At 41.8% G+C, this 72089-nt stretch overlaps 2 protein-coding genes and 1 non-coding gene across 4 annotated transcripts; 2 read left to right on the top strand and 1 right to left on the bottom strand.

Moving 5' to 3' along the window:
* Nucleotides 1-13035: 13035 nt before the first annotated feature.
* Nucleotides 13036-13142, top strand: LOC131232021 (small nucleolar RNA R71). Its single transcript, XR_009164629.1, has one exon. It is a non-coding gene; the product is annotated as a small nucleolar RNA R71 (small nucleolar RNA).
* A 9793-nt stretch (nt 13143-22935) lies between these two features.
* On the top strand, nt 22936-53173 carry LOC131231379 (pleiotropic drug resistance protein 3-like). Of its 2 annotated transcripts, XM_058227546.1 has the most exons (24): nt 22936-23238; nt 30081-30204; nt 32212-32297; nt 34595-34679; nt 35110-35269; nt 35717-35793; nt 36125-36178; nt 36281-36371; nt 36695-36996; nt 37559-37840; nt 37931-38244; nt 38739-38899; nt 38986-39089; nt 39195-39348; nt 39431-39568; nt 39675-39748; nt 40855-41187; nt 41298-41588; nt 42017-42100; nt 42322-42455; nt 43295-43522; nt 49588-49759; nt 50134-50388; nt 52689-53173. In XM_058227546.1, the coding sequence occupies exons 1-24, from the start codon at nt 23231-23233 to the stop codon at nt 52953-52955; spliced, it is 3978 nt and encodes a 1325-aa protein (XP_058083529.1). In that variant the 5' UTR covers nt 22936-23230; the 3' UTR covers nt 52956-53173. The 2 variants fall into 2 exon arrangements, with proteins under 2 accessions (XP_058083529.1, XP_058083528.1); XM_058227545.1 differs by lacking the exons at nt 22936-23238; nt 30081-30204; nt 43295-43522 and having other exon boundaries at nt 32153-32297.
* Nucleotides 53174-62087: 8914 nt separating this feature from the next.
* Nucleotides 62088-63398, bottom strand: LOC131231742 (uncharacterized). Its single transcript, XM_058228041.1, has one exon. The coding sequence runs from the start codon at nt 63396-63398 to the stop codon at nt 62088-62090; it is 1311 nt and encodes a 436-aa protein (XP_058084024.1).
* Between the last annotated feature and the right edge of the window lie 8691 nt (nt 63399-72089).

Genomic DNA, 72089 nt, shown 5'->3' with positions numbered 1-72089 from the left:
GATGATCTTAACCATCTCATTTTACCGGTTGGATTTAGCCCACTGTCAATTTCCTTTACAAGCTCACATCTGATGACCATCAATTGGACGGCTAGTATCTTCCCACTAGTGGATTATTTAGGATTCCAGCCAGGCCCATATTTTGACATTTTTGTTAGTGTGTGTGTGTGTAGGTATGGGAGATGATCTATGGCCATTAATAAAGGGCAGGGAATACACCAACAGTCAAACATAAGTTTAACTTTGGTCTTTCTAGCTACTCATGTTTAGGAGAGCGGATTAGGTGTGCCCCTTAAACTCATGTGGGGCCCGCCATAATGTATCTACTTATCCATGCCATCCATCCATTTTCTCATGTCATTTTAAGGTATGAGTTGGAAAACGAGGGAATTACAACACTCAAGTGGGCACACCAAATAGTGAGCTTGAGTTGCATTAAATGCGCAAGGCATTAAATAAGTTGCATTCGACACAAGAGTCATTGTTGGTGTGGTCTGGTGTTATCCACTTGAACATTGGTTATTACTCATTTTTTGGCTCGTACTTTTAAAATAATCTAAATGATTTAAGAAAATGGATGAAAGGTGGGGATAAACAGATACATCACACTAGGACCAATAGGTTGGATGGCTTATTGCTCGACCGGCTGTCAGAGACAATCCTCTTCCTTCCATGTGACCTTGTGAAAGGGAAGCAGCCACAAAATGAAGCATATCCAAAGCTTAAATAAACCACACCACATGAAACAGTATGAATTGAATGTTTACTGTTGAAAAATTCTGCCTTAGAAGTTTGGATCAAGTTTAGATTTGTGTTTTCCCTTCATCCTTATCTATATGAAGGATGACAAGTAAACATCACTATAGGGCCCATAAAGGTTTCAACAATGGAAATCATTAGTCCCATTATTTGGTATGATCCACCTGAGCTTTGGATTGCCGATCGGAGGTGATCCAAACTAGTTCATAATATTGAGGTAGTCATGTCAATCTGAGGTGAGTAGCTCGTTTCTTTCAGATCATGGTCGATTAATGATTATCCTGACCATGTGTTGAAAGGTCAAGCGCTGCCTTTCTCTATACTTAGCCGGGGAGATAACGGTCGAATCATTGGATCGCAGCTGCTACCATTTGAAGCACTGACTTGGCCTGCATATAATTGATCAGTGATCGGTCCATTTTTCCCATAATCGGGCTCAACCCCTTAAACGAACTGAAAAAATGAATGATGTGGATAAACCACGTACATTCAGAGTGGCCTCAACTTAATTTACTCGGTAAGATGCGAGCTAACTGAATACCTCGGTACTCAATCCGATTTCGTCATCAAGTTGGATTGCAAATAAAAATTATGGTGGCCCTAGAAAATTTTTATTTGATAATGCTTTCAATCACTAATGTTTCCTGTATTGCCCACCTGAGATTTGAACTTTCTTCACTTTCTGCTCATGCCCTAAAATGATTTTGCAATGCAAATAGACAACGTGGATATAAAATAAATACATCAAGGTGGCTCCACAGTAATGGCCGCTCTGCACGTTTAGTGCCTGTTTGCAGATACATATAGATAGAATAATAAAATGACAGGAGCCGTCCATCCAAAAAAGCTATGTTCATATATAGAAATCTACAGCTAAGAGCCCCTGACATGATGCAACTGAACATTTTCCAGAGTACACGTGAGTTTTCAGTTCTGACAAGTGGAACAAATGCATGATAATGTAGACCATTGATCTGTTCTGTCCCACCTTGGATGGACCATTCCATTAAAATCTCTCAGATAGAAGATCCTATCAGCCATGCTTTGGACTTTTCAATCACAACCATTAATTGAAAGGTACTATTTCCTCTAGAGGCTTTTTGGGCATTTTCACGATTTCTAGAAGATGGAAAAGCTAGAAGTTTATTGAACTGGACTGGCCAGCATTTAGGTCGCTAAAATATTTGAACCACGAGCCACCATGATAAGCCTACCAGATGAACGTTCCTGATCGTCGAGGGTGGACTCCATGTACTATGGAAGAGCATGCGGGGTACCGTTTTTGGTAGTCAGTCATACCACTAAACCGGCCTTTTTAATGGGGCTACACTACGACGATTTCCTGCGTTGGAGAAACGCCATAGAGACGGGGACAATGCCATTGCGTCCAGAAAACGCCTGCCACGTGGGGGAGTAACTATTTGTTGACGTGGATGGAGGACTTCACGTGGATGTGATCCACCCTGTCCATCAGGTGTGCTATGCTCTCTCTATATCGGGGCCCAAAATTCAGGCCGATTAAATACTCAGATAGATTACACCACGAGGAACGGTTGATAACGGGAACTTACACCGTTAAAATAGTCCAAATTTTGTATGGGGTCTACCGTGGTGTTTTTATGCCATCCAATCCATTCATCTGACGCTACATACAAGGATGAATGGGTTACCTGAAATTCAGAATATTCCAAGATTAATGTGGGCCTCACCACGTTAATTTAGAGTTTTTAGTCATGATTTTATACTGTTCCATACGGTTTGGCCCACTTATATGAGCTCACCATGAACATTTCCAACCTAAAGATCAAGCCCAGACTATAACAACCCGTTTATTTTTTAACAGTGGGAACTAAATCACACTCTTTCCTTTGGTTTGGACCATTTAAGCCTTGAATCTACCTCATTTCTTGGCCCATATCCTAAAATCATCCACCAAGACAAATGGACGGAGTGGATTTTCCACATCATCTTTGTGGATCACACCATGTTTAAAAAAAAATTAAAAAAAAAGTAAAGAGAGTGACGTGCATCCTCTCACATAACCAACCCAAACTCCCTTCCCGATTTTCTGTCTCATCTCCATCATTCCTTCTTCATAGCACCTAACATCCATGTGACTAGACCCAGTCTTGCACGTTGTCTTGTACATGGGACCCACCTCACTGATCCGAACCATCCATCAGATTCACACTCCAGAGAGGATATGAACGTCTATAACCCTTCCAGGGAGGTAAGAGAGATAATAAAATGCTTGGGAGAGAGATTAGAGGACCAAAATATTGAGATCGAGTCATCAATTTTTTCATGTATTCCATCCCTGTGTTGTTGAATCCGAACTGACCTTATCCTCTCATAATAGTAGAGGTAGGTAGATTTTTCTTCTTTTGTTTATTTGAATATAAATTCTCTCTGTTGTTATTATACCAGTGATCCTTTGAAATTTCTCATTTTCTAAGGACTCATTGAGTTGACTTAATCAAAGCAATAGAAGAGTGGACAGTCTAAAGGATAACCATACACGAAATTCATAGCTATATTTTATTCCATTACAGGTAGGTAATCTTCCTGGTTGAAAATTCTGCGTACACTGTACCGTTACGTTACCCTGCGAATTTCGTTTATTTGATTAACTGTTACATTAAATTTATTTAATTACCTATAACATGTTTTAGATTTATTTGATTAATTGTTGTGTGATTATATATTTTAGATTTTATTAAATTATTGTTATGGGTTATATATCAAATTTATTATTGTTACATGATTTAAATGATTATGGTTAAGTGTTGAAGAAGGAATTTATTTTGTTATAGATTGAAGAATGTATTTAAATTATGGGTGCTTTACCTTGAAATGATTATTGTACTTTTAGTTTAATGGGTGCTCTGCCCAGGGTCATTCTCAAAAGAATTGGCATGGGTGCTCTGCCCTGGGTGATTCCTTAAAAGGATCAACACATACGGGTGCTCTGCCCTGGGTATTTATCCTAAAAGTCTATTCACCAGGTGCTCTGCCGAGGGTCATTCCCTAAAAGGATCAACACCGGTGCTCTGTTGGGGGTCATCCACTAAAAGGATCAACACACACGGGTGCTCTGCCCTGGATTGAACCAAAAATGATATTGGATGACTGCCTTATATTATTTCGCTACTATGAATACCAAATCATTTCTATTGCCAAGTAAAATGCCAATTCAATAATTGCAATTGATCATGTTTATGTTATTATGTTATATTGGTATTATCATTGAATTTTCAATTTTGGGAAGGATGTGACCCTACGAACCATTGCACTCACACCCGTATAGATTATTTTGCAGGGTTTGTATATGAAAAATCAATTGGGCAAGATTGAAGACTTTTTCCCTTATTTATTTAGAAATTAATTAAAGTTCAATATACGTTGTTATTAATTTTTTTTATATCAATGTAATTAAATATTCAATGATTGATTTGTAGACGTTATTTAATGATAGTTACTTTGACCCCTTTTAGTTACTCTGATTGCCGTAAAAATCATGAAAATATTGTGGGTTGTGGTGTATATTTTGTTTAAAGTCAACTCACAGTCTTGAAATTCGGGCTCGGGCCTGGCCAACTTGGGTTCTGAATTTCGGGGCGTGACACAGACTGCTCATCCAGTGGGCTAAAAGTGGTAGATGATAAGTAAGAAGAGATTAACAACCTCTATTCAACATCCATTTGTGGGCCACCTAATGAATGGACCAGCCTTTCCTACCTAAAAAAGGTACCAGCCTATTATTAGGCCCACCCAATCAGCCCATCCGCTTGGATTCATGCCAGGTAACCGTCACAGTGGGGCCCACCTTATGAAGCAATTGGATCTCATATATCTTATGTGTGCTGACGCAGGTATGAACGTGATGAGGTCGATCACTATTTTCCTCAAGGATAACTAATCCGAATCCATGGAACTTCTCTAGACTCCTCTCTCAAATTGTCATGCCCCAAACCCGGAAATCAAATTCACAGGAATTCCGATCGCCGAATCCGGTGCCAACAACTTCGTAGTACCCCATTATCGGTTCCTAGCGTCCATATGCTAGATTCCGATTCTGGGATCTTACAAAGATGTTTTTTTATTTGTACATTTAACTCATAATAAGCATAACCATAAGATTACCCAATTCACAAGGGCAACATCATCATCACATATCTACTAATATAATCATTTTAGTACAATGCTAAAAAGTAAACACATAAATCGAAAATCAATCTCCAAAAGACCACTGTACGTTCCAAGCTCAACACTGCTGCAACCTAACATCACCTGCACGCATCTATCGTGCATAAGCTTATAAAAAGCTTAGAGGGTGGTGTAAGTGTGTGCATAAGGTAAGTACCAAGTATTCAATACAATACCATAGTTATACAATATCGAAAATACTGATAATCCATAAATCGTACAATGTCGGAATAAGCAGAATGTTCACTCCCCAAGTATAGGGTTGTGATGTAGTAATAAACTCGGTAAGACCGAGGTCGAATCCACAGGGACTGATACCTGTACGTTATCTGAAACCAAATAGAACTAGAACTAGACTAAGATGTAATCTAAACCAAATAGAATTTAAGAAATAATTGTGGAATAATTATCTAAAACTTTAAGGAATTCAGAGGAAGGGAAACTAGGGATTCAGAGGATCCACTTGTAGGGATCATGCTAGAACCCCTTAGACAAAGTAAATAAACAGAAAAAAAATAGAAAAGAACAAGAAGGAAAGAGAAGAAAACCCAGCCTCCTCACGTGCCATTCCCCTGAATGCTTCTCTCTCCAGCCGTAGATAGCAGAAACCAAAACCGAGCTCCTGTCCCAAGCTAACGTCTTCAGCGCTCTCTTTCTCAAAAACTTCTTCCTCCAATCGAGCTCCCGTCCTTCCCCAGGCTTCTCACGTTTCTTCCTTTTTAAAGATGGCAAGCTCCCCCCTGGTGCTGTGGAGTCCCACCATCAATAGCCTGCGGAAACAGTCCTTCCGCAACCAGGAATACACGTCCTCTACTGCGGAATACCTTACGCAGTCCGGAGTTTCCCGTCTCCCTTCTTTTTATTCTTTGCTTTTTTTTTCAAAAGGACAGCGTCCCCTGGGAGATTTTTGGCCCACCTACATGATGAACGGTTCAGATCAGCCGTCCGACCGCCCCTAAGGGCGTACAACTCGCCGCGAAAGTCGGACGGTCACTAATGCCGTAACAGGGCACGCGCTGACGCGTGGTGGGGCCCACTTCACTGATTTTTTGAAAGATCCACTCCGTCTATTCGTATCAGCTCGAAAAAACAGGTGGGACTCAATGTTTTTGGATAAAAATCGGTGCGGTCCAGGGATGATTTCATTCAGCCGTCCGCCTTTAGTTTTGACGATCAACAGCCGGCCTCCAATCTTTCTTGAAATTCTGCCATCTAGGCGAGGATGATAGGGGGCAAGGGTTTCTGATGGACGGTCCAGATTGATCATCTGATGCACGGTGGTGGCCCACCAACTTCCGCAGTCCGGTCGTCTGCGTAACAGCGGGACGCGCTGCATCTGTTTGAGAGGGAGGGTTCGAGTCCAGGACGGTTTGACCGTCCTGGAGTTACCGTGCACGCCTGGTGCACCCACGTTGTACATGTGCGATGCACACGTGGGTCCCATGCTGATGTATATAAGAGATCAGCTCCGTCCAACCTGGTTGCCATATGATTTAAATGGTTGACACCAAAATTGAAGTATTTCAAGATATCAGGCGGGCCCCAGATTGATAATTTGTGGGCTGATCTGTCCGTTAGGCCACTTCCACAGCGATCCAATGGATGAAATTTTACGTGTACGGTTATTTTTTGGTCCTCAGGCCACGTATGGAGTTTCGAACTGATCAGATGGTGGGAACCCTATGATCTTGCATTCTGGACACTTTTCAGGCCACTTGAGCTTCAATTCCTTGATTTTCTTGGATCCCTGGCGTGTAAATCTATCAATCTTGGTTTCCTAGGGTCCTTCGCTTGCCTTGGTGACTTCAGACTGTTAAATCCATGCTTTTAACATCCTTTCCAGCCTATGCTCGTAAATACACTCTGCATCACAAATACGATTAAATCAGGTCATTAACCGGCATCATGCTTGTAAATCCAGAAAATAATTGGGGTCTAATATGCAGTATTTGACCCTCAACACAACCCCCAACCAGCATTTTGCTAGTCCCGAGCAAAATATGCGAAAAATAAGTTGAGAAATACAGGACACTTTTTATGAACTCAAGAGATTTATGAAGAACAATTCAGATACTCGAATTCTAAGATTCATGAATGTTGGCATTACTTTCTCTCCTAGACTTAATCACACGGTAACTTCGTAATTAAGTTCAAAATATTAGTCCATCAATTAGAACAATTCTAAACATTAAATTCCATGGATGCATAGTCTAATCTCGAAACTTTAAAATTCACTTCTCTATTTAAGGATATCATTGGTAACCAATAAGAGAATTCACGATAACCAGAACTTGCCTCACACATTATCTTTTAATTTTTTGACTTTTCCATTAAACGTGATGTCAAGAAGGGGAATCAAATCCTCACCTAAAGGGAGCAAACCTATGATGAAGACTGTACACCCAAAATTATATATATATATATATATATATATATATATATATATATATATATATATATTTTTTCACATATCATCCATGGGGAATCGAATCCTCACCTATAGGGAGCAAACCTATGGTAAAGACTGTTCGCCCAATCCTTTCAATTTTTCAAGTTGGTTCCTTTCATGTTTAGTGATTACCAAGTTAATCCTTCAATATCGAACTGAACCTTAATATGCACGCGAGATGTGTCCTGCGAATTCATGACTCAATCAATGTTTACAAATTCTAATAATGGATTAACAATTCAAACTTAGCTGTGAAATTTAATAGATAACTGAATCCAAGAGTCATAAAGTACCAACAATACGCATCTTGAAATTCTAAGTGCCCTACATGGCCGTCAAAATCACTTCGAATTCATCAGAAAGCCTGAAAAAATTCAAAAATTTTCACAACTTTTGCTCAAGACCAAGGAAACACTGATTGGGAAACCTAATTTCCCACCCCCAACCAAAAATCTACATTGTCCTCAATGTAAAAGAAATAAGCATCCAATGCACATGAGACAAAACAAGTAAATGAGAAGTGATGGGAAGATAATACCTGAAAGAATCAAGAGGCTTTCCATAGCTATTTACGTAAAAGGGGGTCAGTACAAGAGAGAAACCAACAAAAGTAACACAAAATAAAATCCTACCTATACCACTTTCTTAGGTGCTCTCGATTGCATTTAGCATATGCAACAAGCCTTTAAACCCTTAGGTTACCCCTAGTGGACGAGTTGTAGTCTCGTGAGGGTTTGCAGTAATGTTACCCACAAACATTGAACTGACTAATGATAAAAATAACATGAAATGAAGAACTGGGTTACCTCCCAGGAGCGCTAAGTTTACCGTCTTCAGCCAGACAAATAAAGCAACTACTCTATTCCTAAGAAAACAGGAAACCTACCTATACCTCCATCAGACTAGGAGATCAATCCTGGTAAACAGGATCAGTCAAAGGCATGGACATGTCCTCTAAATCAAATTTCTCGACAAATGGTTTCAATCGGTGTCCATTGACTTTAAACTCCTTGCCATTGTCGGGATCTCTTATCTCAACGGCCCCATGCGGAAAAACAGTGACAACAATATAAGGACCGGTCCAACGAGATCGAAGCTTACCCGGAAAGAGATGTAATCGAGAATTGTACAAAAGGACCTTCTGACCAGGCGTGAATGATTTTTGCGAAATGTGTTGGTCATGAAATGCTTTCATCTTGTCCTTGTAAATTCTCGAATTATCGTACGCATCATTCCGGATTTCTTCAAGTTCATTCAATTGAAGTTTGCGTAGCGAGCCAGCGTTGTCCAGATTGAAATTGAGATTTTTGATCGCCTAGTACGCTTTATGTTCCAGCTCCACAGGCAAGTGACAAGCCTTCCCATAGACAAGTCTAAAGGGAGACATTCCAATAGGAGTTTTAAATGCAGTACGGTATGCCCATAAGGCATCGGTCAATCAGATTGACCAATCCTTACGATCTGGGTTAACCGTTTTCTCCAAAATGTGTTTGATCTCCCTATTGAAAATCTCAGCTTGTCCACTTGTCTGAGGATGGTATGGGGTGCTCACCTTATGAGAGATACCGTATTTCTTCATTAAGCTCTCAAATGGTTTATTACAAAAGTGTGAGCCCCCATCACTAATGATGGCTCGAGGCGTTCCGAATCGAGAAAGGATGTTTTCTTTTAGGAATTTAATGACCGTGCGATGGTCATTCTTTCGACACGGAATCGCTTCGACCCATTTAGTGACATAATCCACGGCGAGCAAAATATACAGATTCCCAAACGATTGGGGGAATGGTCCCATGAAATCGATGCCCCAGCAATCAAATGCTTCAATGATAAGAATGAGATTCAAAGACATCATATTTCGACGGGACAATGCTCCCAATTTCTGACAACGCTCACAAGCTTTGCAAAACTCATGAGTGTCCCTAAACATAGTGGGCCAGTAAAAGCCACACTGCAGAATCTTGGCCGTGGTCTTTTTAGCAGAAAAGTGACCACCACAGGCCTGTGAGTGATAGAAGGAGATGACGCTCTGATGCTCATCGTCTGGTACACATCTCCTTAGAATTTGGTCTGGGCAATATTTAAATAAATAAGGATCATCCCAGAAAAAGTTGCGCACCTCGGTGAAAAATTTCTTCTTATCTTGCGCAGTCCACTGTGTCGGTATGGCACCTGTAGCAAGATAATTAGCAATATCAGCGAACCAAGGTGAATGGGAAACTCGGAACAGTTGTTCATCAGGGAACATGTCGTTGATATGAGTCGCCTCAAGGGAATCAGAGGTATTAAGGCGAGAAAGGTGATCGGCCACTACGTTCTCTACTCCCTTTTTATCTTTAATTTCCAAATCAAATTCTTGGAGTAGAAGGATCCATCGTATCAAACGGGGCTTAGAATCATTCTTAGAAAGAAGATACTTAAGTGCCGCATGATCTGTGTAGATAATGATTTTGGATCCGATCAAGTAGGACCTAAATTTGTCCAAGGCGAACACTACAGCTAAGAGTTCCTTTTCCGTAGTCGAGTAGTTTACCTGGGCAGAATTTAAAGTTCTACTTGCGTAATGAATGACGTAGGGCCGCTTATCTTTTCTCTGGCCTAGGACCGCTCCAAGAGCATAATCAGAAGCGTCGCACATAAGCTCAAAAGGAAGGCTCCATGGGTGGTCGCATGATAGGTGCGATGGTTAACGTGCCTTTAAGCTTGGTGAAAGCTTCCCGGCATTGCTCAGTCAGTCCACTCGAGCATCCTTTTGAAGAAGATTACATAAAGGACGAGAGAGGAGACTAAAGTCCTTTATGAATCGCCTGTAAAATCCTGCGTGTCCTAAGAAGGATCGCACGTCTCTGATGTTCTTGGGTGGAGGTAGGTTAGAGATAAGATCGATTTTTGCCTTATCTACCTCGATTCCTTTGGACGAGATGATATGCCCAAGGACAATTCCCTTCTGAACCATGAAATGGCACTTCTCCCAATTAAGTACCAAGTTCTTCTCTTCACATCTTTTCAGCACACATTTAAGACTTTCCAAGCACTTGCTGAAAGATGGACCGTAAACAGAGAAATCGTCCATGAAGACCTCTAGATATTGCCCTATCATATCAGAAAATATACTAAGCATACATCGCTGAAAGGTGGCAGGGGCATTACATAGTCCGAATGGCATCCTTCGGTAAGCAAAGGTGTCGTAGGGACATGTAAATGTGGTCTTTTCCTGGTCTTCAGGGGCTATCTCTATCTGGTTGTAGCCCGAATACCCGTCAAGGAAACTATAATAGGAATGACCAGCTAACCTTTCCAGGATCTGATCAATGAATGGTAAGGGAAAGTGGTCTTTCCTCGTGACGGTATTCAACTTCCTGTAGTCAATGCACATTCTCCAACCAGTAGTGACTCTAGTTGGCACGAGTTCATTATTAGCATTGGCTACGATGGTGATTCCAGACTTCTTAGGGACCACTTGAGTTGGACTCACCCATTGACTATCAGATATAGGGTATATAATACTCACATCCAATAGTTTAAGAACTTCGGCCTTAACCACTTCCTTCATGTTTGGATTTAGTCTACGTTGTGGTTGCCGAGCAGTTTTTGCATTATCCTCAAGATATATGCGGTGAGTACAAATCGAGGGATCGATTCCCTTGAGGTCCGCTATCGTCCATCCCAGGGCTCCTTTATGCTCTATGAGAGTAGATATAAGCATACTCTCCTGTTCTTTCTCCAGGTGGGCAGAGATCACCACCGGGTATGTCTCATCTTGACCTAAATAGGTATATTTCAAATCAGAGGGCAAAGGTTTGAGGTCAAGCTTCGGCGGCTTGAGGTTAGACGGTAGAGGCACTACATCAGTTTGTGGTAATTCTTCAAATTGTGGCCTCCATCGGTTAACTTCAAGTACCGGTGCAGTATCAAGCAAGGCGCACGTCTCCCTAATCATGTCATCATCAAAATCATGGGAGTGGGCCAAGCACGTCTCTAGATGGTCGGAGGATAAGGTTAGAGGTGTCGTATCTTCCACGAAAGAGTCAATCATGTTAATGTCGTGGAAATCGTCATCATCCTCTGCGTTGCTGCCATTATTGAAAAAAATGTTTGACTCCAATGTCAAATTTCCAAAAGACATAGTCATGATACCATTCCTGCAATTGATAATTGCATTTGACGTGGCAAGGAATGGGCGACCAAGAATGACGGGAATCTGAGTGCTCATGTTATTGATGGGTTCGGTGTCCAGGATGATAAAGTCTACAGGGTAGTAAAATCTATCAACTTGGACCAACACATCCTCAATTATCCCTCTTGGCACACGAACAGAGCGATCAGCAAGTTGTAGTGTGGTTAGGGTGGGTTTTAATTCACCCAAACCTAACTGTTTGTATACCGAGTAGGGAATCAGATTGACGCTCGCTCCTAAGTCAAGAAGTGCGTGATCAATTCGATGGTTCCCGATTACACATGATATGGTTGGGCTACCGGGATCATTAAATTTCTGCGGCACGTCTTGCTTCAGGATGGCACTCACTTTCTCAGTCAAGAAGATTTTCTTTTGAATAATTTTCCGTCTTTTGGTCGTGCATAAGTTCTTCAGAAATTTGGCATATGAAGGTATCTGTTTAACGACATCAAGTAGAGGAATGTTGACTTTCACTTGTTTCAACACCTCTAGTATATCCTGAGAGTTAGAGAGAGGTTTTGGTGAAACCAACCGTTGAGGGAATGGAGCAACTGGCTTCTCTAGGAGTTCCGGTTCTACTTTTTGTGGGGCATCGCTGGATCCATCATTGTTGTCCTCTTTTGATTCTTGAGGCTTTTCGGGCCTAACCGGAAGAGTTTTATCAATGATCTTCCCACTCCTAAGAGTGGTGATGGATTTAGCATGCCCCATCTGATTTGAAGAGCTGGGATCATTATTCTCGTACTGCGGTTTAGGATTGGGGAGAGGTTGTGCAGGAAGCATCCCCTTTTCTATAACCGTCATACGAGAATCTATCTTTTGCATAAAATCTGTAATTCCCCGCATTACCTGAGCCAGCTCTTGTATGGGATTTTGAACCGGTTCCTCTTGAGGTTTCACTTGATTTGGATTTTGATTGAAGAAACCTGGAGGAGTCGCTGTTTGTCCATTCCTCCAACTAAAGTTTGGATGATTTTTCCAGCCAGGATTGTATGTGTTGGAGTTAGGTCCAGTAAAAGGTCTTTGATAATTATTTACGGCATTGGCTTGTTCATTCAACACTCCTCGAAAGGCAGGTATTGTAGGACAGTTTTCAGTTGTGTGACTGTTGCAATCACAGATGTCGCAAACAATTTCATTGACCTTATCCTTCTTTCCTTCCATGGCCTCAACTTTCCTTATAAGTGTAGTCACTTTACACTTGAGATCATCCTCTTCTTTCAAGAGATATAATCCACCTTTTTCCTTTAATTGAGTCGGCCTAGACGTGGTGTTCGCCATTGGGTAATAGTCCCATGATTGTGTTTTTTCAGCGAGACTATCGAGGTAGTCTCATACCTCGTCGACATCTTTATTAATGAACTCTCCATTACACATTGTCTCGACCATTTGGCGCATGGAAGATGTCAGTCCATCGTAGAAAAAATTTGTAATGCGCCACGTTTCAAATCCGTGTTGTGGGCATGAACTGACCAAATCTTTGAACCTTTCCCAACATTGGAAGAATGTTTCATCTTCTTTTTGGGCAAAGTTCACGATTACTTTCCTGAGGGTAATCGTTTTATGATGTGGGAAGAATTTTTTTATGAATTCCCTCTGCATGTCGTTCCATGTGCCAATGGATCTAGGACGCAGTGAATGTAACCACGTCTTAGCTTTCTCTTTTAAGGAAAAAGGAAAGAGTTTCAGCCTAATTGTATCCTCAGATACATTAGGAAAACATAATGTAGTTATAATCTCATCGAACTCTTTCAAATGTAAATATGGACTTTCTGATTCAAGTCCATGGAATTTGGGAAGGAGTTGGATAACTCCTGGCTTGATGTCCATTTGTCCTGTGTTTTCAGGAAAAATCATGCATGAGGGCATACTCACTCCCGCCGGTTGTAGATAATCTCGTAAAGTACGAGGCGGGGGTGCCTGTTGCACCTCATTCTCATCTTGGGTATCCTCCACCCTGGGTGAAAGTGGAGGAGGTTGGTCTTCAGCCATAACCTCAGTTAACTCAGGGGATTTCGAGCGGTGTCTAGTCCTGCGATGGATAGTCAACCCCTCAACCAATCCTCCTTCAGTCAAGAGACGTCGAGTGTCATCACGGGCCCACTTGGGCATGAAAACACTCGCAGCCCTTAATTAAAAACCTAATCCTAAGAAAGGAAAAGAAAATCTAGAAAGAAAGAGAGGGAGAGTTAGAAAGAAATTACCAAATTGAAGCCCTAAGTTAAAACCTGCAAAATAAAATAAAATAAGTTAAAATTTTTTTTTTTTTTTTAAAAAAAAGAAGAACAATCCCTTAAAAGAAAGATAGAAGTGAACTAGCTTCTAAAAGAAAGAATTCCTAAAAGAAAATGAAAATTTCTAAGATAAATTAGGAGAGTCCTAAACTAGAAAGTAAATTACTAAAAGAGAATTGAAAAATAGAAAGTAGGGAAGGAGCTTACCGAATTAGAGATTTCTATCTTAAGGGCCTACAAAATAGGAAGGTTAGTTTCAAAAATAAATTAAAAATAAACTACGAGACAAATTAGATTTAAAAGAGTTAAAATTAGAAAGATACTAAATTAAGAATAGAAAGTTAAATAAGAAATAACCTAGTTTCTATTTCCTACAGATGAGAGGATACTAGAATTAGAAAATTTCTAAGATTTAAACCTTAATTCTAAAAGGTAGAAAAAGTAAAGAATTTAGGAAAGAATTACCAATTTAGAAGTTTATGTCAGGATCCTACAAAACAGGAAACAAGTTAGTTCTAAAAATCAAATAGAAATAAAAATTTAAAACTAAAGTTAATAAAATCCTAATCCTAACCTAATTCTAAAACTAATTAATTTCAGAGAATCGTAATCGTCAGTCCCCAGCAACGGCACCAAAAACTTGTTCACTCCCCAAGTATAAGGTTGTGATGTAGTAATAAACTCGGTAAGACCGAGGTCGAATCCACAGGGACTGATACCTGTACGTTATCTGAAACCAAATAGAACTAGAACTAGACTAAGATATAATCTAAACCAAATAGAATTTAAGAAATAATTGTGGAATAATTATCTAAAACTTTAAGGAATTCAGAGGAAGGGAAACTAGGGATTCAGAGGATCCACTTGTAGGGATCATGCTAGAACCCCTTAGACAAAGTAAATAAACAGAAAAAAAATAGAAAAGAACAAGAAGGAAAGAGAAGAACAGATCCAGCCTCACGTCAGCCACCTCTATTTGGATTCCCCTGAATGCTTCTCTCTCCAGCCGTAGATAGCAGAAACCAAAACCGAGCTCCTGTCCCAAGCTAACGTCTTCAGCGCTCTCTTTCTCAAAAACTTCTTCCTCCAATCGAGCTCCCGTCCTTCCCCAGGCTTCTCACATTTCTTCCTTTTTAAAGATGGCAAGCTCCCCCCTGGTGCTGTGGAGTCCCACCATCAATAGCCTGCGGAAACAGTCCTTCCGCAACCAGGAATACACGTCCTCTGCTGCGGAATACCTTACGCAGTCCGGAGTTTCCCGTCTCCCTTCTTTTTATTCTTTGCTTTTTTTTTTCAAAAGGACAGCGTCCCCTGGGAGATTTTTGGCCCACCTACATGATGAACGGTTCAGATCAGCCGTCTGACCGCCCCTAAGGGCGTACAACTCGCCGCGAAAGTCGAACGGCGTCCGGCTTTCACTAACGCCGTAACAGGGCACGCGCTGACGCGTGGTGGGGCCCACTTCACTGATTTTTTGAAAGATCCACTCCGTCTATTCGTATCAGCTCAAAAAAACAGGTGGGACTCAATGTTTTTGGATAAAAATCGGTGCAGTCCAGGGATGATTTCATTCAGCCGTCCGCCTTTAGTTTTGACGATCAACAGCCGGCCTCCAATCTTTCTTGAAATTCTGCCATCTAGGCGAGGATGATAGGGGGCAAGGGTTTCTGATGGACGGTCCGGATTGATCATCTGATGCACGGTGGTGGCCCACCAACTTCCGCAGTCCGGTCGTCTGCGTAACAGCGGGACGCGCTGCATCTGTTTGAGAGGGAGGGTTCGAGTCCAGGACGGTTTGACCGTCCTGGAGTTACCGTGCACGCCTGGTGCACCCACGCTGTACATGTGCGATGCACACGTGGGTCCCATGCTGATGTATATAAGAGATCAGCTCCGTCCAACCTGGTTGCCATATGATTTAAATGGTTGACACCAAAATTGAAGTATTTCAAGTTATCAGGCGGGCCCCAGATTGATAATTTGTGGGCTGATCTGTCCGTTGGGCCACTTCCACAGCGATCCAATGGATGAAATTTTACGTGTACGGTTATTTTTTGGTCCTCAGGCCACGTATGGAGTTTCGAACTGATCAGATGGTGGGAACCCTATGATCTTGCATTCTGGACACTTTTCAGGCCACTTGAGCTTCAATTCCTTGATTTTCTTGGATCCCTGGCGTGTAAATCTATCAATCTTGGTTTCCTAGGGTCCTTCGCTTGCCTTGGTGACTTCAGACTGTTAAATCCATGCATTTAACATCCTTTCCAGCCTATGCTCGTAAATACACTCTGCATCACAAATACGATTAAATCAGGTCATTAACCGGCATCATGCTTGTAAATCCAGGAAATAATTGGGGTCTAATATGCAGTATTTGACCCTCAACACAGAAATACTGACAAGATCATAAATTATCAGAGTAAGCAGAAATACTGACAAGATCAGGAATTATCAGAGTAAACAGAAATACTGACAAGATCACAAATCATAAGATAACAGAGTAAGCGAAAATACTGACAAGTCCATAAGTCATACAATATTAGAATACGCAATACGAATCAACTATGCAATGAGGAGTCATAGAGCGCCAAATATCAGATGCAGAGGATGCAATGCAATATACCTTTCTTATAAGTAACACAAATAATGTCAGTTGTACCTACACCATATAAATGTAGAAACACATTAACCCAAATTGTCATATGCCATAGATATAATGCAATATGTGGTGCGAATGGAGTAACCATGCTAGAGTGTGAAGTCGGGATGATAGTACGTAGTATCGCAGGCTATGAGGCCCATCACAAGGGACTTCTATCCAAACTAGTCTCATACCTAATTTGGATAGTCAGTCTTAATGTGGTAAACTCTTGATCTCAGGTTAGTTGCGTGCCCCAACTAAAATCCTGGCCATTGCGAATGTACACGTAACAAATAGTTGCGCACCACCAGCCCGAGTGGATAGTGAATGAATGAATGAATATGCAACTCCTGCTCAATAAGTCCACGTATCAGTATAGTTCATCTCTGGGATCATCACTGGGGTTTAGTACACTCCAAATGACATTGTCGCTCTCCCAGCCGCACAGTCCAAGTGAGCGTAAGAAACCTCACTATCCGCAAGGCCAATAGTCTGTCAATACCTATTCGGCACGTCGATAGCGGACCCATTCACGAGCTAGTCAAACTCAGCCTAGCAATGCCCCCTACGTTCATGCGGGTAAGCCCACACCTCCTCTCAACCGACCACGACACAGTGGGAGACGCGGCCTCTTAGTATTCGGCACTCGGGCGCTCATGTATCCACTCGGTCTCGACGTTAGGGTGTCCTCTGGTACCAAGAGGGTTTAGAAATTTTCACCCAGGGCCATCTATGACAGCCCGATACTAGAACAAATTTTCGGTGTCCCGTCTGGCCATCCACGATATGCCTGTGGAGGCTACGGCCCTGATGTCGCTAGGGCATACAGTAATCATAATGCAAGGTGCATGAGTCATACAATCCAGTCATGCATCAATCATGTGCATACCGTGCGCTCATGTGAGATAACCTCCGCCTATCAGGGAGTCTCATAACAACCTGCCCAATGACACATGCAATGGTCAATCACATCTCATAACAAACATGCAGATGATGCGTATGGGTATGTATTATGATGCTATGCGATCACATACTCATAATCGATATCAATAACCGGCATCGACAATCAACCTCGACAATGTGGACATTTAACAAACATTGCCCCCAAGGAATGACCCATATAGAACCAAACATATAATGGGCCCACGGCCTCACACAGAGGCCTAATATTCAACACAGTGGACCTTACTCACAGGCCACATATACACAATATGTGGGCCCTGCTCATGGGCCTCAAATACATGACATGTGGGCCCTACACATGGGTCTCGAATACATCAAATGGGCCATGCATCATAGGCCTAATACATATCCCAATGGGCCTTGCCCATAGGCCACGAATACATCACAGTGGGCCTTGCCCATGGGCCTCAAATACATCACAATGGCCCTCGACAAATCAGAATCGGCCTCGATACTTAGCCTCAACAAATCGGAATTGGCCTCGATACTTGGCCTTGACAATCGGAATTGACCAATAATCGGAATCGGCAAATCGGTCACGTCAATCGAAATCGACAATTGGTCATGATAATCAGCCTCGATCGTTAATCGGCAAGCCGTCATGATAATCGGAATCGATCGATAATTGAATCAGTAAATCGGTCATGACAATCGGCCTCGATCGTTAATCGGCAATCAGTCATGATAATCGGAATCGATCGATAATCGGAATCGAAATCTGCCTCAACAATCGGAGTCAGAATCGACAATCAGAATCGCCTCGATAATCGGCCGAACAAGGCCTGAGGGACGGTCACAATGTGGACATTAAACCATCATTGCCCATCATGTGGTCATTCAACCAACATTGCTCCCAGGGAGTGGCTTACATAGAGCCAAAGCCAAACATATAGTGGGCCCATGGCCTCACACAAAGGCATAATATACATAACGATGGGTCGCACTAAATGGGCTACAAAAAAGACATTACATTGGGCCTAATATACAACTCAATGGGTTACGCCAAAAAGGGTCATAAATACACAACAGGTGGGCCCTGCACCTAGGCCTCATACACATCAGATCGGGCCACGACTCATGGGCCTCAGTACATTACAATGGGCCGCAATCCATGAGCCTCAAATGCATCACAGGCGGGCCACATCAATGGGTCTCATAAGCATCAAGTGGGCCTTAATAGATGGGCCACAAATATATCAAGGTGGCCTCATGGATGGGCCATAAATACATCAAGTTGGGCAGTGCCACGGTGGCCACATACATCACAATGGGCCGCACGACGGTGGGCCACATACATATCATAATGGGCCACGTCATATGGGCCACATATACATCATATTGGGCCTTGCTCATGGGTCTTAGCACTGGCCTCGTATATCAAGTGGGCCACATTAGATGGGCTATGCCATAAATAGCAGCGGAGATGAAGATCGAAGATCATCTGAACCATACCACAAATAGCAGTGGAGATGATGATTTTCACCATTTGAAAATTCTAAGGCCCACCATCACGTTTATTTTCCATCCAGTCTGTTCATAAGGTCACCAAGATCTGGTTGAGAGGAAAACAAATATCATTTTGATCTAAAACTACTATAGTCCTAAAAGGATTTCAATGGCAGATGTTCATCTCTCCACTGTTTTCTGCAGTGTGGTCCACCTGATAGATCCGCCTCATTTTAGTCTCAGCCCTTAAGACGAGCTTGTCAATTGGATGTACGGCTTAAATGTAACACATACATCAGTAGACCCCATAGTACTGCTGACATCATGGGGCCCACTGAGGGACGGTATGGATGAAACCTATATCATGGCGGGCCACAGATGGACGGATACAACATATACCTCATGGGTGGGTCCACATGCGTGGCCCACCAAAGATTTGAATATGCTTCATTTATGGATGGAAGATGTGGATTAAAACCCACACATCAGCGGGTCGCACCGTCCCTGATGGACGGTGTAGAATATAAAACAAATACATCACAAGTGGGTATCACCATCCTTGTTGGACGGCTAGACACAGCATATGCACGTGCAATAAAGGTGGGTCCCACGTGAGACCACCATATTAAAATATTATTATATATATTATACTATATTATAGTATTATCTTATAATATACCATAGATGAATTGGGAATGCATCCAGCGTCCATCGTCCAGATATGGACGGATGGCAAAAATACATATATGCGAGGTGGGTCCATCCCACACGTGCCGCACGTGTGGGTGGGCCCCACACGTGCCAAAAGGATGGACGGTTTGAATATAATATATGCATCAAAGTGGAGTTCACAACACCGTCCATCACCTTGGACGGTGCAGATAAAACATATATATCAAGGTGGGTCCCACCACCTGCACATGTCACACATGCAGGGTTGGCCGCACATGGATGGACGATTTTGATATAACAAAGTACACCATGATCAGAACCACTGGTTGCTGACGTAAAATACAGCAATTAGATGGCTGGTGTACACCATGCCATCCAACATCCAAGTAGGTGGGTCCCATGTGGGGCCCACCATAACGTTAATTTTCCATCCAAACTGTTTATAAGGTTACAAAGACCTGCATAAAGAGGAAAAATAAATTTCATATCGATCTAAAACTTCTGTGACCCAAAAACTGGGGTTTCAATGGTAGACGTTCAATCCCCTGCTGGTAAATGGTGTGGACCACTTAAATGCCGTGAACGGTTGATTCTTGGGGTGACCCGCTGATTAAAGGGAACCCATCAAATGCATGGAGTAGATGTTCAACACACATCATGTGGGGCCTGTAGTGGGCCCACGGTCCAGCCCATTAGATGCAGCAAGACGCTGCCTGCTGCAGCGTCCAGAGGACGCTGACAGCAGCAGCGTCATCTCTTTCCCTTTTTTTTCCTAAGAAATTTTGTATGTGGGGCCCACATCGGGATCATCCAGTCCGTCCGCTGGATTCCTAGGCTCGTGATGGGTCTAACAAGCCCAATATTGGATAGGTTTTTGACGCACAGAAACATCACAGCAGTCCTAACAGTTTATATTGCCCAAATCTACTATTTTCTACGATATGGTCCAACAGAGATTTGGTTTGGCCTCATTTTACGGCTCAATGCTTGAAATGAGCTGGGAAGTGGAACGAATAGTGTGGTTCAGATCCTTACATCAAGATGGGGTCCACATGAGTGTGACAAGCTGATAGTTGCGTCTAACCTACGACCAGACAGTCTGACCGTCTGGACGTCCTGCTGCTACTATCATGCAGCCCACCAAACACCATGTAGTTCATTGCATCAAGGTGGGTCCACGTCAGTGTGGCCCACCCATTGAAACACTCTGATGTTTGTTATTTCCCTTCACCCATGCCTGTCCAAATGGACAGTAGGAAGGTCAGCTAGGTGGGCCCATTAAATGGACAGCGTGGATAAAAAAATCAAGCATCAAGGTGGGCCATCAATCAGGGAAAGAGAGAGAGAGAGAGAGAGAGAGAGAGCGAGAAGGAACACCCACCGTTAGATCTTCCCTTCTTCCGCCAATGCATGCTAGAACCCCAATGGATGGACTTCAAAGGTTGAGATGGATCATGGATGGTGGAGATGAGAGTTAGGAAGGTGGGCCACACTAATTTCTCCCCTTGGAAGCCATGGACGTGGGTTGCTTGGAGAGAGATAGAGTTTGAAAAATGAGAGAGAGATAAGAGAGAGGTGTAAGAGAAGTGATAGGAGAGAGGATTGTGAGGTGATGGGAAAGTTGACTTTTGAGATTGCTTTTGTACTTGGGAATGGGGAGAGTAATTGGTCGAGTGATGTGTGTACTTTTGACAAGTGAGGTGATTGATGTGATGGATTCTCTCGAGATTTGCAATGCGTGGTGTTTTCCTCGAACTGAACGTGGGCCCACATCTCCTGGCCAGGGTACCGCATCGGCGTGCAAGACGCGGCATCGAAACCGCGGTGACGGCACGGTCGCACTGGTACAAGTCTCGGGTCGAGCCTACTCAGATATATGGAACACATCTCAAGGTCACGCGCAAACGCCTATTACCGATCGCGGGTCACCGAAATTCAACCGGGATGACCGTGGAAGCATACGGAACAGTACGGGCTAGGATACGGGTCTTACACTATACTATGTAGTAGTTGGTTACTCTAGCAAAAGATCTTGGTTTTTTAAGCTATACATATTTAAGATAGTCTTTTCACATGCTATGCATGTGTTTATGTGGCACATGATTCGAAGAAATGCAAATAAATGATGGGATGGAAAATGGTATTACCATCCATTTACCATGTCCTTATTTGAATGGTTCTGATTTCCCGATTAGGGTGATGATGGGGCCACGTGCAACCTCAGTGGACCTCTCCTGTCCCACTGTGAGTACAGTGGGTCCACACATGCCCTGATATAGAACGTGCCACAGATACGCTCTTAACATGGTTGGGTTAAAAGAAGGTGGACCATAAGTTGATTGTAACTTTTGATTCGGGCATCATTACCGGAGCAAACAACTTATCAATATTTATAGAAATGGTCCATCTAAGGTGAACCGACCCACACAATGGGTCACATTTGTCTGTTTCATCAGAAAACGCACGCTTTCAACTCAAAATAAATTTTTAGGCAAAATTTATTATTTTTAGTAATTCCAAAAATTTTAATATTTTTTCTATTTTTTGAGTTTTAGATTTTATTTCTTTTTAAAAATAACTTGTAATTATGTTAAAACTCATCTAGCAAAAGTTTATTTAAAATTTTTATTTTTAGAAATTAAATTTTAAAAGAGTTTTATTAGAATTAGAATTTATATTAGAGTTAGAATTTTTACTATTTTTTGGTAATTATGAATTTTCATTTCTATTTTTTTTCTTTATTTCCTCGTGGATTTGTAGTTACTTTTTTAAAGAATAATCAAATACAATACTAAAATATATAATATTTTTATTAAAACTAATTGAAACCGACTGGACCGCATCAGACCCATTTCAATTATACCCGGTTTTTTACCGGGTCAAAAATGTGAGATCTGGACCTGACCTTTCTTAATGGGTCCAAAAACTGGACCCGATCCATTAAAATTAGGTAGGGCCCTTGGGAAAACTCTAGGTCCGGGTGCCCATTGAAAACTCCCAGTCCCAAAATCAGATTGCATGAACAATTTTAACCGTTGATTGGTTGACAATTGTTCTTCAAAGTAAGGCCATTAGATATTTTTCAGTTTTAACTGTCGAATAAATATCCACCAATCCGATAGTCATACAAATAAATTTTTTATTTTTTTAAAACTGTCGAATAAACATCCAGACCGCGACTCAGAATTGGAACCGTTTAACTTTAGTTAGTTGGGTGCCACGTATGCAACTTCCAAGTGCCTGTGTATCATCTACCACACTCCGCAAGAGTATCGAAGTATTTTTCTCTCCATTTAAACAGAGGAACGCGTTTCCTTGCTCTTACACACACACTCTCTCTCTCTCTCTCTCTCTCTCTCTCTCTCTCTCTCTCTCTCTTCTCTCAAATGATGGGAAGAGATGACATTGGAGATTACTGCGCATCCGATTTTCCCAGCAATTCGCTTGGGAATTCGAGCAATGACGATGAAATCGAGCTGCAGTGGGCCGCGATCGAGAGATTGCCCACCATCAAACGGCTCAGATCGTCGCTCTTCGATTATGGCGATGGTGAGAACGGTGGTAAAGGGAAGAAGGTTGTCGACGTTGCCAGGCTTGGTGCTCCGGAGCGACACTCGTTCATCGAAAAACTCATCAAGTATATTGAAGAAGACAATCGACGGCTGTTACAAAAGCAACGAGAACGAATGGACAGGTAAGCTTGATGAATGCACGTGTGCATACGTACGTGTGAGATATATTGATGCATGTGTACATTCACATGCCAGAGAAGTAAAGTGTAATCAATACTTTGATACTCTGGCAGAGTATGATTGATGATACGCAGGCACATAAAAAAGCTCGGCATACAACTAATTCTAATTAAATTCTCCAAATTACGGACCTAAGCTGATTGAAAATATCCAATGGTCTTGATTGAACAAACAGGTGTCCACGTATTATAGGTTGGTATTGCTCACTGTAACTTCGCGACCGTTGTATATAATTTCTAAGCGCCTGTGTATGAAGCGTCAAACTCCGCCAGCATATAAAACGACTCCCTGGAGGTAAAAGACGCAAACGGCGACACCAACACCACGTAGCTACACGGTGTAAGGACTCTGTGAGGCCTCCCGTGAGGTATGTGTTTTATCCACGCCGTCCATCCACTGTTTTCAGATCATTTTAGCCATGCAGCCAAAATTGAAGGATATCCAAAGCTCAAGTGGACCACACCGGCGGAAAGTGGGGATATTAACGTCTACCGTTGAAAAATTCCCACGGCCATGGAAGTTTTGGATGGAGCTGATTTTTTTTATTTCCCTTCATCCACGTCTGTGTGACCTTATCAGCAGGTTGGATGACAAATTAAAATCACTGTGGACCGTAAGAAGGTTTCAACGGTGGATGCTATTAATCCCACTGTTTCCTCTGGTGTGGTCCACTTGAGATTTGGATATGCTTTCGATTTTAGAATCATGAACTAAAATGATCTGAAAAAACGGATGGATTGAGTGGATAAAATGTATATGTCACGGTGGGCCCCACAGAGTCCTGACAGAGCGTAGCCACGTGGTGTTGGAATCACCACGCAATCTACCTCCCCCAGTAAAATGTGCCTGCACTTAGAGGTATGCAAGTTGGACCCGATCCGGCGGATCCAACCCGATCCGCCCCGATTCGAACAGAACTAATGGCCTAGATTGGTTAGGATCGGGTAGGAGCGAGCAGATCCGAATGGTATTCGGGTCGGATTCGGGTAAGTAGTAAATCGAACCGAACTGAAATTCGATCCGTTTGGATTCAACAGCGTGAAAGCTTCGAGAATAGGATCATACCCTCGATGCTGTTGTACTCGAGGAGGGAGACGTACGCGCGCATGTCCGCGATGTTCTTCACCTGGATCATCACGGCCATGTTGACTTCCAGGTACTTGGCTTCGTACATCCGGCACTCTAAATTAGGGTCGTTGATCGCCATTGATGAATGGCGGGGATGATGCTGGAGGTTCTTCTAGGTATTTCTTCTCGATTGGTAGTCCAGCGGTTTGGGGAGAGAGAAGTGGGGGTGTTTGGAAATCTGTAGAGCCTAGGGTTTTTCTAGGGTTTGAGAGAGAGAGAGAGAGAGAGAGAGAGAGAGAGAGGCGACGACACGTCACAGAAAACAAGGGTTTTTGGGAGCTAAGCTTGTCTTCAAGGGGCTTTCACTAACTTGCGCACCTGCGTGCCGTATGTTTTCTCGATTTACAAGAAAAATGATCACATGCCTTCCCTCGCATGTGATTACCATATGTTAAAGCTATGTGGGGTCCATCTGTGATGTATACATAGAATCGAAACCTTTTGTTGAGTCAGAATACTCGCGGGAATCGCACCAGTCGGAATCGGATCGGATCATGCAACGTAAAGTTTGGATCGGTCCGAGTCTGGTGACCCAGACTTGCTCCTGGATCGGATCAGATTCAGTTCAGGGTATTTAAATTTCGGATTGGATTGGGTTGGTCCTAATTTGATCCGACTCGGACCGATGCCCAGCTCTACCTACACTTAAAAACGGTTTAGAACCATGTGCACTTGGTAACGGTTTAAAATTGTACCTGAACCAAAGCACCAGCCGTTCCTGATACACGATTTTGGTGTAGTGCATACATGTGGCATATGTTTCCTGCAATCCAGACCATCCAAATCATTGGTCGTATTTTAGATAGAACATAGCCCAAAATTCCACTATCATAAGAGGATCTTGACCGTCAAATTTGGCTCCTCGGATTTGAACAATGACTGTCTTATTTTCAACTATCCATCTGATATTCACCATTTGCATGGTTATGATCTCATGGTCATGAAATTCCATCCATTATAGGCCCTACGATTGGAACTGTCTGGATTGATATGAATTTCTACCGCACTTACTGTGTATGAGACACCACAGCTTTAGAAATAGCAGTCAGCGTTTATCTTAATGGAAGGTTCAGATTCTCCTTGATATTTACATGCATGCATATGAAGCGCTGGAAAATGCAACCTTTCTATTTATTGAGAATTACGTTTTAATTCACATTGCGTGTGCCTACAATTTCTGTGGGGGCAAATGGCTTAATTAAGATTAAATCCACACCGTCCATCATGTGTTCCACCTGGTGTTTGACCTTGAATATAAATATCATACCGATCTAAAAATCAGGTGGGTCTCACCATAGGAAAGAGTGTAAATCATAACTAGAGTCTTAAATTCACTTGGGTCCCACCTGTTTTTTCAGAAAAATGTGATTTTTCGATCATCCTTTCATCCTAATGGTTCGATTCAGATAAACGGTCTGGATGAGAAAAATAATCCATGGTGACGCCTACACTCAACGAATGGTGGGATCCCATCCAAACCCCTTCCCAACGTGTGGCCCACCTGAGATTTTGACCCGTATGGTTTTGGGGTTCTAAGGCGAACATGATGCAACGCACCTGATGGACCGGGTGGATCTCATGCATGTTCCCCCCCACGTGCCACACGGTTACTAGCAACGGCTCCCCTGCCAGACGAGGCGTAGTCAGATTAGGCCGGTTGGTGCTAGAATGCATGATAGCTAACATGCGGTGCCTAGTTATTAGGTTGGATGGCACACGTGCAAGAGATCTGGGCCATTCATCAGGTAGTCCTCACCCTGAAATCAAGGCACTACAGTCATTAAGTGACCTTCAGTGTCACGCCCCAAAATTCGGGTACAGAGTGTGCACCCTCAGATCCGAGTTTCAGTTCGTAACTCGTACACAAAGTGTACTAATTTAATTCCTTAATCGGTTTAACTAGAGATGATAATTATATTCAATATAAGGTCAATCATAATTTTAATTACACATACATAATACTTAGCACCAATCAATTAAACATATATAAATTTTGACGACCCTTAAAATAAAATGAACTTTAAAATCATTCACTTATTATACCATTATACTATAATGATATTTATTCCATGCTAACATTATTTTAAAGAAATAAATCTAAATAATTACTTAAAGTCTCAAAATAAATACTAGTATTCATTATCAAACTATGCTAACAAAATAAAACATATAATAAAAAATTGTCTAATTCCGCCACTTCATCTTCAGATAAGTATATCCATGTTTCAGGTGGGTCGTGTTCAGGTACAGTAGATCCTTCCAGTTCTTACGTCACATCATCTGCTAATAGCTCCTCTGTACGATTTTTCCATTAATAAAAATGTAAGCTGGCCAGGCTTAGTGATATAACCCAGCATGATTCATAATTATAGCAATTAAAATAATACATAAATACATGTACAATGATATGAATGTAAAATGATGTATGAATGCATCAGATGGGATGATCTTCCATCTGCTTGGGTTGGAGGTCGTCAACCCGCATCCACCCGTTGGGTAGGCTTCCACCTTTCGGTAGGCTTGGGCATATCTCGCATCTGGTAACGCTCTACCAGGATCGACATTTCTTTCAGGGAGGGCCCCTAGGATCGACCATGCATTATGCAATACAATGAATGAGGGATGATATGTAAATGCATATTTTTCATATTTGGCATAGTTATCTCGATTAAAATATTCACATATAAATTTATCGTACAATTATCATATTAAAATATTCAAACCAGTAAATCAATCAAACAATCACAATGATTTATCTTAATTTTAATGAATTATGAGACAAGTTGGGTTACTCATCTGAGTTTGGTAGTATTGACTCTGCAATGTAATTAGGTTGATTTGAATTCCGGGGTCCTATTAATTATATTAACGATATTATTATTCATTTATGTGTATTACATGGTGGGGTTCACCTTCGATTAACATTCTAAGTGGCCAAATCTAAAATAATCAAATAATTAAAATTATATGTTTATATAAATTTAATTATCAAGATTTAGATTTTCTTTTTACGATCCTGAAATTGAATGTCAAATAATTCATCGGGGTGACCCACCGGATGATTGGATCATCCAGATTTTTAAGGTATTATCATATTTTGCCTCTACAAATTAGGTGGATGGTGTGGATCTAACTACACATACACCGATGACCCATTTCGACCTTCTACGCCAAGTGATACCAACACTTGCACAAAAATTTAAGATTCATTTATTAAACACTTTTAGATCTGACTAATGTGGCCTATCTAATTGTTAGAATGATCTAAAAATTATGGCCCTTGTATATTTTGGCCTTAAGGATCATATGATCCGTACAAATCTATCTTAGCACAATCAGATTCTATCCATTTAATTTATTCCTAAAATATTACTAATTAGACCGAAATCTTAAAAATATCACTTTATTAAAATTGACTCTACACACCTATACAATGATGGTGTGAATGATCCACGCCATCCATTATATAGATTAAGAAGAAATTAACAATATAATAAAAAGTTAAAAAGATCTAACGATTAGAACTTAACTGATCGAGCCTTCTTAGAATTTCCTCTTCCTTTTACTTTAAGGCTTACTATATATATATATATATATATATATATATATATATATATATATATATATATATATATAAATACCTATTTTTGAAGATTTTCCAAAAAATGACGAGCACATCCTCCCTTATCCTAAATTTGAATTTTTTTTATAATATTTAATAAAAAATTTATTATTACTTATTTTAAAAATCAATCCTTAAATCTCTTTTTCAATTAAGAATTTCGCTACCAACTTAATTATTGACTTGTTTTTATTTTTTATTTAAAAATAAAATTTTTAAATATTTAATTTAATTTTTTTTAATATATCAAAATTTAGGGTTGTTACGTTCATATATAAGATGAGTTGGTAATATTGGAATTGTTTTCTAGCTGTACATTTTCCTCGTACAAGTTTGACCGGTCTAATCCATCACATTTTCAGTGTACTAACTAAGAAACAGTCCTGATTTTCAAACACGTGTTCCATCGGACGGTGTAAACGAGGGATGTACGGAAGTTGTCAAGCAGCCCCCTTACCTGAAAGAATGTGTGATTGATAAGCGGACACTTAAAAATTAGAAGTAAACCGTCTTAATTGCATTGACCCACATATTCCGCAGGAGTTTATGCGACGGAAGGGTCAGGGGAGCCGGTGCGGCCCAAAAATGAAACAGATCCAATTCTCATGTGGACGATATCATAAGAAACATTGGTGATTGAACGCCGTACCATTAAAAACTTCCCGAGCCCACCGTAATGTTTACGTGCCATCCAACCTGTTGATAAGGTCCGTATAAACATGGATGAAAGGAAGAAAACAAATATCAGCTTGATCCAGAACTTTTGTAGCTCATTAATGGTCAATCACCACTGTTTCCTATGGTATGGTCTGCCTAAGAATTGGATCTGCTTTATTACTAGGTTCATATACTAAAATGATCTGGTAAAATGGATGGACGGCGTGGATATATAATACATACGTCAAGGTGGCCCCAGGATAAGGATCGCACCGTCTTTAGTGAGGCTGAGCCTCAGCTAATCCGCGTCAAAAGGGTCAGCGACTTGCGCGTGCATCACCCCCATGTTAGGCGGGCGCATCTTCCGTGGATCTCTGACTGTGGGGCCCACCAAGATGTATGTTCCTTACATCCATGCCGTACATCCGTTTTGAAAGCTTATTTTAGAGAATGATCCTGAAAATGAAGTATATTCAAATCTCAGGTGGACCATACTGAAGGAAATATTGGCGATTGACCATTAAAAACTTATTGTGGGTCACAGAAGCAATGGATCAAGCCGGTATTTGTGTGGTCCCTTCATCCAGGTCTTTGTGATTTATCAAGAGGTTTGATGGCAAATAAACATTCTGGTGGTCCCCAACAAGTTTTTAATGATGGGTCTTCAATCACCGCTGTTTCCTGTGGTGTAGTCTATCTTAGATTTGGATGGCTTGGATGTAAGGAACAAAGCTCACGGCTCACCATTCTTTCCTTTGTTAGGTCCACCTAAGATTTGGATCTGCTTCATTTTTTTTCCATGCCCTAAACTGAGTTTTCAGAATAGATGGACGGTGTAGATATAAGTAACATACATCTCTATGAGCCCCACAGTTGAGGATCCACCTACCTTGGTGGATCCGGTTAGGCCTTAGGGCTCATAGACCAAGCAAATCTGAGACACAAGCAGGCCAAACTAACAAAAACTGTCCAGCGCAGGACACCCTCATTGAGGAAATTCACTTGGACCATTAAATGCATCATCCCATGGTCAAAAAATCAGGCTAACCCAGGATTTAGGTGGGCCACATTAGTTGGGAGAGATGTCCACCCTTCTTTTTTTCTTTTTCTTTTTAAAATTTTTTTTAGGGCTATCCTGATAAGTATTTGAAATCCACTCTAACTATTAGATGCCATGGCAAAAAAAAAAAAATTAAGCCCATTTACGACCAAGGGAAATAATTTCGAGGGTTGATGTTGCCCTATATACTTTTTTCAACTGTGTGGTCCACCTGAATTCTGAATGAATTTGAATTAGTGTAAGTTTTTAGTTATAATTCACAAAATTATCAGTATTTAGGGTCATGCTTGGATCCAATCCCTCGTTTTTGCATGTAGGGTGGGCGTGAAACTGCCAAAGGTGGAGGTGAGGTACACCAATTTGTGTGTGGACGCAGTGTGTGAAGTGGTTCATGGCAAGCCCTTACCCACTCTATGGAATACTGCCAAAAGCCTTGTTCATGTAAGTTACCTTTTTTAAATCAGTTCACCATACATGGGCCCACACTCAACCACCTGAACTGTTCATACAGTTGAGTGGGCCCCACCATGTAAGGCCAATGGTGAAAAAACTCATAAAATGGTCACAAATGGGAGTGTGGATTGGGTACTACCCCCACCAGGATATAGCTAGAGACGATGGTCCACTCAGGGGCTCTATGGGGCCCATCATGATGTATATGTTTTATCCACTGTGTCCATTTATTCCGACAGATAATTTTATGAAATGACCTTAAAAATGAAGCAGATCAAAGGCTCAAGTTGACCCACACCACAAGAAGCAATGGGGATTGAATGGTTACCATTGAAAAATTCTTGGGGCCACATAAGTTTTAGATCAAACTAATATTTATGTTTTCCCTTCATCCATGTCTATGTGATCTTATAAACAAGTTGGATGGCAAATAAACTTAAGGTGGGCTCCAATACGTTTTCAAGAGTAGACATTCAATCCCTACTACTTCCTAGTAGGAATGGTCATCTTGAGCCTTTGGTCCGTCTCTTTTTGAGAGATCATGCCCTAACATGATTTGTTAGAATGGATGGACAAAGTGGATAAAACATGACTTCGGATCCTCTATTTGTTACACCTTTGTTTGTCACAAACGGTAGGAAATCATGCTGTCCTTATGGCCTATTTGCCTGCACTTAAAGCAGCAGTCGGTCATGCTACCGCCCAAACACAATGCAACAAACATGATTTTCCTATTCGTTATAAACAGAGTATTCAGATTTATAAAACATATGAATTTGAATCCTCTACTTACCACAAGTAGAAAAATTATATTATTGCAATCTAATTAGACTACATCATTACATATTACGTTTAATGCAATTGTGCTAACAATGTCTATGATGATGTGGATCAATAATATTGCAACAAAGTAGAAGTTTCCTCTCTGTGATAAGCTAAGGATCCGGATTCAAAACGTATACATTACTAGTTCGAATCCTTTGCTTGCCATAAACACAAGGATTCACTGCTTATTGCAACGTGATTGGCCACATTATCACAAACTTCATTTAATGTAGCAGTGTTGAAAATGTCTGGGGATGATGATCAATCACAACGCTAGAGAACAAAAAATCCCTACCTATCAAAACCAGAGGATCCGAATTCACACGTTACAGACGGCATCACGGAGCTGCTGACAAAACTGTTTGTACCTACGTCCTGGTGGGAGTCGTACCCCACAATGGATGGATGCCATTCGGGTGGTGACCCCAACACCAGCCGGCTAGCTGGTGTCAAAGCTTTGTGGGCCCACCATGATGCATGTGTTTCATCTGTTATTCATCCATTTTTCTAGCTCATTTAAAGCCAGGAGCCGGAAAAATGAGACAGATCCAAGTCTAATGGTAGACCCTGCCACATAAAACAGTGGGATTCAATGCCTACCGTTGAGAACTTTTTAAGGCCAGAAGTTTTGGGTTAAACTGATATTTGTTTATCCTTCATCCAGATCCGTGTGACCTTATCAACCGGTTAGATGGCAAATAAACGCTACAGTGAGCCCTATAAAGTTTTTAACGGTAGATGTTCAATCAACACTGTTTTCCTGTGGTTTGGTCCACCTGAGATTTGGATCCAACGGGCTCATGCTGTAAAATGAGTTGGAAAAAATGGATAAACGGCATGGCTAAAACACCTACATCATGGTGGGGCCCACAGATATTTGACATCAGCTAGAAAGCTGGTGTTGGGGTCACTAACTAAACCGCCTCCCAAATGGATGATTGAAATGGGAAGGCCATTGGTTCACATTCAATGAGGAGAAACATCTAATGATTGGATGGTTGGGATCGTCCAGTTGTGCAATTTTTGCAGTGTGACCCATCCGTAAAAAAAAGTTTCCACTGGATGAACGGTTCTGATCATTGTAGATGGCCCATCTAAAGATAAAATCTAACTTGTTGAAAAGGTACGTACAACATTTTGATAGTCATGGTCCATTGCCCATTTGAACAGGGTTTAGCAAGAGTTTGTGGTTCCAAATCTCAAGAAGCTAAGATAAGCATCATCAACGGTGTCAGTGGCGTAATCAAACCATCAAGGTAAGATCCTACGGTTGAAATTTTGGTGAACGGCTTAGATCAATGCAAAATGGGCCCATTGGCACATTTTCCAATCCATGAATACTTGCAATGTAGACGGGCTGAGGAACATATAATAACTTCATAGAAGCAAATGCATGTCTCCGTGGCACGTGTGTGGCATCCAGGCCGCTAATCTAAAAGGCCAATCTGTAGAGATGGCTAATTTGAAAATCCCGGCTAGTTATTAAATAGGCGTGTCCACACCTGTCTAAAATAAATAAATGGTTAAAAGTAGTTGACATTGAGGTCTTCGCCCACATTAAAAAGATGAGAGGAATTCTGATGTAGAGCGGGTTGTGGACAGTTTCATAGCTAAGATGGATCAGAAAAGGCCCGGTCGATGACAGAAATGATCCGGATCGTCAGATCTTAGATCGGGCGTACCTCACAATTCGGAATGAATTATCTGACGTAAAATATATGATTTTGGAGTAGAACGAGCTACTTTAGCCAACCAACCCCGCTGTGCCGGGTTGCGCAGCTCAGAATTGCAAAAAATCCTTGGATCGACGGTCGTTTTCCTGTTTTAATTTCGTTTTTACTATAAATAGTAAGTTTTAATTTAATTATAACTCTTCATCCGTCAGGCTTTAGGAGTTGCGCCCAACGTGAAAAGAGCTTAAAATAATTAGGAGAATGGTTTGGTGAAGCCAAATAAGACACTTACTATTTTTGGCCGAAAACCTTACGCACTAGTAGACATCATGATCGTCTATAAATAGTAAGTTTACTATTTATAGTAAGTCGTGGATTCTAAGAGTTGTAGTTGTAGTTTGATTCTGATATCTTTTCCATTGCTTGGTACCCTTATTTAAAGGGATGTGAATTCATTTTTATGCATCAATTAATCAATTTCAAATTTATTAGAATTTATTTTTATTTTCTCCTTTCTTTTCTTGTGGATTCAAGAAGTCTCTGTAAGGAGTCCAAAGAAGCTCCGTGGATTCGGAGTAGTTATCCTCATCACATTCATTCCTGCATCAAATTCTAACGGCCCAAAGTCAGCCTACGCATTCCCTAGAAGGAAAATTAACGGGGGAGGGATGTTTTTATACTCTGGCAGTGTGATGGTTCATGTGCAAGGACGTTTTGATGGACATTGGCTTTTTCAAATTCAGACCGTTGACTGGACCTTTATTTTCACATGACATTTGGTCTAAGACCCATCTAAAGTGGGCCCCATGATTTGGACTGATTGATATTTTTACATGTTTACCACGTATGAACCATCACACTTCGCCAGAGTATGAAATCTTGAATGGGCTGATCCAGTGATCTTAGGGCACTATAAGTAATAGTTCAAGGTGCATCCGGAACACTTGCATAGTCCAATTAATCAATCAGAGCCGTCCATTAGCTGCAGAGACGTTTCATTTGATTCCAAGCAAACATCACACCGATGATCAAAAAAAAAATATATATCCCAAAAAAATTACACCGGGAAGATGGTAGTAACCACCTGATTTTGACCATTGAATTTGGACGGAGTGGTTGGATCTGGGACCACGAGGTTGGTGGATCCGTGACTGTGAGGCCCACTTTGATGTTTGTGTTTTATATCTATGTTGGCCATCCGTTTTTCCAGATCATTTTAGTGAATGAGCCCAAAAATAAACTAGATCCGAGTCTCATGTGGACCACACCACAAGAAAGTGATTGAACGTCCACCATTAAAAGCTTCGTGGGGCCCACAAAAGTTTAGGATTTAGCTGATTTTTGTGTTTTCCGTTCATCCAGTTCTTTCTGACCTTATCAACAGGTTGGATTGAAAATAAACATTAAGTTGGGCCCTAGGAAGTTTTTAGTGGTGGGCGTTCAATCACCATCGTTTCCTTTAGTATGGTCCACCTGAGATTTGTACCTGCTTCATTTTTTGGCATATGATCGAAAATGACCTGGAAAACGGATGGACGGCGTGGATATAAAACACATAGATCAAGGTGGGCCCCACAGCACGGATCCACTGACCTCGGTGTTCCCGAGCGTACTCCTTTTTTAGGAATTGTAGCTCAAGTGCACTTCGAAAGTGCACTCGCCTCACAGATGGAAATAAGAGAAAGGGCGTAAGTCAGATCAGAACCGCTCATCATGTAATCCCCAATGTTAGATATTATATCTCAAACATCAAGCCGATACGATCATCAGGTGGGCCACGCATGTATGTGAAATGAACAGTTATGAAAATAAATGGAAATGTTTTTTTTGTTTTTCGCTGTACTTACTGAGGATTGTATTGGGGTCATGGGCTGCTGCAGGATGACTCTATTGCTGGGCCCACCAGGATGTGGGAAGACAACATTACTATTAGCACTTGCTGGGAAGCTGGACAAATCTCTAAAGGTCAGATTTTCAGTTATACACAATACAGTTGTTAGATATATGCATACATAGGAATATGGGCAGCAATGGGCCGTACTGGGCCTGGATTTTAACGGTTCGATTTTAAATTAGGCTTAAAAATCAAGACGGGTGCGGTCCGTTTATCAAGTGGGCCTTCTATTCCAGACCTAATCTGGCCAATTAGAGTTGTAAAAGGGCCTGTACCTGTGGAATAGGCAGTGGCCTGACCCATCTATAAATTGGACGTAGCCATGGGCCCCACATCAGATATCAAGGGGCCCAGTCCATGTTTTCTGGGGACTAATCATCACCATTTAAAAAATGGTGGCAGATTGCACAAAGTAGTGTAGTCCAAAATAATGTATAGCTTGTATTTGAAAATATTCAAAATTTGAACATCTCAGCCGTTGATCATAGTTTTTTTTTCCAGGTTACAGGAGAAATCTCCTACAACGGTTACAAATTAGAGGAGTTTGTACCTCAGAAGACATCAGCTTACATAAGCCAATATGATCTACACATTCCTGAGATGACTGTAAGGGAGACACTTGATTTTTCGGCACGTTGTCAGGGCGTTGGAAGCAGAGCAGGTAATCTCATTATAAACTACTTAGGCATGTTTGGATGAACAATCGAATTGAATCGCGATAATGTAGTTCAATGAGGTGGAAATGATCAAAGTGTAGTTACCTTCTTGGGTATTCAATTGAGAACTGAGGTCCAAATTTCATTTTCATATCCTTTAAGTTGGACTTGAAAGGAATGTTACTGCAATTCGGCATGTGTACATGCATACGCCGTGTTTGGATACAGTATTGAACTGAATTGCAAGCTAATTCATCAAACTAGAAATTACCTAAGTCATGTTGAAGGACTCCAAATTGCAATTCCTTTTAATTAGAATTTGGGTGTGTTTGGTTGCATCAAATATCATCTACACTATAAGTCTTCACAAACACACACACACACACACACACACACACACACACACACACACACACGTTGTATCTTACTCGAGTTGTTCTATGTATGTGAAGAACTTATGATGGAAGTTAGCAGAAGGGAGAAGGAGTTGGGAATTGTACCGGAATCAGATATCGACACTTTCATGAAGGTAATAAATCAGAACTTGCAGATTATTCGAAGTACCTTAGCTGTGTTTGGATGTCTCATTGAATTGAATTGCAATAATTGGTTTGATAGAGGGGAATAACAAGATCTCAAATACTTTCCTCAGTATTCATAATGAGAAGCAGCCACCAAATTCAAGTGGAATTTCTTTCAAGTTGCCATTTCGAGTTCAGTCCCTAAATATGAATACAGATGAAGGAAGTTGCAAATTGGTCATTTCCCATTTATCAAACTCTCTATTACAATTCGATTCATCAGTGCTTCCAAACAGTCCTACTCATGTTGGAAATCTCTAAGAAGAGTCATTTCAACAGGCAATTTCTGTCAAAGGATTAGAGAGAACCCTCCAAACAGACTATATTTTAAAGGTAATTCTCTTTGATAACTGTATTCATTCCTCTCTCATGCTTGTATCGATGTGAATTATAATGTTGATTATATATGGTGATGCTTCTTTTATATTGGCCCAGATCCTAGGATTGGACATCTGTGCTGAAACAATGGTTGGTGATGCGATGCGAAGAGGCATTTCGGGTGGTCAGAAGAAAAGACTCACTACAGGTAATGTGCAAATGCGGTATCACTATGACCACAAAGTTTGAAAGTGATGGTTTTTTGTGGGACCTAAGTCGATGAATTCACTTTAGTTTTGTTTTAGTGGGCCCACTAAAATCAATAGTTTTAAGATCCATGTCTTTAAAAGGTTCCAAGAATATTAGCATTTAACCACAAATACTGAGTTGGCTTGTAGAATTTCTAGTTTCTACTGGTGCTTAGTGAGAAATCTTACCTGTTTTTAAAGAGTATTGTTGATTTTCATTGAAAGCACTAAATTGTTAAACCCAATTTTCAATTTAATGTGTCTTTGATGAATTTTCTGGCAGGGGAGATGATTGTTGGTCCAACAAAAGCTCTTTTCATGGATGAGATATCGACTGGCTTGGACAGCTCGACCACCTTTCAGATTGTCACTTGTCTTCAGCAGTTGACGCACATCACAGACGCTACAATGTTGGTTTCACTTCTTCAACCGGCGCCGGAGTCCTTTGATCTCTTTGATGATCTCATCTTGATGGCGGAAGGGAAAATTGTGTATCATGGCCCACGATGTCATGTTCTTGGTTTTTTTGAGGATTGTGGTTTCAAATGCCCGGAAAGAAAAGGCACTGCTGACTTCCTCCAAGAGGTATGGGGAAGCCTATTTGAACTCATCTTTTAGGCTGCATTTGTATGCTCAACTAAATTGAATCATGATGACTTAGTGAACAAGGTGTAATGAGAAAAGTGGGGGCAAGCCCCAATCATGGTGTGCCGTTACAACCGTTACTGGACCATAAAGGCAGTTATGTAAAGATAATGGTGACAACCGTTACATGTTATGGGGTACGGCTGTTACTTAAAAAATGATCCGTAATGGCTGTTACAGCCCCCGTAATGGTCCATTATGGGGCCAATATAAGTTTTTTGGGTTTTTTTTTTCTATAAAAAAAGAGACCATAATTTCTATTACAACTTGTATCATAAAGGTAAATATGGTGTCCACCGTTATTGTTATGGAATACCTTGGCCTCAATAGTAAGCTTTGACCAAAAATCATAAGTAATATTGTATTAGGTGCATCTTGAAACCTATGGAATTGCAATCATGTAGTTGCTAACGAGTTTTTAAGAATTCAACAATTAAATATTGTTTTTAAGTACTTTCCACCATCTCCATTGTTGATTAGCTCTGCCCTGGACCATATTCAGGTACTCTCTAGTAAGGATCAAGAACAATACTGGTACCATACAGACCAACCTTATACTTATGTCACAGTAGACCAATTCTCTAAGAAATTTAAGGAATGTGATATTGGACGAAAGCTAAATGAGGAACTTTCCAAGCCATATGATAAGTCCCACAGCAACAAAACTGCTTTAGCGTTTAGTGCATTCTCTCTAACCAAATGGGAATTATTCAAAGCTTGCATGGCTAGAGAATGGCTTCTCATGAAACGGAATTCATTCGTTCATGTATTCAAAACAGCACAGGTAACTTCTCTTTTCAGTATACTTCTTGTTCCTGTTGGGACCATAAAATAGTGCATTAATCTCAGCATGTTTGGCTCCTTTGTCTTGCAGCTGGTAATCATGGCATTTATAACAATGACCATATTTATACGCACACAGATGCGTGTGGATGTGTTGCATGCAAATTACTACATGGGTTCTTTATTTTATACAATCATCCGACTTGTGACAAATGGAATTGCAGAGCTGGCTTTAACTGTTTCTAGACTCCCAGTTTTCTACAGACAGAGAGAATATTACTTCTACCCTGCATGGACATTCTCTATTCCGGCTTCCATCCTGAAGATCCCTTTTTCATTGCTTGAATCTTTTATTTGGACAGCTATTACTTACTATGTTATTGGGTATAGTCCTGAGATTGAAAGGTGAGCATCATTTCCAAATCTTATGATTCATGCATGCAATATGAACCATGACAATGGGGCAAATGTAATATGAGGGTGCCTTGTCATGCATGTTGCAATGTTCTCACGTATGTGAGATGTGGCCCATTCATCAGGTGGAAATCAACATGAACTTTCCTTGGCTGAAAAATCAGACTAGTAAACTCATCAGGTGAGTTGCACATGTATGAGAAACTATACAGTAAGGAAAAAACCGAAGGCATCTATTAAATGTACACCATGCCCTCCCAACAAGCAAACTGACTTGATCCTTAGGCCAGGGAAAGTTCACTATAAATCAAACCTAATGAACGGCTTAACTCACATGTGCCACTTTTCAGCTTTTGTAGTGAGGCTCCATCTCCATTTTAGGGGTGCAAGCAGCATTCGAATTACTTAAGCTATATAGACTGTGTTGTACTCACCATCACTCCTTTTTCCATTTATAATTTCCATCCGCATGCCATCTTTGCTAGGTTTTTCTGCCAATTTCTTCTATTATTCGGTCTCCACCAGTCATCAACATCCATGTTTCGTTTCCTTGCCTCGGTTTTCCAAACGCCGGTTGCTGCTTCAACTAGTGGAACTTTGTCAGTACTAATAATCTTGTTATTTGGTGGCTTTATTCTTCCCCTACGTAAGACCAAAGATATCTTCCTTTTCTTCAAGTCTTAAAGGGAAACATTCATTTATATTTACTTTATGTTCTAATTTCTATTACAGCCTCATTACCACCCTGGTTGAAGTGGGGATTTTGGCTATCTCCAATAACATATGCAGAGATAGGCATCTCGATCAATGAATTCCGTGCTCCACGGTGGCAAAAGGTGAAATCTTGACCATCTAATTTGCTTGCTCAGGGATTACTAATTGTGCATAATTGTTGATTGTCTGTTGCTTAATAGTAATAAGTCCTTCATACTCATTTGTAGATTTCATCGACAAATTCAACTATAGGACATGAAGTTCTAACAAGCCGTGGACTAGACTTTAATGACTACTTTTATTGGATATCACTTGGAGCATTGTTTGGATTCACGATACTTTTCAATATCGGATTTACCTTGGCCTTGACTTTTTTAAAGCGTAAGTTCATCTCTACCATCTCTTTCGGATTTAAGCAGCTTCTTCCCCTACTTGTTTCTACTAAAACATGTTGTGAATTCAGCTCCAAGTACATCCAAGGCTATTATTTCTCATGAGAAACTCTCTCAACTACAAGGAAGAGAAGACTATAAGAATAGAATGGATATTGCTAGGAAGGCTGCTATTGCTCCCATGACTATTGCAGAAACGAAGAGAGACGGTGAGACAATAGTTCTAAAGATAGTAAAACCTATATAAGAAATATAGATGAATTTGTATTGATGTTAGGTGGTTTTATTTTAAATGTTTTATGGTTGAATTTGCAGGGAGAATGGTCTTACCATTTGAGCCTTTGATAATGGTGTTTCAAAATATACAATATTTTGTTGATACCCCCCCGGTAATGATCTTAGAATTGCCAAACTTCTCATAAGTTATTGGAAAATGAGAGAATATTCTGTGTTTGGATGCTCAATTTAACTGAATTGAATAATTAAATTGCAGTAAAATGATAATGACCAAGGGGCTAGCCTAACACTATATGCAATGAAGTACTCCCTGGAAACAGAAATGCTTTATTGCTCTCAGAGCACTTTAAGCTATAGTGTTCATAGTTGCATTATTTCACTTGTACAATCCAATCAATTGATATGAACCATGGTATTAAAAAATGGTTTAGTAATGACCGTAAAGGAAGTTACTTATCGGTAACGGTGGGGACCTTTAAGGGTACAGGCTGTAACGACCATTCTGAAAAATGGCCCGTAATGGGCTGATGTGGGCCCATAAAGGTCTGATACAAGGCTAATACATTTTCTTCAACTGTTATAGGCCTGTATAGGCTGTAAATGCCCATATTGTAATGACCATAGGGCTGGCCGTTACCATTATTGAATACCTTGATATGAATTGTCTTGAAGTCCAGAACACATTTGTTGGACAACAAGACAAAAATCACACTGATCAAATGATCAGTCCATCCTTGATTTGGCTTTATTTTGTATAACCATCCATTTTCCAAGCCATGGATGGAATGGTTATGATTTCTTAACAGAAGTGATTCCTTGAAATCGTAAGCAATTCATAGTGGGTCATAACAAACAATGGAGAAAATTGTTGATTGGACCTATTTTGTGTGAACAATCTTAATCATCCAAATTAAAGGCCATTGATGAAATAGTTAATATTTGTCAGATTGATGTGATATTTGTATGGTAGCCTCTGAATGTGCCTTGGACCCAATTAACAGTCTGAATCAATGGGTTGGACTAAGTGGTAGAAATGCAACTTGGAGCACCAGAGCACTTCACCTCCAGGAATTAAAAGTACTATTGTTTCGAGTGCAATTTGAAAGAAATGGAATTGCAATCAATAAGAATAAACCTGGACCACCCATTTGGTAATTTCTCTGTATTGAATAAGATTGTTGCAATTTAGTTGAATTGGGCATCCAAAATGAACCCTCAGTTAATTAGTTTTCTCACATTCTCTCTTTATACATAACAGAAATTGAGAGAGCAAGGCTTTGCAGAAAAGAAACTCCAACTTCTTCACGATATTACGGGTGTCTTCAGACCTGGTGTCCTTACAGCTTTGATGGGTGTCAGTGGGGCAGGAAAAACAACTCTCATGGATGTTCTATCTGGAAGGAAAACATTTGGTATTATTGAAGGAGATATAAGAATTGGAGGATATCCCAAGGTCCAACATACATTTGCGAGGATATCAGGCTACTGTGAGCAGAATGACATACATTCTCCGCAAATTACTGTTGAAGAATCGGTGATATATTCTGCTTGGTTGCGGTTGTCACCTCAAATTGACCAGACTACTAGATCTGTAAGATATCCTTAAGTTCTCTAGCATTATCAATTGTAATTGTCAATCTTGACCAGAAGTCACTTTTCAGGATGTATTTTTTTAAAACAACTCATTTGCGTTCTCCACAGGAATTTGTAAAACAAGTTCTTCAAACTATTGAGCTTGATGGAATTAAAGATGCTTTAGTTGGCATTCCTGGCGTAAACGGTTTATCGACTGAGCAACGTAAACGACTCACTATTGCAGTAGAGCTTGTTGCCAATCCATCGATTATATTCATGGATGAACCCACATCAGGCCTAGATGCTAGAGCAGCGGCAATTGTCATGCGTGCTGTGAAGAATGTTGTTGATATGGGAAGGACAGTAGTTTGTACCATCCATCAGCCCAGTATAGACATATTCGAATCCTTTGATGAGGTAATATAAGAAGTTAAAAATTTACGATTCTTTTTTTTTATATATACATAGAATGTGAAATGCTACTAAGTATTAGAACAACTTATTTAATCAACTCAACATGATCAACATCTTGGATCAGCTAAGGACACACCTTGCTTATCTAAGTAGACTACCTGATACACTTGGTCGAGTGTATATGAAACTAAAAAACTCAATTGATTACTTAAAAAGTCTTGATCTGAGTCTCAATAAACATGATCAAGTACTTTTGAAAAAAAAACAAGAAATAAGTCACGTCATAAGCTGTTTAAACTTAACACATCTCTCAACTATGCTCAAGCCAACATGTGCTCAATACTAGATCAAGTCTAACTTAATTGCAAGTTTCTTAGCCTTGATTTTATGCATGTTTTTTTTTTTTTTTTTCCATCTTACTCTCTATGCAGTTGATTCTAATGAAAAGAGGAGGACAAATGATCTATTCTGGACCATTGGGTCAACACTCAAGCAAGCTTATTGAGTATTTTGAGGTAGGCTTGCAAACATTATAGTCCTTTGATTTCTTTCTCAAATAGAAATATAACTTTCCAAACTTCAAAGTTTCGGGGCATTAAAGTCATCATGAACTTGAAATCAATATGGTGATAAAACTAAGGTACTTACCTCATAATTTTTAGGATATTGACAACCAAATACTATTAATGTATATACTTGATTTGTGGATATTAATTTAGTTTTCCTCATGTTCTAGGGTATACCGGGTGTACCGAAGATTAAAGATAATTACAATCCAGCAACTTGGATGTTAGAAATTACCTCTATGTCTATAGAAACGGAGCTTGGTTTAGATTTTTCCCATCTTTATAAAGAATCTTCTCTATATCGGTAAGTTTAACACTATATGATTTTGTAAATTCAATTGCAACAACAGGTTATTTATTTGTTGATTGTTTAAGGCTGTGTATGGATTCACATGCGAAGTAAACTTTTAACATTCAACTTATCAAGAGCAAATGAAAAAAACTAATGATGCTTCCTAATGTTTGGCCCTAAAATTGCAGTTATGTTTCATTTAAGTCCAACTCAAATGTAATGTAATTGGAATTTGAACCCCAGTCTCTCAATATGAATGTTAAAGGGAGTAATTGTAATATGGTTATTTCTTCCTAAGTAGACTAATTCAATTCAATTTGATAGAGTATCCAAAGTGCAAGCGCACCCTAGGGTATTCTTTGATCCTTTATATGTTTCATATGGCTGATTAACAAAATCAAAAATATTGCAGAGGCTGAGTTCCCTATTCGTACGGAGTCTGTAAATGTGAGGTCCATGGCTGGTTTATACAAGCATTGATCTAATGGCCACCATCATGGATGAACCATGCTCAAAATCTCCTCATTTGGTCAACTAACCTTTCGATTGTTGGCATGTAAATTCATGGTTAAGAAGAAGTGCACTAGAAATCCACATTCAATGGAGAAAAGACAAGATTTGATGGTCAGGATCTTCCAATTTGAGAGATTTGTTCGGGCATGGTCCATCCACGATGGGAGCCATTGGATTAATGGCCGGAGTAACCAACCTTGGTCCCGCATGTACAAACTTGGTGCAGCAATAAGTAAATCCTTTGTCCATCACAACCAAGAAACTTGACCTCTATTTGGCAAGAATATAATATGATTAATGTAAGCCTAGATTCCTTATAGTATTCTCTTATTATGCAGGGACAATGAAGAGCGGGTTAAACAACTGAATGAGCCGCCTCTCGGTTCAAGCGACTTGCATTTCGCAACACGTTTTCCACAAAATAGTTGGGGGCAATTCAAAGCATGCCTTTGGAAACAACACCTATCCTATTGGCGGAGTCCAACATACAACCTAGTACGCTTCATGTTTATGAGCATTTCGTCGGTGTTATTTGGTGCACTCTTTTGGCAAAAGGCGAGGAAAATGTAAGACATTCCTGTAATTTAGTTGAGTTCATGGCATGGAAACACTAGGCCAGATCTTATAACTAAAATGCACAAGAAGCTAAGCTTAGATGGAAGTGGAAATGTCCTTTTGGAAAGTTTCGAATATCAATGAGAAGTGTCTTTTTGAAAGTATTTCAAGACCCGAATGAGTATCAAAACAACTAGCCTAGTTGATTCAACTCAATCATGACTTAGCTAGAGTAAAAAGGTAACTAAATTAAAATACCTAAACAGTTATTTGCCTAAAAGAAAACCTATTTGATTATTGCAAAATTTCTGGACAACTTGGATTCTCATCAGGCCTAAATTGGAAATCATAACCGACTAAGTGTGCACTTGCTTGTACCAAATACCATAAAATATCATGATATTTCATTATTAATCAGTTAACTTAGTGCAAAATTTCATGATATTTGATGAAATTTGGTGCAACCAAACACACCCTAAACCTTCCTTTTAGAATTCACAATGTCTTAGTAAATTAATTTTGTTGATTGCTTCACCTTAAGAAGAAAGTTGGCATCATTATCGCTGTCATCATCACCACCATCACTATCATAGCCTTGTCCCATCTATTTGAGGTTGGCTTTATGAATCCTGACTCACCAATCGATCGTAAGGCCCTATCCATGGTAAGTCAACGTTTCTCATTTTTTTTTTATCTGCATCCTTCTACTGTATTCATCAATTTGGGGTTGGCTTTATGAATCCTGACTGACCAATCGATCCTATGCCCTGTCCACGGTAAGTTAAGAAACCTTCGAATCGCTTCTCATCTTTTTTATCCATAACCTTCTACTTAAGAAAGATAAAATGAAAAAATAATCAATATACATAATGCCATCTTTCTAATTCTCTAATGGATCTGTTTCTTGAGTAGATTAGGGTAATCTATGCAGATTAAGACATTTCTTTATTTGTTAAGATGTGTATCTGTTAAGATCTCTCCAGATCTCCCATCTCTTCTATATATTCCTGTTATTGTCGGTAAAATAAAAAAATTGCAGCTTCCACAATGTAATTTCTTATGGTTTAACAGAACTAAACTAAATACACCCATTTCATAGCTTATCAAAAAAATGTATACATAATACCTTGCTATGCACCCAACTCAACAATTTTCATTCTCCAACCCCAAACCATGATTCTTTCAACATATGCTGATCATGTTGGGGGCCTTGCACAAAACCTTAGGATCTAGCCTCCCGAAAACAAACCAGAATTATAGAATAATAAAGCAATGAAATAAATCAAAGCATAAACCACACCACACAAGATATTTTTACGTGGAAAACCCTCAAAGAGGTAAAAACCACAGGACTTCGTCCAGATCAACAATCCACTATGAAGTAGAACATTATAACCTTCTTCACTCACGCAGGAGTGGATAAACAATATGAGAATAAAAGAAAAATGAAGAGATCTCACCGATTACGAGGACGTGGAAGCGTTGAGATATAGCAGATCACCTCTACGAGCATAACCTCCATTCCAAAAGCTTCCTCTCTCTCTCTCTCTCTCTCTCTCTCTCTCTCTCTCTCACCTTTGATAGCCCTAAACCCTTTGGCAAAACCTTGCAAAGCTTTAGGAATCCCTCTTACATTACCTCTTGCATACCCTAGAAAACCCTAGAGACCTCTTATTTATAGTCTAGGAAACTCTCTTTCTCACCCTTGCGAAAGCCGCCTCAAAAATCTGAATCCCACACAAAATCGGACTCAAATCTGCGTAACCAGGACTGGTCATGCAGGCTGCAGGACTGGTCGAGCACTGTTCACTCGACTGGTCAAGCCGACCCTCGACTGGTCGAGCACTGTTCACAGAGCTCGCTGGACTTTGAGTCGAGTGACCCAGGATTGGTCGAGCACTGTTCACTCGACCGGTTGAGCAGGTCGCAGGACTAGTCGAGCAGCACGGGGATTCCACTATTTGTGGCATTCGAACCGCACCTCATCTCCTCTGACCCGAGGAGGAAAACCCCTTCAAATCTCCCCCTTTCCGACTCAAGAAGAATTCACCTTCTTCAAGCTAGCCAGGTTTATACAAACATCAAACTTGTCCTTGAGCAAAGCCTTGGTCATCATGTCCGACCCATTATCGTTCGTGTGGACCTTCTCAAGCTGTAACACCTTCTATTCTAAAGTATCCCTAATCCAGTGATACCGAATCTCTATGTGCTTCGACTTGGAGTGCTGACTTAGATTCTTACTCAAGTGTATAACACTTTAACTATCGCAATAGACCACGTGCTGCTCCTGCTTCAAGCTAAGTTCTTGTAGGAACCTCTTCATCCAAAGCATCTCTTTACATGCCTCCGTGATTGCAATGCACTCGGCCTCTGTCGTCGACAATGCTACAACCTTCGGTAGCTTGCTCTGCCAAAAACCGCTCCCCTTGCAAAAGTGAACATGAACGCCGATGTAGACTTCCTAGAGTCTATGTCGCCTGCCATATCTGCATCTGTGTAGCCCTCTAACACGGGTTTACTGTCACCATAGCATAGGCTCAACCTGGATGAGCCTCTTAGATACCGCAGTATCCACTTCACCATATCATAGGTGTGGTTCTTATACAAGGATCTCATCTCCTCTTGCATAGCTTTCAACCACTCCCCTTTCTGCTCGTCGGTTAGGGCCTCAGAATAATCTTTTGGCTCTCCCCCATCAGTGAGCGTAATGTACTCATGCGGCGACTACCTCTTGGACGACTGTCTGTCCCTAGATGACCTCCTCACCTGTGGCTCAACTGGTGGATCAAGTGGGGGCTGCTCCCCTAGTCCATCTTCTGAAGGAACTCCCTCGTCTTCTGCACCTTGTTGTACTCCCCCGTTATCAGGCACCACGGGAGGAATAATCGGATCCATGTCCTCTAACTCACCTAAACTAGGCTAGTTCCTCTCTGGCTTACCAATGTCTTCTATACATTGATCTTCAAAGAAAACCACATCTCTGCTCCTGACAAGCTTTTTCTCGGTCGGATCCCATAATCTGTAACCGAACTTTTCATCACCGTACCCCAAGAACACACTGCTTGATCTTCATATCGAGCTTGGACCTCTCGTCCTTTGGTATGTGAACGGAAGCCCTGTATCTAAACACCCTAAGATGACTGTACGATGGATCCTGTCCAGTCCACACCTTCTCAGGTACTTCTCCATTCAACGGGGCTGATGGAGACCTGTTTATCAAATACACCGCCGTGTGCATTGCTTCTCCCCAGAACGTCTTGGGCAATTTCGCATGGGATAACATGCATCTGATTCTCTCTACAATGGTGCGATTCATTCGCTCAGCTACACCATTATGCTAGGGGGTCTTGGAAACCGTCTGTTCATGCCGTATACTCAAGGACTTACAATACTCATGAAAGTCGCTAATGTATTCACCACCATTGTCAGTGCAGATGCACTTCAATGATCTACCTGTCTCTCTCGACCATAGCATGAAACAATTTAAACACACCAAAGACCTCATCCTTGGATTTCAAAGCATAAACTCAAACCCTCCTAGATGCATCATATATAAAAGTGACAAAATACAATGCCTCACCCAAGGTTTTTGTCCTCATAGGACCACAAACATCAGAATAAACCAAATCTAATGCATGCACTTTATTAACATGAGAAGCAGATTTAATAAATGAAACTTTATGCTATTTCCTTGATAAACAATCAATACAAGTTTTGAGAGGTATACCTGTCACGTGTTGAAGGAGCCGCTTCCTTGCTAGTACCTGAAGCCCTTTTTCACTCATGTGGCCTAGACGCCTGTGCCACATGTCAATAGTTGAATCTTCCGCTGCGTTCAACCCACCCTTGCACACACTGACACTTGCCTTGTAAAGGGTGCAACACTTCTTTCCTCTGGCCACGATCAATGAACCCTTGATGAGCTTCCAGCGCCCACCAACAAATCGGCTTTCATAGCCATCATCATCCAACGTTCCCATCGATATCAAGTTGAGGCGAAGATCTGGGATATGCCTCACATCCCAGAGAACCAATATACAGCCCACATCGGTCTTCACACAAATATCACCGACCCCTATGATCTTCGATACGCCAGAATTCCCCATCTTCACGGTCCCAAAGTCACCTGACTTGTAGCTTGTGAAGAAGTCCTTGCGTGGAGTCACATGAAAAAAGGCTCCCGAGTTTATCACCCAGTCAGTGTCATGACTCATAGCCGTGAGACAAACATCATGATATGTAGAAAGAATAACTACAACGTCGCCATTTGAAGCGACTGCAGTGGAATCTGATTAATCTTTCTTCTTCTTTCCTTTTCTTTTCTTGTCGTTCTTATTCTTACGACATTCATGCTTGCAGTGACCCTTCTTTCCACAATTTCAGCATTCAACATCATTCTTGGTACTCGACTTGCCTCTTGATTTATCTCGGGCCTTCCCGCCCTTCCTGTTCTTTCCTCTCCCCCATTCCTATGTCACAAGGGCCTCTTGCTGAGTAGACCCCTGAGACTTCCTCCTTGTCTCCTCATTGAAGAGACAGCTAGTTACCTGTTCCATGGATATCTTTCCGTCTGGCGCGGAGTTACTTAGAGACACCACCAATGTCTCTCAACTGTTAGGCAACGAATTAAGTAATAACAAAGCCTGCAATTCATCATCCAGGACCATCTTCATAGCAAAGAGCTGGTTCACTATATTGCTGACCTCATTCATGTGCTCGGCCATAGAACTACCATCTTTGAACTTGAGATTCACAAGTCGCCTTATCAAAAAAATCTTATTACCAGCTGTCTTCCTCTCATACAGCCCTTATAATTTCAGCCATAGGCTAGTGGCTGAGGTCTCCGTAGACACATGGTGGAATACGGAATTGTCCAACCATTGTCTAATAAACCCCATCGCCTTTCGGTCCATCTTCTTCCAATCATCATCAGGCATATCCTTGGATTTTACTGATATGCCTAAAATTGGAGAATATAAGTCCTTGAAATAAAGCAAGTCCTCCATCTTAGCCTTCCATATGGTCCAGTTAGAACCATTGAAGTTGATCATCCTTGATGAGCCACCTTCCATAATTCAAAAACCGATCCTACCCGTTCAATGAACTTAGCTCTGATAACACTTTGTTGGGGGCCTTGCACAAAACCTTATGATCTAGCCTCCTAAAAACAAACTAGAATTATAGAATAATAAAGCAATGAAATAAATCAAAGCATAAACCACACCACATAAGAGATTTTTACGTGGAAAACCCTCAAAGAGGTAAAAACCACGGGACCTCGTCCAGATCAACAATCCACTATGAAGTAGAACGTTACAACCTTCTTCACTCACACAGGAGTGGATAAACAATAAGAGAATAAAAGAAAAATAGAGAGATCTCACCGATTACGAGGACGTGGAAGCGCTGAGATATAATAGATCACCTCTACGAGCATAACCTCCCTTCCACAAGCTCTCTCTCTCTCTCTCTCTCTCTCTCTCTCTCACCTTTGATAGCCCTAAACCCTTTGGCAAACCCTTACAAAGCTTTAGGAATCTTTCTTGCAGTACCTCTTGCATACCCTAGAAAACCCTAGGTACCTCCTATTTATAGTTTAGGAAACTCTCTTTCGCACCCTTGCGAAAGCCGCCTTACAATTCCGAATCCCGCACAAAATCGGACTCAAATCTGCGTAACCAGGACTGGTCGTGCAGGCTGCAGGACTGGTCGAGCACTGTTCACTCGACTGGTCGAGCATTGTTCACAGAGCTCGCTGGACTTTGAGTCGAGTGACCCAGGACTGGTCGAGCAGCGCGGGCATTCCACTGTTTGTGGCATCCGAACTGCACCTCATCTCCTCTGACCTGAGGAGGAAAACCCCATCAGATCATTGCCAAAAAATGAGGTTTTATATTTCTCAATTGGTGTCCATTCATTTTAGAATTTGAAGGTGTTAAGACTAGCTTTTCAATGTTTAGTTTTAGAATTTCTTTATTTTTTTTATTTTTTTTTTTGTTTTGCCGTCTTTGTGATACCAAGTGAAACCGTGGACTGACTAAATCACTCATGTTTATATCTCTTTATTGCTTTGCAGAAACAATGAACAGGACTTGTTCAACATACTTGGCTCAATGTTCATTGCCATGATATTCTTAGGCGTAAACAACTGTTCGACGATCATGCCGTTTGTGGCAAGAGAACGCACCGTTTTGTACCGGGAAAAATTCGCCGGAATGTACTCTTCACGAGCCTATTCATTTGCACAGGTACAAATATATTTATAAAGCTTGCACTCTTATTGGGTGCGTTTTATAAGAAAGGATTAGTTATTCTTTTGGTGCTATTAAGGATCTTGATTTGTATAAACCTACTTTGGCTGTTCATTAGATCCGCATTCATGAGGTGGGCTGCACCATGTATGCACCTTGGCTAAAAATCAGGCCAGCCTGGTCATCAAGAGGTCCACGTGTACAAAAATGTGCCCAACTAGTCAATTTTTCAACCACCCTCTTTTTCATACATGGTGGACCCACAAGATGATGCCACATCAGTACATGTTGGGAGTGTAGTATTCCAAATCCTACTCGCACGAATAGCCAACATGTTTCTCCAATTTTTCATTCTTCTCTTCATGGTGTAGGTGGCCATTGAGATTCCTTACATACTCCTCCAAGCGATTCTATTTGTGAGCATTACGTATCCAATGATTGGATACTTTTGGTCAGCTTATAAGGTCTTCTGGTATTTCTACACAACCTTGTGTACATTGCTCTTCTTTAATTACATGGGAATGCTGCTTATGTCATTGAGCCCAAATGTTCAAGTAGCTTCTGTATTGGCGGCTCCCTGCTACACTTTACTGAATCTATTCTCAGGGTTCTTGATACCCGGGCCAGTAAGCAAACCATTCTCTTTCCTCATGGATTAAATTCTTACTTTCAATTATTAATTGATTTTCATGGGTCAGCCAAATATGGGAGATTTATATGTTTGGAATTTGATAGTTGAAGCCAGCCATTGATAAATAGCATTTTGTCATCATTTTAATTTTTATTGTTGTTTGAGATATTAGTTTTAAAGCACTCTCTACTCGTAACTGAAGAATTTTCCTCATAATTTTACCCAATGCCACTTTTTCCTACTTTCTACAATTATTTTTCCTTTTCTAAGTAGTGGGCAATGGTTTAACTAATGTGTTGTGTGGGGTTTGACCATGATGATGTGGGAGTTGGGTTAGTATTCATATATTGGTGGGTTCCTTGCCAATTTGTGCAGCCAAATAAACTAGTAAGACCTCTTATGTTTATGGATGCTTCTTGATTAGTGGTTTGTCTGAAAACTTCCACTTCATGAACTTTGCTTGTGTGTCCTTTGGGGCGTGCATGTTTTGGGGTCAATACCTGGTGGGCTCGTGTTGGCTTGTGAGGGCTGTCAGTGTGAGCTTTTTCCATGGCCATTTCCTGTGGGCAACCATCAAAAAAGTTTAGGCCATCTACCATTTAAAAGCCAACTCGAATACTTGATACAAGTGGGTCCCACTATAAACCACTAAATACTTTATATTTTCATAAGCCAGCCATTGTACCATAAGTGAGATCCAACTATTTGGGGCCTGATTCGCAAAGCCTATTTCACCCATCTATCTGAAGGCCTTTTTCCTCGGAAAGTGAACAAGCCTTCATATCCTTCAGGTGTTCCTCGCTTCCTCCCTTCGGGCTCTTTATCGCTAATCAATGTTCCCTTCCCTACATACCATCTTTGTTCTTTGTCGTAGTTGAACCACCTCGATCCACTTCCCATTATATTTTCTTATTACAATTACTCATGGGCTTCTTCTAATGACCTCATTCTAAATAATTATTCTTCCTAGTTTTCCCACACACCTAGTCCATTTGCAATACGCAATTCCTTCTCATGCCACTTTCTAACTAGCCAACGCTCTGCATGGAGCATATCTGGTCAAGTAGTTGTAATTGTACTCTAATAAAAAATTATAAGCATGTGGCAATTACTCAACACCCAGAGGCACACTACCACTTCATCCACCCAGCTCTAGTTCTACTGGAAATATCATTATCAAAATTTTCATTATTTATGAACAATAGGGTTGAGTTAATGAAACACATTGTATTGAGAAATCCCTTGACTGTAGATTTTAACTATTATTGTTCTTACTCAAAGTTGCATTCCAAATATTTTGTCTTGGTTCTGCACTATTTTTGCCATCCCATGAACAATAAGGTTGAGTTTGGTTGCACTATCAAATTGAATCGCAATAATTCATCTAAAGTTGAAATGACCAAATCTTGTCTATCTTAGAATTTACATTGAGGGATTGTCTCCAAATTGCAATTACATTACGTTCAAGTTGGACTCAAGGCTCTGTCTTCATCTTGAACTCTAGGATAATCACTCTTTTTTTTTTCTTTATAAATATGCTATTGATTAAGATGAATGTTTGGGAATCAATTCACTTGCGCAACCAACACAACCAAAGTCAATGAAACACTAAGGCTTTGTTTGGATGCACACAACAGAGTTAAATTGCAGTAGTTAGTCCAATAGAGAAGAAATGACCAAATTTCAAAAATGAGGAAGTAGCCCTCCAATTGTAGCAGCAGTGCCTCAACATGAATACTAAAGAAAGGTAACTACCATTTGGCATCTCCATTATATAGGATCAGTTATTGCAATTTCACCATTGGTTCATTGAAATGCAGCCTGAGGGCCTATTTGGGTTCCACTTAAAAATGAGTTCATCTCATTTTAGTTGATTGCAATAATGTATTAACGATCATGATTGTCGGTTCTCAAGATTAATTTTAATCCTTATGAAAAAGAAATATAATTCTAATACATAATTATAATTAACTAAAATGAGATGAACTCATTGCTAAGTGGCATCGATACAGGCCCTTAATATATGATTCTTAGACGCTCTTCACATCACGAATGAGCAGGTTGCCTACCATTTTCTCCTTTTTATGTATTCCATGCTAGTAGTGTTTTTTTAGCTCTTTACATTGATTTCTTTCATCACAATTAAGTAGGAGCCAGTGTTCGAAATATCGGTATCGCGTTACGTATCGCACCTAAGTTAGATATAGAATCCTTACCGGTCAGGATTCTTATGTCTGATCAACCGGTCCATTGAGTTCAATTAAGTTGAAAATGATCAAATTATGTTCCTTGCAGAAAATTCCAAAGTGGTGGGTTTGGTGCTACTGGATTTGTCCGACAGCGTGGAGTCTGAACGGCCTCCTTACTTCACAATATGGAGATATAAGCAAAGAGATCACGACATTCGGAAAACTGACGCCCGTTAATTCTTTCATAAAAGATTATTTTGGGTTCCAGCATAATCATTTAGGTTTTGTGGCTATTGCTCTTGCTGCCTTCCCAGTCATTTTTGCTTCTCTGTTTACATTCTTCATTGGTAAATTGAATTTCCAAAGGAGGTGAATAGATCTCTGACTCGAGGATATGCACAGGCATTGAAGCTTTCTGTTTATACAAGTGGGGCCCATGTCCTAATGATCCAGACAATTTGTATGCTGGGCCCACCATGGACAGTTTAAGGATCCTATAACTGCAATTACTAGAAGAGACATGTAACTAATGACATTTCTTGCAAAAAGGATATCAATATATTAAAGAGTTTAAATGTGCATTTTCTTTTATGATAGATGTTTTTGGTACTTTTATTTAATATATTATTTTTATAATTTTTCTACTAATTCGTCATTAAGTCTACTTTATCTCTACCAAATTTCATTTCATTTTGATTTTTTTAAAAATTCTGAAAATTCCGAAAGCACCAGCTACTTGAAACTAATGATTTTCGGTATTGTTTTTGAAATATCCTAAATAAATCTCATTTGAATTTGATTTTTATTTTCATACGAAAATATATCATTAAGCTTAAATCTATTTTTTTTAATCACCTCAGTTGGAGTTCTAAAACAAAATATGTGAATTTTTGAAGTTTATATATATATATATATATATATATATATATATATATATATATATATATATATATATATATATATATATATATATATCAATGTTGATTAGAGGAGTTGTGATGCAGGACATGAAAATTAAATGTGATATGCGAGATTTCAGGCTTAAGATCACGTTAGTTCAGAAACAATTACACAAATTCCATATTCCACATGAAAGTCCAAACATTCAATTAAGAGGAATTTATGTGGGTCCAGGCCTATACATGATAGGGCTGGATCAATAAAAATTATGAACCAAACAATACTCAAAGATAAGAAATAATCATCCACGCATGCATAGTAATCAGTCCCTAATCCAAGGGATTCAAAAATTCCAATTCGGGGAACTTTAGGGTAAGAAAATTGGCAAATAACTTAGAAAAAACGTAATCTAAGGCTAGGATTCATGAAAAACGGCTATGAGAGGATAAAAGAAGATAAAAGCCTGAGCCAAAAGACGATCCCGCGTGTGGACAGCAACAATGGCCAGACGGACGTGCGTGTGATCCCGGCCGCACATGTGTGGGGCCCACTATTCAGAAAAAGGCCACCATGGCCCTGGTCGGATAGGGATGGTCTCCAAAACCCCCAAATCTCAGCCGATTCGATGTACGGTTTGTACGTGGTGCTCCGCCAAAGTTTTAGCTCGTCTGCGGGCCGAAATCTGGAAACCTGCTGTAATGAAGAAATCTGATACAACAAAAGGACGAATTCGAAGTACGGATGGTGGGGGAAGATGGAAAAAAAGATGATGGAGGATGGGGGTGAATCGGGATCGATGTGGCTTCGCACCACGGTAGTTAGCCCTTCGAAAAGGGAGGGCTTCGCACCCACTTTTGAATTCTTCCACAACTCACGAAGAAAGCAAAAAAATAAAGCAGGAATTTTTTTAATTAACTTCAATGAATCAAAAGAACTACAAGGGGTGCTTATTTATAGGGAAAATTCTATACCCCAAATGTAACGCCCCGATTTCTAAAACCCGAGTACGAGACTCGTTTTCAAAAATCCGGGAGTTAATGAATCAGAGAAACAGCGGAATGTAAACTCAGAGTGCGATAGCCAAAAGAAGCATGCATATTCATGAGAGCTCAAAATTTGACCCGCTCAGCTGGGGGTCTTAGTTACAAAAATCCATAAGTCCAAAATACCAAACTACTAAAATATAAAGTATCAACTACTGATTAACACCAAAATACGCCGCTGCATCTTGAGGCGGCTCGTCCTCGCAATACTCCTCCTCTGGCCCCATGGTGGCATCATCAAGGCTGGTATCGACACCTTCTATGTTCGTCCCTGCATGTTCTGTACGGTTGGATAGTTGATGGATGAGTGGCCAGCTCAGTGTGAATTTCTCTCAAAATTACACATTTCCGCCTTAGTAAACATAGTTAAAAGGAAAAATAGGCAATAATCCAAAACAGGCAATATGCAGTCTTATTACATGCATGGATGCATGGATGCACATCGGCCTGGGGATGCACATCCAGCCGGACTTGGGCTCGTCACCCATGCAAATCATCGACATGGGAAAATCATCCAGTCGGACAGGGGTCGATAGTCGATGGTCTGGGAGCTAGCGAAACGATACCCCAACAACTCTAGGGCACGTGCTACAGCATCCAGAATTAACCATCTGTCATCGCTAATATGCTATGAATGCATGATTAGCCAGCCGTTATTAATCCATTTGCAATCAGCCAACTTAAGCAACTCAATGGTCACTACGGGGGGCTCAACACCCAGCGTAGGCCGATAGCTCGAGCATAGTGTCCCATTACCACCATCCCCGGCTCATGAGGTCCTCCACCTTGGGATGTTCTAATAGGGTACCTTGATCAAATGACACCGGTTAAAGGTCCCTATTTCCACACATTTGTCTAATTGCATCCCAAGTGTGGCTTGCATACAAGCGGTTATGTACAAAGGAAAATCATATTATCATGTGACAATACATGGCATGTAAAGAAGTATCAAGAGTTTAACAACTCATGGAGATAAATTACCAAGTCATGTGAATAGTGATCAAGGGTTAACTAGCATGTGAGCCTTTCATATAGTGGAAACAAGTATCACAATAATGATAATCTAGTGCAAACTAGGTTTAGCTAATTAAGAAATGGAAAGCTCAAGAGGAAAGTCATCACCTGTATGATAGTGTTCTCGAACTTGGCCTGAGTCTTTTTGAGGTCCGAGGTCACTCAAAGATTCTCCTAAAAAATTATAGCTTGCATTTGTCAGGAATTTCTATGGCTTTGTACTAAAGTTCAAAGGAATGTAACACAAGGCCCTTTAGGCTTGTGTTAGGCATGCCATGTATTTCAACAAGGTGATCCAACAGGATTCCAGCTCATCCTTACCAGGGGTTGGATTGGTCCTCCCAAATGGACCCCATATGTACCTGGTGGGTCCCATGGTTGGGTTCAGGTGAGGGTTGGTTTACACGAAGAGAGGTTTCCATGTGTGTCACTGTGCTCTATCACCCTTTTGGGGCACAAGGCTTATTAATGATGATTAGCATTGTCACATGTAAACCAATATTGTTTGAATGTTGTTTATGTGAATTGGCACCGCCCAATGGCAGTGCAGGTAGTTCAGTGCTGCTCAAATGCAGTTAGGCACTGTTCTAAACATTGTCCAGCACCTATTGGATGGTGTGGATGAAGGGCACATGGGTTAATGGTAGGCCTAACCGTCATACAAGTGGTGTGAATACTTACATTAGGCTGGGATATACAGTACAACCGGTGTAGATGAAGCAATCTAACATGGTGGGACCTACTGTGTTGATGGATGGCCTGGATGAATCATATGTATCACGGTGAGGTCCCTTCGTGGTCCACCGCTGTATGGACGAGCTCATCGAATGGACAGACGGCTGGGATGGAGCACGCCCACCACTAATGCTTTCCCACGTGATGTGGCACGCATATATATTATGTGTTTATGTAAGCACATTTATACCTGGCGGATCCCACGTGCATGTGGGACCCATATGGCATTTTATTATATTAACTTGTACTGGAGGGTATTCCAGCCGTTCATGCAACAGGTGGGTCCCACGTGGATGTGGGGCCCATTTAATATATATTACTATATATACTATACTTGCTGGTGAGTACTCCAGCCATCCACACCATAGGTGGGTCCACACGTGTGGGACCCACCATTTATAGTGGTATGATATCACTTATTATCATAAATTTTTAAGTGCATGTGTTATGTACTCACATATATACTCCTCCTTTTCTTTTTCTTTTTCTTTTCTTAAAGTGTGCAGGGTCTGACGAGATAGGTGGACTGTCTGACTATAATGTCCATAGATGGACGGTTTGATTTTTGGTGCGGCCCACCAGCTAAAGTTGGAACGGATGGATGGTCTTGGATATAATCCACGTATTCCCTATCTCATGCATCTGGTGTACTTGATATCTTACAATTTGCATGCATGTCCAGATGCATGTACATGTATTTAAATATATGCATATATATGTATATTATATATATACATATATTATTTTATTTTATTTTTATTTTTCTCTTCTTCTATGTGGCAACGTCCGGCACTGGACGATTTGGATCGTCCATTGATGGACGGTTTGGATATTGGATGACAGCACCCTGGCGTGGTGCATGCATACACGGATACATATTGTATATTTTATTTTACTTATTATTTTATTTTATTTTATTTTATTTTTTTCTGAAAAAAAAGAAAACATCCAGGTACTTACGTCCACTAATGGACAGCCCAGATGGAACGCCTCACCAAGGTGGGTCCACTTATGGGGCCTACCAACTGTGGTGGGGTGGGGTCCACCTGCTGACACTATGTGCGGCCCGCCTGCATTTGTGCAGGGCCTAAAATGAGGGCAGCCCATCTGTTTTGGGTGAGGCCCACCTGCATTTGGCAAGGCCCAATTGTATTTGGTGTACAGCACCCTTCCTAACGTGAAAACGGTCCTTGCTTCAGCCGTTTTGGAGACCATTCCCGGCTCTGATTTCTAGCTCAACCGTGTCACTTTTCCGGGCTGTTTTTCAACTCATACCAGCGCCCAAACAGAGGTCCGGTGGCTGCCACTTTCTCCATTAAAGAGCGGCCCGAAACAGGGGCATTTTTAGCCGAGTTTCTGGACTGATATCAGTCAGCTCCCTGGGACTCGTTGCAGCTCAAACAGAGTCGTTTGTGAGCTGGTTCTGGATGGAGTTTCAACCCCTAGCTAGGGCCATCTGCATGACGTTATTTGACCTTAAGCAGGGCCTGAAACTCAGGCCACGTTTGGTCCTAACACAGTGCCTGCATGCATGCTATTTTGAGCTTTAAAACAGAGCCTGTTTTGGCTCTATGTATGGTTCCTGCTATGGGTGTTCTTCAGCTCCAAACAGGGCTCTGTTTGGTGGTTTGTTTGAGGTGCAGGAGGGGCATGGTGGAGCTTTAGTCTCAGACCATTTTAGAGTTCCTAGAGAAAGAAGTTTTACCTGGTGCAGTTGGGTCCGACTCGGCCTTGGTTTGTCACGCTCACACCCACCAGTCTCACCTACTTCTTCTCCTTCTTTTCTTCCTTTCTCAAATGGTGCTGCTGTGTACACTCACTGACTCGGCTCTCTCCGTTCTTCACGGACTGAGTTGGGGCAGTGAGCGTCTGACTCACCGAAAACGCCCTTTCTTCCCTCTGTTTTTCTTCTTCACTTCTCTCCCTGCTTCCTCCCTTACGTTTCTTTCTGTGTGAGGTTTGAGAGGGCTGGGCCTCTCCTTATATAGGCTGATAGAGAGGAGGCTTGGTGGTGGGTCTTTAATGCAGCCAGGAGACAGCGGCTGTGTCGCTGCCCTCCTCAACCTAGAAAAGGAAACCGTCAGATGGCCTTGTCTAGCCATTTCAGGCCATGAGGGGACCTTAGCAGCTCGCGTGCAAGCGACCAGGCGGCTGAAATCCGTGGGTAACGGCATGATAGCGTGCATCTCAAGTCTCGCATTGAATGTTAGCCACGCTTGAAGGGCTTGGACGGTTGGAACTGATCTTCACGGTTTCATTGCATGGGTCTAAGATCTTATATCATTTTGTTTAGTGGACCCACGTGATTAAAATGGACGGTTTGGATCGTCCAGAAAGTGGCTATGGTGGCCCACTTTGGGGCTCAAAATCTTCCAGATTCAAAATTCTAATGGCGGGAGGGACATCTCTCGTTTTTGGCTTGGTCAAAGGCCATTTGACCGAGCTGCTTTGTTCGGTGCACATCCTGCACAATAGCCCAAGGTGCACATGCACCTTGTGTGGGGTTTATTGTGATGTTTGTGATAAATCTACACCGATCATTCATTTAGGGGTCCCCTATATAGGGCCCTTGGTCCTGTTTGGGGCATAGGTTAGGCCCAGGTGGGCCATGTTATGCCATTCAGAGCCTCACTTTGCCCATAGGTTGTGATCCAATGGTCAGATGGGCACGAGGTTTTGTTTTAACGGTGGAACAGGGTTTCAAGGGGGTTCCAAGTGCCTGGTTAGCCGTGGTAATTTATTCTAAGGTGGTTAGTGGATTCATGGTGACAATGTAATTTGATTAATTGTGTTCATAGCGTGTTTGAATCTAAGGAATTGTTGAGTTTTACCTTCCGGCTGGTGTTGGGTTCGACTTGGCTCCTTCAAATCGTGGTGGTTGGCTTTACTGTTGAACGAGAGTCTCGACCTACACATGCAGAGTTTTAATTGTCTTTTAATTTCAATAACCGGGTTATCAGGGGTAACACCCGAGTACCAGAGGTACGGGGTGTTACATTCTACCCCCCTAAAAAAAATTTCGTCCTCGAAATTACCTGCGGTGTGTCACTGAATAAGTGGGGATATTTTTCTCTAACTTCAGCCTCTCGCTCCCACGTCGCCTCTTCTTTTCCATGGTGTGACCATAGAACCTTGACTAATGGTATCATTTTCGTCCGTAGGATCTGCTCTTTGTGGTCCAAGATACGGATGGGTTCCTCTGTATAAGAAGTGTCGTTGGCAAGTTCAATTTGCTCCCAGCTAACAATGTGTGATTCGTCTGGCGTGTACTTCTTTAACATAGATACGTGAAAAACATTGTGGATGCTAGTCAGTGCAGTCGGTAGAGCAAGGCGATATGCTACGGCTCCCACACGATCCAGGATCTCGAAAGGCCCGATGAAGCGAGGTGCAAGCTTCCCTTTTTGTCCGAACCTCATCAAACCCTTCATAGGGGAGACCTTCAAAAATACGTGATCACCTACCGCAAACTCCAAATCGCGTCGTCGATTGTCTGCATAACTTTTTTGTCTGCTCTGAGCGGTACGCAAACGCTTCCGAATGACATCGATTACTTGGGTGGTAATCTGGACGAGCTCAGGTCCTAACAAACTCCGCTCTCCTATTTCAGCCCAACACTGCGGGGCTCGACAGGGGCGACTATATAGAGCTTCGTATGGTGCCATGCCTATACTGGACTGGAAGCTGTTATTATAAGCAAACTCAGTGAGGGCCAAATGGTCGTCCCAGTTTCCCTTGAAGTCGAGGGCACAAGCTCTTAACATATCCTCCAGGACCTGATTTACTCTTTCTGTCTGTCCATCTGTCTGGGGGTGAAATGTCGTGCTGAACTTAAGCTCCATGCCGAGTTCCTCTTGCAACCTTCTCCAAAAGGTGGATGTAAAGCGGGAGTCACGATCTGATATGATCTCCCGAGGAACTCCATAAGATCGAACGACTTCGCGAACATAGAGTCTTGTAAGATTGTCAGTTGAATCTGTCGTTCAAATAGACAAGAATCGAGCAGACTTTGTTAGCCTACCACAATGACCCAGATTGAGTCATGTTTTCTCTGAGTCCTTGAAAGTCCAACGATGAAGTCCATAGAGATGCTGTCCCACTTTCACTCAGCTATGGGTAGGGGCTGAAGAAGGCCTGCGGGTTTGCGGTGCTAGGCCTTTATCTTCTGGCACACCATACATCTTGCTACGAAACTGGCTATGTCTCTTTTTATGTTACTCCACCAGTATTGCCTCTTTATATTGTTGTACATCTTCGTACTCCCTGGATGTATGGCCATTCTGGAGTGGTGTGCCTCTTTCATTACTTCCTTTCTTAATTCTGCATCGTTGGGTACGCATATCCGCCCTTGATACCGAAGGCCACCATCGCTACCAACCCTCCAGCCCGATACTCTTCGCTCTTGCATCTTTCTTTCATCTTGACGAGCCATTCATCCTGGTCCTGGGCAGAGATCACATGTCGGACCAAGGTCGGCTCTGCAGTTAACAAAGCTACATACGCATTGGGTTCATCGAGGGTAAGCTGGATGTCGAAATCCTGTACGAACTCCATCATCTCCCACTCCTTGATCATTAGAGTGGCCACCAGCTCATGTTTCTTCTTCCGACTCAGTGCATCAGCTACAGAATTAGCTTTACTAGGGTGGTACGAGATATCAAAGTGGAAGTCTTTGAGTGTCTCCATCCACCGGCGCTGGCGCATATTCAAATCTTTCTGTGTAAATATATATTTCAGGCTCTTGTGGTCGCAGAACAGTTGAAAATCCTCACCGTATAGGTAGTGCCTCCATATTTTTAAGGCAAAGACTACCGCTGCCAACTCCAAGTCGTGAGTCGGGTAGTTCTCTTCGTGCTTCTTCAGTTGGCGGGAGGCATAAGCAATCACTTTGTCATTCTGCATCAAAACATAGCCAAGGCCCATCTTCGAGGCGTCGCTATACACCACAAACTGTTCTCCTTCTTGTGGAAGGGTGAGTACTGGTGCAGACGTCAACCTCATTTTCAGCTCCTAGAAGGCTGCCTCCGTGTTCTCGTCCCATGTGAATCGAGTGTTCTTCTTCGTTAGTTGGGTGAGTGGTCGCGCGATCCTAGAGAACTCCTTGATGAAACGCCTGTAATACCCTATCATGCCGAAAAAGCTTCGAACTTCGGTCACTGTGGTGGGCTGGTCCCATTTGGATACTGCTTCGTCGACTTTAGAGGGATCGACTGCGATGCCTTCTTCCTTCACTACGTGCCCTAGGAATTTCACTTCCATTTTCCAGAACTCGCACTTTGATAGCTTAGCATACAGCTGATTTTCCTTCAGCGCAGGACCATGTGCAAGTGTTTCTCGTGTTCCTCTTGGCTTTTGGAGTAAACCAAGATGTCGTCGATGAACACGATCACAAACCGGTCTAGGTATGACATGAAGACTCGGTTCATGAGGTCCATGAATACCGCTGGAGCATTTGTAAGTCCAAAGGACATTACTAGGAATTCGTAGTGCCCATAACGAGTCCTGAATGCAGTTTTAGGGATATCCTCATCCCTGATTCTTAACTGGTGATATCCTGATCGCAGATCAATCTTTGAGAAATATCTGGCACCCTTAAGCTGATTGAACAAGTCGTCGATACGCGGGAGAGGATATCTATTCTTTATCGTCACTTCATTCAACCGCCGGTAATCTATGCAGAGGCGCATCGATCCGTCCTTCTTTTTCACGAAGAGGACTGGTGCTCCCTAAGGAGAAATGCTGGGGCGAATGAAACCTTGGGTCAGCAACTCATCTATCTGCTTCCTAAGCTCTTCCAATTCACAAGGGGCCATTCAAAACGGGGGTAATGATATGGGGGCAGTTCCTGGTTTGAGGTCGATGAAGAAATCTACTACTCGCCTTGGGGGTAGACCTGGTATCTCTTGAAATACTTTAGGGAATTCCCGCACCACTGGGATTTGGCTCACAGCGGATTCAACTGATTCTGATTCTTCAAGGGCTTGTAATCTTTCCAGCGTACCGTGCTTACTTTTTCCTTTTACGATGAAGGAGGCCTGTCCAGGGACAGTTATGGTGACCGTTTTGTTGCGGCAGTCCATTACTGCTTGGGCTCGAGAAAGCCAATTCATCCCGAGGATGATGTCGAATTGTTTCATAGGCATGAGGATTAGGTCCACAGCCACTTCATGGTATGCGAGAGTTAGGGGACAATCTTTACATATCTTATCTGTTTCGAGGAATTTACCCATGGGGGATGCTACGACTAAGGGAGCATGTATGCGAGTTATGTTCAGCCCTAGTCTATTTGCAATAGTAGAATCCATGAAAGATAAGGTTGCACCGGAATCAAATAAGAGAAAGACAGGGGTACCATGTATGTGAGCGGTACCGTGAATGGTCTGATGGAGGTCTTCCTCGGTGTCTGCCGTGGCTACAGTGAATACTCGAGCAGGGGCCCTCTGGTGGACTGGAGGTCCCATTCTCTGCATCTGCGGCCTTAGTGCTGCCTTGGTAGCTACGGATCCTGGATGCGGGTGACTTGCTGGTGGAGCGATGCCTTCGTCTCTCATCTTTTTGAAACAACTTCGTGCAGAGTGCCCGATCTTGTGGCAGTACTCACAGCCTCTTATGGTAGGCATGGGTGGTGCACCTGCGGGTATGACCCTGGCCCTCCTTTCCGATGCAGATGGGGCCGGAGGCGCTTGTCTGGGCCTGACTGGGGCTTCCCTAGCTGAGGAACGGGTCCTTAGGGTGCGTTCAAAATCCTTTTCGACTCTCATAGCCTTATCCACCAGCTCGGCGAAGTCTTCGAAGTCCCAAGCACACAGTCGCGACTGGATTCCCTGTCGAAGCCCCTCCTTGAATTTCTGTAATTTGTACTCAGCATCTTCCAGGGCTTTCGACACATATCGAGAAAGTTCATCGAACCGGGCCTCATATTGGGCGACGGTCAGATTGCCCTGCTCCAGCTTTAAGAACTGAGCTATCTTCTCATTCCTACATGACCGGGGGAAGTATTTTTCAAGAAACTTCGTCTTAAACCCAGCCCATGTCCATGCATATGTGGGCGGGACGCTCCGTTGTAAGCCCTGCCACCAGTTCTCCGCCTCGCCTTCCAACAAGTACGTGGCCAAGTTTACCATTTGGGGGTCGGTGCACTCCAGGGGCCTCATAATCTTGTAAATCCTTGCTAGCCAACGTTCTGCTTGTACGGGATCCGGCGCTCCTTTAAACATTGGAGGTCGGAGCTTTAAGAACCTTTCAAAGATGTCCGCACCTTGACTATATCTTTCTCAGGATGTTTCCCTGCGATCTCTGTTCCCTAAAGATTCCATCATGAGGGCATGCATGTCTCGTTGCTGGCGCATGAATACATCTTGTTGCTGTTGCATAGCTGCAGCCATTTGCTCAACGGCCGCAAATGCTGCAGCCCCAATCTGATCTCTTGTGGATGCTCCAGCGGTCGGCGTCCCTTGTGCGAAGTATTGGGATGGCAGCCCGGTGGTGAAGTCCCATGGGGAAGGAGAATCCCCCACCGTTTCTGACGCGTTGTCTGTATTTGCGATGCTCGGTGGAAGGCCTGGGGTATACTCCGGACTGCAGTCTCTTTGGCGCTCACTTGAGGGGATAGGGTGGATATCTACCGTGTCAGTACGGTGTGATCACAGCACTGGCGGCATGATTCCCTGAGAAGTCAAAATTCGTGGTTTAATTGTTTGGGGAATATCCTTAATCTTCCGCGAAATAATGTCAAGTCAGTTATCTCATTACTTGACTGGGGGATGTTCCTGGTTGAATTTTCTGAGGGGAGGCTAAGATTTCTGTTTCTAGGTTCACACGACTGTCTTGATGTTTCTCAAGGGGTCCTATATGTTTTGTTTTCTACATTTGTTCACCCTAGCTATTTTCTAAGGGAAATCTCTATGTTTGTCCTAGGTTATTTTCCTAAGGGTTTTGTATACTTAGATCCCACAGCCAGGCTATCTCAGACTCTGCTCTGATACCAACTTTGTAACGCCCCGATTTCTAAAACCCGAGTACGAGACTCGTTTTCAAAAATCTGGGAGTTAATGAATCAGAGAAACAGCGGAATGTAAACTCAGAGTGCGATAGCTAAAAGAAGCATGCATATTCATGAGAGCTCAAAATTTGACCCGCTCAGCTGGGGGTCTTAGTTACAAAAATCCATAAGTCCAAAATACCAAACTACTAAAATATAAAGTATCAACTACTGATTAACACCAAAATACGCCGCTGCATCCTGATGCGGCTCGTCCTCGCAATATTCCTCCTCTGGCCCCATGGTGGCATCATCAAGGCTGACATCGACACCTTCTATGTTCGTCCCTGCATGTTCTATACGGTTGGATAGTTGATTGTTGAGGGTCGAATATTGCATATCAGACCCCGATTACTGCCTGATTTTACGTATACGATAATGCCTAATATTATAATTTAATCGTGTTTTTGTTGCAGGATGTAATAAGGAGCTTTGATTGAAAAAGAGTATTAAAAGCATGGATTTAATGCTCCGAAGTCACCAGAGCAAGGAATGGACTCCAAGGGACCGAGATCGATGGATATACACGCCAGAGATTCGAGAAAATTGAGAAACTGAAGCTTAAGTGGCCTGAAAGTTAGTCAGAATGCAAGATCACAGGGTTTCCACCATCCACTCGGCTCGAAACTTCATACATGGCCCGAGGACCATAAATTAAACGTACACGTCAAATTTCAGCCATTAGATCCTTGTGGAAGTGGCCCAACAGAGAGATCAGAAGATAATAACCATTAAGAAAGCATCTTGGACATCCTTGGGAGATCTGGACCCAAACTGAACTGATGGAAAGAGCACGAAAAATGGTGGATATTTGTCAAATTTCACTTCTTTTAGATGGTGCAATCAGGAGATACTGACGGCAGAAGATATAACAAAACAGAATGGCAAATCTGTAAATAGATGTGCCATGCATGGCTTACGTGAAGCCCATTGTTTTTTTAACGGTGAATGTTGTCCATACATTGGTTAAGCGTGTGGCCCACCCTGAAGTCAGATCTACTTTAAACTGGAAGCCATGGGCTAACACTATGTACAGGAGCTGATGGAGGGAGTGGATCTCCAAGAATGTCATCATAAGTGGGCCCCACCAATTTTTTGTACAAAACATGCAAATAGTGAAAAAATGTCCAGTGACGTACGTGCTTGTGATTGGGTTTTGACAGTGAGCCCCATCCATCATCCTTTTTCATGATCTGGACCGTTCAATGTGTCCTAGAGGGGTGGCTTGACCCTCTCCTAGGTGGAGGAATTATAGAAGATAGCATAAAGCGGATTTCAACCATTCAAACGGAGGACGGACAGTAAAATAGAAAATCAAGTGGGCCACGTCAGAAGAAATTCAAAACTATCCATCTCCGAACGGTTTTTCGAGGAGAAACTGATGTACGGGGTGGATTTCTCTGGAAAGTCCGACCATGGGCCCCACCAAATTATCAGTGCAAGGAGTTGGCGCAGATTGCTGCGTCCATGAAAACCGGACGTTCCGGATCGTCCTGGCCCACTGGCGATGATCAGATGTCTGATCTTAACCGCCCATCATACAGAGGGGCTCGCTTTAGCCAAGCCCGTGTTGTCTTTATGCACTCATACATGCGCAGGTGTTGGTTTCAATAATCACAAACGGACTGTCTTACAACTGTTGCAGTTGATCTCTTTCATGGGTCACGCTGAATCTGATCCAAAACTGACCATCTCCGGTAAATTTTTCGAGGAGAATCTGGTGAACGGAGTGGATCTCTTATTTGAATTCAAGAATGGGCCCCACCGGAACTTCAGCGTAAGAATTCTATTCCTATCATGAATCGGACTGCGAAGAAAGGACGGTTCCAACTCAGCAGCGTGCGTGAGGAGTTTTGGCTCTCTCCGAACGAACGTCCTATTGGCTTATAAAAGAAAGAAAAAGAGAAAAGAAAAGGGGGACCGTGGGGGAAAGAAAAGCTTGGCGTGGGCAGCCGTGGAGGCAGGGAACGTGAGCAAAAAGAGGAGGCTTTGGGCTGGACGTTGAGCACAGTTTGGAGCTGGACGTGGAGCAGGGAAAGAGATAGAAAGGAAAAGGTTTTTTTTCTTTATTTTTGTTTAAAGGTAGCCACATCATGACGGGCTAATCCTCTTAGCTAGGGCTAAGAGGTGAAGCTTGTATTGAGATGGGAGACTCGATTTGTTGATTTAATTATTTAATTGTGAATTAAACTTGATTATGGTTTAATTATTAAGGGATGTTTATAGTTTTTAATGGTTTATTGTGACTGAAATTACAATGGGTCTGAGATAGCTTTGAGCATGTTCCTTTCTTTTTATGTTTATGACGTCAGGAAGCCCTGTTGTTCACCATCGTCTCATAGGCATGGTCGGATGACAGTACCCTTCCTAACTTTCATGCACTATTGATTGGTTGGTAATTAGTTTAATCCTGTTGTTTGCTTTGTCTCCTGGGCATGGTTAGATGATGGAATCCATTCTAATTCATATACCTTCATCTCTTGAAAACCAGATCAAGTAAGTTCAGTTTAAATTCAATAATTCTTGATGCAGGCATAAGATCTCCCTGATCTCTACAAGTGGATCCTCTGAATCCCTAGTTTCCTTCCTCTAAATTCCTTAAGTTTTCGATAATTATTCCACCATTATTCATTAAATTCTATTTGATTGAGATTACATCTTTTGCTAGTTCTAGATCTAGTTAGTTCCAGATCACGTACAAGTTTCAGTCCCTGTGGATTCGACCTCGGTCTTACCGAGTTTATTACTACATCACAACCCTATACTTGGAGAGTGAACATTGATGGATGAGTGGCCAACTCAGTGTGAATTCCCCTCAAGATTACACATCTCCACCTTAGTAAACATAGTTAAAAGGAAAAACAGGCAATAATCCAAAACAGGCAATATGCAGTCTTATTACATGCATGAATGCATGGATGCACATCGGCTGGGGATGCACATCCAGCCGGACTTGGGCTTGTCACCCATGCAAATCATCGACATAGGAAAATCATCCAGTCGGACAGGGGTCGATAGTCGATGGTCTGGGAGCTAGCGAAACGATACCCCAACAACTCTAGGGCACATGCTACAGCATCCAGAATTAGCCATCCGTCATCGCCAATATGCTATGAATGCATGATTAGCCAGCCGTTATTAATCCAATTGCAATCAGCCCTCAATGGTCACTACGGGGGGCTCAACACCCAGCGTAGACCGACAGCTCGAGCATAGTATCCCATTACCACCATCCCCGGCTCATGAGGTCCTCCACCTTGGGATGTTCTAATAGGGTACCTTGATCAAATGACACCGGTTCAAGGTTCCTATTTCCACACATTTGTCTAATTGCATCCCAAGTGTGGCTTGCATACAAGCGGTTATGTACAGAGGCAAATCATATTATCATGTGACAATACATGGCATGTAAAGAAGCATCAAGAGTTTAACAACTCATGGAGATAAATTACCAAGTCATGTGAATAGTGGTCAAGGGTTAACTAGCATGTGAGCCTTTCATATAGTGGAAACAAGTATCACAATAATGATAATCTAGTGCAAACTAGGTTTAGCTAATTAAGAAATGGAAAGCTCAAGGGGAAAGTCATCACCTATATGATAGTGTTCTCGAACTTGGCCTGAGTCTTTTTGAGGTCCGGGGTCACTCAAAGATTCTCCTAAAAAATTATAGCTTGCATTTGTCAGGAATTTCTATGGCTTTGTACTAAAGTTCAAAGGAATGTAACACAAGGCCCTTTAGGCTTGTGTTAGGCATGCCATGTATTTCAACAAGGTTATCTAACAGGATTCCAGCTCATCCTTACCAGGGGTTGGATTGGTCCTCCCAAATGGACCCCATATGTACCTGGTGGGTCCCATGGTTGGGTTCAGGTGAGGGTTGGTTTACACGAAGAGAGGTTTCCATGTGTGTCACTGTGCTCTATCACCCTTTTGGGGCACAAGGCTTACTAATGATGATTAGCGTTGTCACATGTAAACCAGTGTTGTTTGAATGTTGTTTATGTGAATTGGCACTGCCTAATGGCAGTGCAGGTAGTTCAGTGCTGCTCAAATGCAGTTAGGCACTGTTCTAAACATTGTCCAGCACCTATTGGATGGTGTGGATGAAGGGCACATGGGTTAATGGTAGGCCTAACCGTCATATGAGTAGTGTGAATACTTACATTAGGCTGGGATATACAGTACAACCGGTGTAGATGAAGCACTCTAACATGGTGGGACCTACTGTGTTGATGGATGGCCTGGATGAATCATATGTATCACGGTGAGGTCCCTTCGTGGTCCACCGCTGTATGGACGAGCTCATCGAATGGACAGACGGCTGGGATGGAGCACGCCCACCACTAATGCTTTCCCACGTGATGTGGCACGCATATATATTATGTGTTTATGTAAGCACATTTATACCTGGCGGATCCCACGTGCATGTGGGACCCATATGGCATTTTATTATATTAACTTGTACTGGAGGGTATTCCAGCCGTTCATGCAACAGGTGGGTCCCACGTGGATGTGGGGCCCATTTAATATATATTACTATATATACTATACTTGTTGGTGAGTACTCCAGCCATCCACACCACAGGTGGGTCCACACGTGTGGGACCCACCATTTATAGTGGTATGATATCACTTAATATCATAAATTTTTAAGTGCATGTGTTATGTACTCACATATATACTCCTTTTCTTTTTCCTTTTCTTTTCTTAAAGTGTGCAGGGTCTAACGAGATAGGTGGACTGTCTGACTATAATGTCCATAGATGGATGGTTTGATTTTTGGTGCGGCCCACCAGCTAAAGTTGGAACGGATGGATGGTCTTGGATATAATCCACGTATTCCCTATCTCATGCATCTGGTGTACTTGATATCTTACAATTTGCATGCATGTCCAGATGCGTGTACATGTATTTAAATATATGCATATATATGTATATTATATATATATATATATATATATATATATATATATATATTATATTATTTATTTATTTATTTATTTTTCTCTTCTTCTATGTGGCAACGTCCAGCACTGGACGATCTGGATCGTCCATTGATGGACGGTTTGGATATTGGATGACAGCACCCTGGCGTGGTGCATGCATACACGGATACATATTGTATATTTTATTTTACTTATTATTTTATTTTATTTTATTTTATTTTTTTCTGAAAAAAAAAAGAAAACATCTAGGTACTTACGTCCACTAATGGACAGCCCAGATGGAACGCCTCACCAAGGTGGGTCCACTTATGGGGCCTACCAACTGTGGTGGGGTGGGGTCCACCTGCTGACACTATGTGCGGCCCGCCTGCATTTGTGCAGGGCCTAAAATGAGGGCAGCCCATCTGTTTTGGGTGAGGCCCACCTGCATTTGGCAAGGCCCAATTGTATTTGGTGTACAACACCCTTCCTAACGTGAAAACGGTCCTTGCTTCAGCCGTTTTGGAGACCATTCCCGGCTCTGATTTCTAGCTCAACCGTGTCACTTTTCCGGGCTGTTTTTCAACTCATACCAGCGCCCAAACAGAGGTCCGGTGGCTGCCACTTTCTCCATTAAAGAGCGGCCCGAAACAGGGGCATTTTTAGCCGAGTTTCTGGATTGATATTAGTCAGCTCCCTGGGACTCGTTGCAGCTCAAACAGAGTCGTTTGTGAGCTGGTTCTGGATGGAGTTTCAACCCCTAGCTAGGGCCATCTGCATGATGTTATTTGACCTTAAGCAGGGCCTGATACTCAGGCCACGTTTGGTCCTAACACAGTGCCTGCATGCATGCTATTTTGAGCTTTAAAACAGAGCCTGTTTTGGCTCTATGTATGGTTCCTGCTATGGGTGTTCTTCAGCTCCGAACAGGGCTCTGTTTGGTGGTTTGTTTGAGGTGCAGGAGGGGCATGGTGGAGCTTTAGTCTCAGACCATTTTAGAGTTCCTAGAGAAAGAAGTTTTACCTGGTGCAGTTGGGTCCGACCCGGCCTTGGTTTGTCACGCTCACACCCACCAATCTCACCTACTTCTTCTCCTTCTTTTCTTCCTTTCTCAAATGGTGCTGCTGTGTACACTCACTGACTCGGCTCGGTCCGTTCTTCACGGACTGAGTTGGGGCAGTGAGCGTCTGACTCACCGAAAACGCCCTTTCTTCCCTCTGTTTTTCTTCTTCACTTCTCTCCCTGCTTCCTCCCTTACGTTTCTTTCTGTGTGAGGTTTGAGAGGGCTGGGCCTCTCCTTATATAGGCTGATAGAGAGGAGGCTTGGTGGTGGGTCTTTAATGCAGCCAGGAGACAGCGGCTGTGTCGCCGCCCTCCTCAACCTAGAAAAGGAAACCGTCAGATGGCCTTGTCTAGCCATTTCAGGCCATGAGGGGACCTTAGCAGCTCGCGTGCAAGCGACCAGGCGGATAAAATCCGTGGGTAACGGCATGCTAGCGTGCATCTCAAGTCTCGCATTGAATGTTAGCCACGCTTGAAGGGCTTGGACGGTTGGAACTGATCTTCACGGTTTCATTGCATGGGTCTAAGATCTTATATCATTTTGTTTAGTGGACCCACGTGATTAAAATGGACGGTTTGGATCGTCCAGAAAGTGGCTATGGTGGCCCACTTTGGGGCTCAAAATCTTCCAGATTCAAAATTCTAATGGCGGGAGGGACATCTCTCGTTTTTGGCTTGGTCAAAGGCCATTTGACCGAGCTGCTTTGTTCGGTGCACATCCTGCACAATAGCCCAAGGTGCACATGCACCTTGTGTGGGGTTTATTGTGATGTTTGTGATAAATCTATACCGATCATTCATTTAGGGGTCCCCTATATAGGGCCCCTGGTCCTGTTTGGGGCACAGGTTAGGCCCAGGTGGGCCATGTTATGCCATTCAGAGCCTCACTTTGCCTATAGGTTGTGATCCAATGGTCAGATGGGAACGAGGTTTTGTTTTAACGGTGGAACAGGGTTTCAAGGGAGTTCCAAGTGCCTGGTTGGCCGTAGTAATTTATTCTAAGGTGGTTAGTGGATTCATGGTGACAATGTAATTTGATTAATTTGTGTTCATAGCGTGTTTGAATTTAAGGAATTGTTGAGTTTTACCTTCCGGCTGGTGTTGGGTTCGACTTGGCTCCTTCAAATCGTGGTGGTTAGCTTTACTGTTGAACGAGAGTCTCGACCTACACATGCAGAGTTTTAATTGTCTTTTAATTTCAATAACCGGGTTATCAGGGGTAACACCCGAGTACCAGAGGTACGGGGTGTTATACCAAAACTCGCACTATGTGCACAACCTATTACTTGGCGATGAAATAAACTAAAATAAAAACCAAACAGAGAAATCTAAAGGGTTCATAATGTTCTAAATAATAACAATAAGCAAAACCTAAAATATGAAATCAATCCGATGAGTGGGCCACGATCATGAGATCCCATGATGGGCTTTTCTTGATTATCGGGCCTAATCTTTTGAACCAAACTTCGTCTTCTAGGTAGGAAGCCCTCCCTGGACGTCATCATCGAGACAGATCGATGGTGGGGCCCTCCTACTCCGTGCGTACGTGCGTAGGTGAGGCGGCGTGCGTGTGCGTATGCGCGAGATGTCCTCATCAATTCTCCTCGGCTGCGAAGATTTCGTCACTGGCGAAATAAACTCCTAAACCACTCCAGGATGTCAAGATTAAGTCTCTAGAGCTCCTCCGCAGTGAGCACGTGCTGTCTGAAGCTGGGAGTGACTTCCACTTGACCAGGTACTTCTAAAACTTGCCGTCCAACGTAAAAACTATCTGATGGTCCAGG

The sequence above is a fragment of the Magnolia sinica genome, chromosome 17 (genome assembly GCF_029962835.1).
Source record: "Magnolia sinica isolate HGM2019 chromosome 17, MsV1, whole genome shotgun sequence".
Taxonomy (NCBI): domain Eukaryota; kingdom Viridiplantae; phylum Streptophyta; class Magnoliopsida; order Magnoliales; family Magnoliaceae; genus Magnolia; species Magnolia sinica.
This window is presented reverse-complemented; position numbering and strand designations above follow the sequence as displayed.

Coding starts and splice junctions, on each gene's coding strand:
- LOC131231379 (XM_058227546.1), top strand. Junction 39,349..39,430: donor GGCCTTGACTTTTTTAAAGC/GTAAGTTCATCT, acceptor TTGTGAATTCAG/CTCCAAGTACATCCAAGGCT. Junction 41,188..41,297: donor TTGACCAGACTACTAGATCT/GTAAGATATCCT, acceptor CGTTCTCCACAG/GAATTTGTAAAACAAGTTCT.
- LOC131231742 (XM_058228041.1), bottom strand. CDS start 63,398: ATGGTAAACTTGGCCACGTACTTGTTGGAAGGCGAGGCGGAGAACTGG.